Below are 57,407 nucleotides of genomic sequence, written 5' to 3'. Positions count from 1 at the left end.
TTCACGCTCGAATAAAATATTTGAAACTAAATGAGAACGCAATAAAAACCACATGTCATTGTTAATGTGGAAAGCAGAACTTAATAATGCAGCATTGTTCCAAGAGAATTCTTTCCGGAATTGCGCATTAAATCGCATCTGTTGGATATTTTCTCTACTACCAATCATTTACAAATCTTTAAATTACTAGGTGTCTATTTAACCTTAACAAACTCTGTTTAAAAAAAATATTCCGTGCATACCAATGTTTTACAATATAAGAACTGCGCCGGGGTCGTTGGGCTAATATAACATCATCATATAAGGGATTGACCGTGTTTACTACAAAGTGCCTACTTAAAAAGTGATGCTAGTTGGAGTCAAAAAATGCCAACCTCGTCCCCAGGACCTCTTTTCGCTTTTTTGATATCGGGGATGGCGCGAAGAAGAAGGCCCTGGACCCGGCCGCTTTCTACACCCAGAAATCTTGGGTGTAGACTGCAGCGTCAGCACTTTTGCTAAATGTCGACAGTTCTTTATATGGATATGTGACATCCATATATGGAGTAAAACTAAGAATTTAAAATTATTTCAAAAAGTGAACGGCGAGTTAAAGTGTTAAAAGGGTTCCGTTTTTCAAAATGGACAAGATGGCCCTCTTAATTCTATCATAGAGGACCAGTTGAAAGTTTTAGAAGTGAGAGGTATTGGTGCTGGGGTGCTTCATTTGGAGCAAACAGTTGTGCCTGAAAAATTGTTTTCTTGTGATGAGAATGGTGAGCCTGAAATACCAATTTCAATTAAAAATGGCGAATTAAAACTAGTATTTGCTCACCCAGAATCTCTGCTTAGTGTCAGAGGACGAGAATTGCTAAAAAGTTCTGTTTACCAAGAAAATGTTGTCAGTTGTGTTATATATCTTCTTCGCGCCATCCCCGATATCAAAAAAGCGAAAAGAGGTCCTGGGGACGAGGTTGAAAAAATGCAATAAACGAGTTCGCTAGAATTGTCCATGGGAATGCAGAAATCTAGAACTACGTAAGATCGCAAAGAGCCTTGGTATGACAGGATACCACAGGCTACGCAAGGCTGATCTTGTTTCTTTCTTGGAGGCACTACAGAGACTGCCAAGATCAACAGGAGAAAAAAGTATAACCATATAAGTATATGGGTATACACTTCGTTCCGTAGAGTTGACGCTGTTAGCAAAAGAGGCGTTCTGTAGCAAGCTGAGGATGAAGGCAATTTCTACCGAAGACTACGAGCATGCCCAATAGGTGTGAAATCGTATCACACCGGAGGGTGATCGAGTTATGCGCGGCGATTATCACTATGTCTACCTGAGAGATGTGTTGCTCCTGGTGGATGTCTGCCTTGACAACTGTAAGCTGGACCATGCACACATTTATACTGCTCCAGAACTTATACTGACCAAGGTACACCAAGTCATTCAGTTTAAACAAAGTCTATGGCTTAAGCCCTACATCGATATTAACACCAGACTGAGGACTGCCGCTAAGAACGAAATCGAGAAGGGCTTTTTCAAACTCATGAACTGCTCGCCGCGTTTAAAAGCTTGTAAAGTGAGGAGAAATACCTTAAGCAGAATGCGAAGCTGTACTCCAAGGTGAAGGTCGTTTCAGCAAGCATCATGTGGGTGTGCAGATGGAGAAGACAGACATTAAGATTGTGAAACATGTGTCCCAAACTGTTCATGTGCGAGCTTCATTACGATTTCATGCAACTAAAATAGAGAGCCCTGGGGACAAGGTTGAGGTTTGTTTTCGTTCGTCTGCGCTTTCCGCTATAGCGAAAAATGCGTGCCCACTTGAAAAAATATCTCTTTTGCTTTGCTTTTGCTGAGCTTTTTGCGCTGTCATAGAAAATGCAGTAAATTATAGAGCCTGAATGCGCGGTAATAATTAGGGAAAATAACAACATGCGCGAAAAATTAAAAGAATATTTAATGTTTTTTAATTATTTAATTTTCTTTGAGTTACGTATAAGTAAAAGAAAAAAAATGCTAAGCTATTTCTTCTTCTTAATCTTCTTCTCCTGTTTCCTTTTTTTTCTTCTCCTAAATTTTAGTCTCACATTGTCCCATGCGCGTTAAGCCAGATTTCCACTTAGAAATACAACGTAACAACGTATTGTTTTTAGTTTCAATGATTGACTCAAAAAATATTCTTTATTATTCCTTTCTTTGTTTAAAACGATACTCTTTCACGTGTCAACATATATTGATCAAAAAATCAAGCTTGTCCAATCAGATCAGTTTATCCGATTGAACAAGCTTGATTCTTTCAGTACGATACGCCTGTCATTTTTTTAAGTGGAAAATATAATACAAAAGATTTTGGGCAAGCAAGTAAAATTAGAGAGAAAAAATTACAATTGCTGCCAAAATGGCCCCTGTGCGTTAATTACAGACGCGTTAAATTAGAAGTTTTGCGGTAATTTGTTTTTCGATTTAAAATTAGTACAGTTGCTTATAAACTGGTTGCTTAAAAAATAATTGTACTAACAAATTAATATAAAGATGTTATATAACTATAGCTAAATTATAAAAATAAGACTAAATATATAAGAACAAGGGTAATAATTTAGAAGAGTTCCAATCGATGACTTGATCAAATTTTATGTTATTTTCGTTTTGTCATTATGTGCGTTTCTTACAAAAAAAAACCCCGATGGTTACCACAAAAAAGCGTCAGTCACAGGGTCTCTAAAATCTGCTCATCTTTAAGTAATTATGACTTGTGAGAACTTATAATTACAATTTTACAATCCCCTCAGCAGAAGCTAAATTATATAAAAATGACTGCATTGTAGTGGTCAGGTTCCTCTCTTGAAGCAATTCTATAGTTATCTTTGGATCATCAGGATCTGCTTTGTCGAGAGATTTTAAGTTTGAAATAATGTCTGTTGTTCTTTTCTTTAATTCCTGTATGTATAAAAAATAATTTAAAAAATAGGTTTTTATTATCATTCTAATATTCCTTGGACGGAAAATCTAGTGTGCGAACACGAGCCACGATGTCGAGCAATTGAATTCATCAAAAAAACAACAACAACAACAAAAATGGTTATAGGTATATAAAAAAGTTTCAGTTTAGTCAATTTCAATAACAATTGCATTGCACAACTGATAAAAATTAGCAACAAGGAAGGAAAAACGACAAAAAGGTGGGCGGCAAAAAAATTTTGTCTGTAAAAAATCAGCAAAAAGAGGTGTTTGGCAAAAAAATTTTAGTTGGCAAAAAATATTAGTCATCTAGCCAAAATTTAGTCACTTTTTGCCGACTTTTTTTTGCCAAAAAGGTAGTGGCTAAAATGACGAAAAATTAGTTGCGTGAAAATAAAAATAAAAAACCGGTTTTTCAAAAGCGAGTTTAGAAGAATGATGCGCGCGCAACATTCGTTTGTAGAACAAAAAAAATAAAAGCGAGAAAAAATATGAATAGACCTTGCCCGAATTTCTCTAATTATGCCAAACATAAATAAAGAGGTCGATAGTTCCTTATCAAAAGGTAGAACAGTTAACAAATTTCGTAAGTATTTCTGTTCGTTAATTGCCTCAATTGCGAGCTGAAGTTTATAGTAAAACCTTTCTAAGAATAGCCTCGTTTTCAAAATAATGATTTCCTTCAAATCTCAAATAAAATCCAACCAGAATATTATGTTGCACTAAAAACTTCAGTTTTGTCATAATAATTTGATATTCTATCTGAATATCCTCATTTAAAAAATATCAAACCATTATAAAATTTTAGATGATGTCATAATTATTATAATTTATGAAATTCGGGAAAGGTATATTGTGTTAAAAAATTAAATTCGAAAGTTTTTATACATTAAAAAAATTCCTTTCTCCTACATTCTCACTAAGTGTTTCCCCTTACGTACTTTTTTATAAGAATACTAAATTCTAGCCAAGCCATGTTATTATTCTTACTTCTGTATTGTTCTAAACAATAGGCCTATTGTAATTAACCTGGCATTCCAGTCTGATATTCTTAAAAAGCACATTCTTATAAAAGAAAAATCAACATGGGCAACAGCGATGAAAAAGTGGGAAAAATATCAACCCAATTTTCGGAAAACAGAATATAATCAGTGTAGTACCTTGATAATATCTTCATCATTCGTGTCTTCGTCCTCGCTAGCTTGAACCAAATATTTTGCTATGTCTTTATGCATCTTGCCCATCTGAAAGTATTCTAAATTAAAAATTGCATTCATCCAGTTTAGCTATTTCAGTTCTTTTAAAATATAGCAATGGTATTAATGAAAATGGAAACAAGTCCTTTTGAAATTAGAAAAATAAGCAAAGAACAAAATACACTTTTTACTATGAGCAGCAGACAATTTGGCTTCAGCGATATAACGCTTATTTTTGTCCACTTGTATTTAAGGCATCATACAATACCAGAACGTGATTTTGCAGGCATTCAAGTGATGTAAATAAAACATAACAACATAAGTGTGCATTTTACAGGATTAGCGAGTATGACATGAAGCAAAATCATGTCAGGAAAACTAGTCTGGGCAGAAACGATCACTTGGTGCTGGAAAAACCAGAACTATCAAAAACATGTGCAGTAAACACCTGATGTGGCTTCTGAAAGAAGTGAAATCAATCACATACCCTTGGATCGTGGATTGATTACAATTTCCCCGTCAGGTACTAAAAAATAAATATAAAAATTTCAAAATGTTTAGATTTTAATCATCCGAAGAGATGACGTCCCGAAAGTAAAATTTTATTTTTTATGACGTCAGCATAAATAATTTGGAGACTGCTTGGTAACTTAAAAAACTTATTTACAAAACTTCTTACCATTAAGAAACAAATCATAGTATTCAGGTTGGTTTTCAACAGAGCTATCCGTCACTCCCACTACATAGGATCGTAGCGTTTTCAACTCGGATACTTCTGCTGCAGTAAAATGAACGAACGGGTAAACAATGTTCCAGTTTAATCGATGTAAAACAAACGCAGGTAGTGTTCTGAAATGATACCGTATTGAGTTACAACTTCATATTCAAGTTAAGGAAAATTTCTAGCAGATCGTTTGTAGATACAACAATTTTTATTTTAAAAGAAGAAAGTGTTTCCAACAAAAAGTAAGGTCAATCGTAAAAATCAAGTGATGCTTCCCGAAAACGTTGCAGTTTCGCCGAAGTTTGTTTTTGTAGAACGCCCTAAGCTGAAAACATACCTGCAAATGTGTAAAAGGGTATCTAACTTAGGGGAGTAAACAACTATTCTTTTCTTCAGCAACAACCCTGTATACATCAGTATCGATTCCACACCAAATAACATTATCAATTCTAAATAAAAAAAAACTTATGTTACGTCATTATCATATTAATTTGCCAGACTAAGGGAAGCATAAAAAAACAGGCTGAGTGACACAGGAATAATGCATGTGACACGTCACACGAAAGTACCTTTCATACACACTTGAAGATAAGCTTTCTTCTTGTTGAAATCTGTATGTGACAGTTTCGTTGCATCGTCCTTCATACTGTAGCCATTTGTGTACATTGACAGATACTGAGTGAGAACATTCGATGTATTGATAAAATAACTTGTCATGAATACATCACCCATAGCCTGGTAGAGTTCTGGATTGAAATTCTAGAAATAAAGAATAGATTTATTGTAAAGTTACACTTTCACACCAAGCTGGTCCCGTATACTTTTCATATTTTCCTAACAGAAATACCTACTTGGGCTGTGATAATCATGTACACATCCTTCACCTGCAAACAGAATCAAAGAATTCAAAGTGCGAAAATTAACGTTCTTACCGCAGGTTAAAATGAAAAATTTAAAAACAAAATAAGGTACATTGATAGATATTATGCACACCAATATTTTTTGACCAAGATGATGTGTGTTTGAACAAATAGTTTATACTAAAACGTATTTCTACTACGCAAACTAACTTTTGACCTGATACTTAAGTTGCTTATCAAATGTTTTGAATTTAATAGAGAAGTTCATTAAAGTAGGTTTAACAGATGTAAGTCCAATAATGCCTTTTCGAGAGTAGCTTAAATTTTTTGTGAATTTTAGTACTAGTGCTTATAAAAAAATTTGGTAGTCACTTGGTAGAAATAAAAAAGCACCTTGTCATTGACACCTGCATCTTTTATGTTGCTTCTTTTAATGTAATACCACGAATTATTGTTCTGGCCATAACAAAAAGTCGTATCTTGATGTTCTGATGCTAATAATTCGCATTTCTCAGTGAGTAATTTTTTAAACTCGTTTTCGATTTTTGGATACACCCAAACACACATCAATTCATTATCAATGTCATTCTCTAGTAAAAAAGAAAGTGCAAAAAAGGTTTATTTTAGACAAGTAACAAGACTGGTGTGCATCAGAATTCAATTGAAAAGGGCATCAAACCCTATAATATCAAAGTTGATGTCAAGTAAACCACGCTGAAACCAATTCATGCAGGATGGATATTTGACCACTTAAAAACATGCAGCAACCTTCTAAGTTAAGAGTTAAATCGAGAGTTTAAAAAGGCTCTTATCTCTGAAGTAGTTAAAAAGGTGCAGCCTTAAAAACTTAAATATGAAAAATCGTATAATTTAAAAACTTAGTATTTCATATTGTTTTTCATATTTTTTTACATATTACTTGCTTTTAACCCTATCTAGCCTAGGGGAGGGGGCTTTTGTAGTCCCCTCATAATTTTTTAGTAATAACTTCTGAAGCATAACGTTTTAATGTTTTTTTAAAATATCCCAATCAACACTTCCTAGGTTATATTTTAGTTTTTTAATGCTTTTATCAACTAATTTTATGCATCTAAAATGTTTAAAACAGTTCCTCTCATTCCAAAGTTTACGTCCCACCGTTTTAGCATGTTTTTAGGTTTGGGAATAAATGATGACGTCATTTTTGACTGGATGACGTCATTTTTGACTGGACGACGTCATTCAAAGTTTTGTGGCAATACAATGTCTTCTTCATCAATTTTAAAGAGTGCAAACATTGATTTAACTAGTCGATAAAGCCCGTGGAAAAATCCACTAAGGCAGGATAAAAATGAAAAAGAACCGTCATATGAATTTTGATAACGTCAGCAACCCACCCACAAAAAAATTAGAACCTTGTTATCACGTTGCCTCTATTGTGTAAGCTTACAGTGTTGATCAAGAAAATGTATATGATCATGTGCTTTTGATGAACGGTTAATAAGATATTAACCGAAGTGTTTTAAAATTTTGCTGACGTCAGCAATGAACCATCAAAACTTTTTTTAAAAAAAATTTGTGTACCTGTTGCCTTCATCGTATAGATCTTGAAACGCTGATCAAGAAAATGTATATGATCGAGTACTTTTGACAAACGAATGCAGAGATATTAAGGTTTAAAAGTTTTTTGATGACCTCATTACCCATCCATTCCGAAACGGATTCGGTGACCCGAGTTTGGGAAACTTACCCAAATTGGTCCCAGGTGGTCCCTAGTGAAAAATCATTGACGTCACCACCTCGTTTCAAAGTAATTTGACCTCAAAATTTTAAGCGCACTGTAATGGCTTCACATATGTTATTTTTCGTTAATATTATTAACGTTAAAGTTTGGTAAATTACAGAACAATCTTATTGGCGATGTTTTAAAGACTTTATCAAAGAAAATAGTAAAGAATTTAATCCACTTTGCAAAAGTGACAAACAAACAGACGGAACTGGTGTATTATTATATAGATTGTCAATAAAGCCCGTGGAAAAATCCACCCAGGCAGAATAAAATTTTGATGACTTCAGCAACCCATCCACAAAAAAAATTACAATCTTGTTATCACGTTGCCTCTATTGTGTAGAGCTTTAACTGCTGATCAAGAAAATGTATGCTCGTGTGGTTTTGATGAGCGGTTAATGAGATATAAGGGTTTAAAAATTGTGCTGACGTCAGCAAAGGCCCGTGAAAACACAAAAATTTTTTTAAGAAATTTATGTACCTGTTGCCTTCCTCGTATAGATCTTAAAACGCTGATCAAGAAAATGTATAGGATCATGTACTTTTTACAAACGGTTGCAGAGATATTGAGGTTTAAAGGTTTTTTGGTGACGTCATCAACCCGTCCATTCCGAAACGGATTTGGGGACCCAGGTTTGGGAAAATTACCCAAATTGGTCCTAGGTTGTCCCTAGTTACCCACGCAGTGAAAAATCATTGACGTCACCACCTCGTTTCCAAGTTATTAGGCCTCAAAGTTTGAGGTGCACTGTAATGGCTTCATTAATTTAATATACTTTTCTTTGACGTTAATATTAGTTTAACGTTGAAGTTTGGTAAATTACAGAACAATTTTATAGGTGATGTTTTATAGACTTTATTGAAGAAAATTATGAAAAATATAATCGACTTTGCAAACGTGACAGACAGACACACGGAACTGGCGTATTATTATAGAGATTAGTCGATAAAGCCCGTGGAAAGATCCACTTAGCCAGGATAACAAAGAAAAACAACCGTCATTTAAATTTTGATGACGTCAGCAGAGATATGTCAGAACACAAATTTTTTTTTCAAAAATGTGTATACCTGTTGCCTTCATCGTATAGATCTTGAAAGGCTGATGAAAAAAATGTATAAATGTCTTTTTGGTTAGAAAGTCAGACAAGAAAGTGGTGAAGGACGTGAAAGTTATATCGGGGGAAGAGTGTGTTTCCCAGCATAGGTTGCTGGTTTTTGATATTATCTTGAAGAGTGTCAAAGAAGCCAAGGGAAAGTACAGGCCCCGTCGAAAAGTCTGGAAGCTGAAGGAAGAAATTGTAGCAAGACAATTTAGTGCAAAAGTTCAGCAGTTAGCCTACAATAGTCAATGTGATAGTGACAATGTTGAAAGTACTTGGACTAATTTGAAGAATTGTCTTCTAGAAGCTTCTGATGATACCTGTGGGTGGACGAAAGGACCAGCTAGACATCAACAGACCTGGTGGTGGAATAATGAGGTTGACCAGTGTATAAAGGAAAAGAGGAAACTTTGGAAAGAGTGGAAGTCAGGAGGTAGTAAAAATATTTACTTAGAAGCTAAGCGTCGCGCTCGTACAGCAGTGTATAAGGCAAAATCAGAAGCAGAGAGAAACAGATTTGCATAGAGGTTTGAAGTTGGTTGATCAAGTAATGAAAGTTATTGAAAAAGTGATTGATAAGTTACTTAGAGAAAGAATTGATATAGATAAGATGCAATTTGGTTTTGTTCCAGGGCGTGGCACTACAGATGCAATATTTTTACTCAGACAGCTTCAGGAAAAGTATTTAGGAAAGAGAAAAAATCTCTATTTTGCCTTTGTAGATTTAGAGAAAGCTTTTGATAGAGTGCCACGTAAAGTTATTTGGTGGGCTATGAGAAAATTAGGTGTGGATGAGTGGCTAGTTACGATGGTTCAGTCTATGTACAGCAATGCTAGAAGTCGTGTCAGGATTAACGATTCACTTAGTGATGAATTTAGTGTAAATGTTGGTGTACATCAGGGTTCTGTACTTAGTCCTTTGTTGTTTATTCTAGTCTTAGAAGCGCTGTCGATGGAGTTCAGAACAGGTTGTCCATGGGAGTTACTGTATGCAGATGATTTAATTCTCATAGCAGAGTTGATGGAAGAATTAGTTGAAAAGTTTGAGAAGTGGAAGAAAGGACTAGAAGAGAAAGGGCTGAAGGTAAACACAGCAAAGTCTAAAGTCATGATTAGTAGCATTGCAGCCAAGTGTGACCTTGTAGTTGGAAAGTGGCCTTGTGGAGTTTGCAGGAAAGGGGTTGGTAGTAACTCAATTTTTTGTCAGACTTGCAAGCATTGGGTACATAAGAAGTGCAGTAGTATTAGTGGAAGGTTAAGAGCTGGCATACAGTTTGCAAGCGTTGCAAAGGTGAGATTATAGAGAATGAAGTATTTCCAGTTTTAATGATGTACAACAGTGGCTCCTTAGAGATAGTTAAGAACTTCTGTTACTTAGGTGATATGTTGGGCAGTGAAGGGCGTGTTGGAAGAAGTGTTACTTGCAGGATAGGTTCTGCTTGGAAAAAGTTTAGAGAGTTACTTCCTTTATTGACTAGCAGAGTCCTGTCAATTGAGGTAAAAGGTAGGTTGTATGAGGCCTGTGTAAGAAGTGTTATGTTGTACGGTAGTGAGACATGGGCAGTGAAGCAGGAAGATCTTGACCGTTTAGAAAGGAATGATATGAGAATGGTTAGGTGGATGTGTAATGCCAGTCTGAGAGACAGAAAGAGTTCAGATGAGCTAAGAAGCAGGCTAAGTCTCCGTAGAATTAAAGATGTTATCCAGATAAGAAGATTGAATTGGCTGGGGCACTTGGAAAGAATGGAGGAGGATAATTGGGTAAGAAAGTGTAGAGACTTGATAGTTCCTGGGGCAAAGCCCAGAGGCAGACAGAGAAAGACTTGGCAGGAGGTTATAAGGACAGACTTGATAGAGAGGAAGTTGAGTTTAGATCTAACACAGTCTAGATCAGATTGGAAGAGGGTCATTAATATACCCCGTCCAACCCATGCTAGCATGGAAAACGGACGTTAAGCCGAGAATGATGATGATGATGATGATGATGATTATGTACTTTTGACAAACGGTTGCAGAGATATCAAGGCTTAAAGGTTTTTTGATGACGTCATCAACCCGTCCATTCCGAATCGGATTCGAGGACCCAGGTTTGGGAAACTTACCCAAATTGGTCCCAGGTAGTCCCTAGTTACCCACGCAGGAGATGACGTCAGTTATTTCCAACCGTTTTCAAGTTATTTAGCCTTAAATTTAAAAGTGCAATACAATGGCTTTACTAATCTTAATATACTTTCCTTTCACGTCAATATTGCTCTATCGTCAAAGTTTGCTAATTTACAGAACAAATTTATGGGCGATGTTTTATAGACTTTATCAAAGAAATTTTATCCACTTTGCAAAAGGCGTATTATTATATTTGTTTCTAGCAACATATTTAGGCAAGGCAATTCCACATAAGAACATGTGTTCCCTTTATCATTTTTTTTATTGGCTTAAAATAAATAGAAGTGGTCACTTTTGAAACACCTACACTTGAAAAATGTTGCATCACTATGGGTGAAAGTGTTCCTGAAAAAAACTAAACCTATTTACGTGTGTGGGGTTTACCAGCCACCTGGAGGTAGTGATTTGCAGAGTACGGAAAACCTGCTTACTCATTTTAAACCGTGTTTTAAGAAACTCCCAAAAGAAAAAGAAGTTTTTATCTTGGGAGATTTTAACTGTGCTTTCAAAATATGCTCTTTCCTCCAAAATAAAGGAATTGTGCTCCACTCTTTTCCGAAAACAACATATTACAGAGCCAAATCATGGTGCTGAAAATAGTAGCACTCTTATAGACTTAATACTTTCTAACAGTTCTTGTATTTCTAAAACTGGTGTCATGGATTAAGGCATCAGTCATCACAATTCAGTTTATGTGATCAGAAAATTCAAAAGGCCAAAATTTGAACCTAAAACTATCAAGGTTCGTAACAACAAGAACGTCAGTGAAGAGGCTTTTCTGAAGGAGCTCAGGAATTTAGACTGGTCATATTTTACTAATTAAGATGACCTTGATGAAACATGTGAGAAACTGAATAAAAATGTTAAAACAGTGGCTTACAAACATGCCCCTTTCAAAACACATAGATTTTCTGGCCGTGTTGAGGCATGGGTCACTGATGAATCAATAATACCCATCAAAGAAAGAGACTTCTTAAAACAGAAAGCAATAAGTCTGTTCAACAAATCTTTATTTACTGGTTATGTACCTAAATGTTAGAAGACTAAAAGGGTCTCGCCTTTTTTAAAAGTGGCAATAAAACATCTCTATTTTGTCAATTCCTATGAAATTTTTTGAAAAGTTAGTGCATGAGCAAATGTCTCATTTTATTTCTGAGCAGAACTTCCTGAATGACAGACAGTCCGAATTTCGAAAACTCTTTTCCACAGAAACTGCAGTAGTCAATGTCTCTGTTCTGGCCAATCTTAGGACACTGCCCAATCTTTGGACATAAAAATGCCCAGTCTTAAGACTGGGCAAGGCTTCACAAGATTGGGCAGGAGACCATCTTTAGACACCTTTTAAATTTTAAAAAAGGGATGTGCCACACAAGTTCTGTTGTTTGCAAGACCCAACAACCATTCTCAGGCACATTAAAATATCATATTTGGGGTATATGATAAACAAAAAACGAACAACAAAAAACTGTGGAGTTGACAAGGCCAGTTTTTGGGCATAGCAAAAATCGTAGCTAGCACGTATTATACATTTGGCATTTATTTACAGCTCGTGGTGACCAAATTTTTAAAAAAAAGGTTTATATATAAAGAATCAGATAAATCGTTAGCTGTTAACTTCATTTTGAATGAGAAGTTTAGCTAACTATAGCAATAGTCAGCCATATATGGTTAAATAGTTTTAAATTTTTTTATACACATATTTATATAAATGGTCTAATATTTTGCCTTTTGATTTGCCGAGAAAAGTTTCAATTTAAAGTTCCTTTTAAGAGGTGCAGTCTAAAATTGTCACTGTTCTCTTTGTTTTCCACAATTGTTCTAAGATTGGACATGTATGTCTTTTGATTGGGCAGTCCAGTCTTAAGACGGGGCACGTTCCAAGATTGGGCAGAACATAACCATTATGATTTGAGAGAAAGCATGTCATTCACCCAGTCACCTCTTCATAAATAGGAGCTGAATTTTTCACAGAATATTGGTTTTCTAACTTCAGGCCTGACATCACAAAATTAAGAAGGAAATCACAGAAATAGGATGTTTTAGTCGATTTTTTTTTCACTTGACCTTGTGTTAAATGCCCACCTTGTTCATCGGCATTTTTCCAAAAGTTGTTTCTAGGAATGGCGTATAGTCTAAACCATGAAGTTATATGGCAAGCCAGATCATCACTAGAGCTGTTTGTTTAGATAATCATGTAATTAGGCCAGTAAACGATACCATGCGACTTTTCAACCAGGAGGAATGGCAGAATAATATTATTTGGCATACATTGCTGGGCGTGCGGTTTACCTGAGCCGTCATGTTATTTCCCTTCATTCATCTTTTCCCTGTTTAAAATTCCTGTTATTATATTTTAAATTAATTTGAAGGTAGTATAGTAATTTGTAACGTGCCATTATCATTATTATTATCATTAATTAAAAGTTTTTCCTGACTCTGTTGGACTCGTCTTTAAGTTGGAGGTAACTCATTTTAGAAAAACAGGAATAAAGCTCTTTATTGTACAAAAAATTATTTTGTGAACACAACACAAAATAGGTAAAGTGTAAAAATAATAATAATCATACCAAACACTAGAACGCTTGATAACTCTGGTACGGCTGCCATTGTTGTTTACATCAGATAGATACAGACGCAAACAAACCTACTGTTTAACTATACTATTCTTAAAAGGCTGGGTTATAAGGTTTGCTGACTTTGCATTTTAAAAATAGCCCTGGTCATGTTAATGCAGCCGTGGCAATTCGCATTTCTTTGACAATTATTCGAGGTAAGTGTGTAGTAAGTCCAAACTAACGGAACCGACTTAAAGCAGACTTGCTGATTCACAGTCAATAACAAGAGAAACCAAAAGCTGCAGTTGAAAAAAACCCTAATAAGAATGGTGCTTGAATCTACTGTTGTATGGTAAGATCCTACACTGCATTTAACTAATTCTTCTAGAATCTTTGGTTTACCTCCAACTTAAAAACAGGTCATTAAAGGACACAGAGAGGAAATTTTGAACTAGCCAGAGGCTGACGTTATACTGTCCTAATGCCGTGATTGGCTGATTAAATAGATTTATTAACAAAATGCCAATTCTACTTACTACATAACTTTGGCTCTGGCTATACATAATCCTTTAAAACCACTTAGCAAAAATATTAGTGATGGGCTGGAGGAACAAAGGCCGAAGGGATTTGTACCTCAGTTTACTGTTGTCTCTGTATCTCAGGTGTACCATGTATATTGAATGTTTAATTATTTTTTTGTTTATTTATTTTTTTATTAAATGTTTTACTATACCAATTCAGTAATTTTTTCATGCACGGTTTAAGAATATGGCTCAGGGGCAACTAAAAATCGGAGGGTCAGGAAATAAAGCATGACGACATGTGCGGTGTAATTCGAGTTGTTGTTGGAAATCCTCAGTGATATTGGTGTGGTGATGTGCAAAGCATGTCAGAGGGGTTTATTAAGATATTCTTTGAGTGATTACTTGATATTTTCATTCTCTGGAGGGAAAGTGAAGACAATAATGACATTTTTTTTAAATAATGACACTTTTCATGCGGTGGTAAATATACATGTGGGCGGCCGACGGTAAACTGAGGTACAACTTCCTTTGGCCTAAGGGACCTTCTGCACCATTGATTCACAGTTGATGGTTTGGTATATTACAAAAAAATTATGCAGATTCGTCAAGGAATTTAACTTGTAATGTCGCGTCAGATTTTTTCATTTCATCATCACACGATGCTGTCTGCGTTTGAGCATCGGCCACTCCAACAGATGTCTGCGTAGATACACTTTTACGTAAATTATCTTACCTGCGTCTGTTCTCAGTATAAAAAATAAAGCAGCTTTAAAATAATCTACTTTGATTTGTGTAGAGAGAGACATTCTGTTTGTGTGGACAGGGACATAAAGTTCTATCTCTGAAAGTGAGTTGCATGCTTTGAAATTAAATATTCATAAATTGCTACATTTTTTTAAAAAGGGGGTAAAATTAAAAAAAAAATTGAATTTAATCTGGTAATATTGTTCAGAGTAAAACAATCATTTTCTATTTACAATGTTTTGATTTGCCGAGAACCCAACGCTTACGTCACAACAAATATATTATTTTAGCCTCCCTTTCATGTAGAATGGCTTCCGTTTAAATTTGCTTTCGACAACGTTCGATATGAAAAATTTGTAAACATAAAGGAAATGTTATTCGAGTTGTAAAACTTTAGAAATATATACTTATATTTTTGCAAAAAAAAGAAAAGTGCAATTCAGTTCAGGCTACTTTTTTATTATTATATTTTTACTGGACAGTACCTTTAAAATGGTTTGCTGATCATTTCATGCAACTAACGTGAACCAATTTGAATTGATTTAGAAATGATTGTAATTTATTTAATTTTTTAATCTCACAAATTAATGGGAGAAGATTGGGATACAATTGGGAAACGATGTCGAAATTTTTTTTAAAAGAATCTAAATTATGAAAAGAAATTCTGAAACAAATTGTTTTCCCAAAGCAATTAAAAACAAACTATTTTTAGATGTTCCTTTCTCGCTTGACAGATGTCACAAAAAGGTTAATTTCTTTATAAAAACTAGAAAAATTGTGTATTTATTAGTTTCAATTTAAACGATCTTCAGCGATGAAATTAAGCCATTTATGTGCACCTAGTTAGCATTGGGTAGCATAAGTTTAGTGAGCAGGTACGTTTGTTGTTTAGAATATTTAAGACCCCCAGAAACTGCTACTGAGGCCAAAACCATATTTTTGTGAAAACAATATAGTGAGCGATTTCCCACATGGCACATTGTATGTAATAGTTTTCTCTGAAAAAATTTAAAAAAGCTCTTTCGCTTTTCTGTTTTTGTTTTAAATTTAGTGGGTAGCTAAAACACAAAAACTCGCATTTCACGATATAAAAATTACACTAAAATTAAAAGATTACATTGAGAACAATCCTTTTTTTTAAAATAAAAATACTGTAAATATGTGTTACTATAAAATGTTTAAAAGCATGACTTTTGCCAACGTGATTTACAACATTGCTACAGCGTTCTAATAAGTGCAGAAATTGTATTGTCTATAATGCCATGACAGGGCTAAGGCAAGTGAAAAATGTACACCAAAATTAATGTGTGAAGGGTTTCACATGCGATTGCACACCATTACTGACCAGGCCTGCATTATTTCTGCATTTTATTTTTAACTTAGAGTTCTTGTAGGATTTGAAGATAAAATGTTGATGTGAAAGAGGTAAAAAAGCTTGTTATATAACACCCTCCTTACTTGTGATCTTAATTTACTGTTTTGGAAAACTTCTATATATCTAGAGAACAAAATTATAGTCGTTAAAGTTGATCTTCCACCACAACAAAACTTTAATTTGTAGCATCCATAATGCTACATCTTGAGCTTCATGAGCATTGTAATCTATTGCGATCTATTGTGAAAGTTACACCGCTCCCTCAACAATTTTAAAATTATGACATCTGCAATTTTTTTTATACATTTTCATTTATATAAGCATTTAACAAAGAAACAAATAATATAACATATTCAAATTTATAAAATTGTTCCTTGTCTTTGCTTCATTTAAAGAAGAAAAAGCTTTTTAGGTCTTAACATACCACATTTAAAAATGGTGGTTTCGATTGCTATGTTTCATAACAAAATACTGCAATTTTTAGCCTTCAAAGCAAATATAGCAATCTTTAGGCTTTGTACCCTACAAAGCTTAAAGATTGCTGTGAATCGTTAATCCTGGCACGACTTAACATTGCTATACATAGACTGTACAATCAGAACTAGCCACTCATCCACACCTAATTTTCTCATAGCCCACCAAATAACTCTACGTGATACTCTATCAAAAGCTTTCTCTAAATCTACAAAGGCAAAATAGAGATTCTTTCTCTAGTGTCTCGCAACGGTGGTAACTTATCAGTATCAGTATACCGCAAACAAACTCATACTGATCAATATCTCATCACCAAATATCTAATCACCAAATGTCCTGCAAAGAAAGTGTAGTGTCCTCATTACTGGACAGAGCAGTCAATGTAGTCTGTGGAGAGAATGACCGAAAGAAAGAGTTATCTCATATAAACAATGTCTTACTTGCAAATGGGTACTCGAGACAGACCATTAAAAAGGTTAAGAGGGAAATTAGGAACAGGACTGGTAAGAGCAGTGACGGCGAAGATGTGGAGAATGAACCAGTAGCCACAGTGTGTATGCCATATATACCAGGGACAAGTAACTTACTTTGTCGGGTATTGAAAGATCATAAAATAAAGCCAGTGTTTCAATCTAAAAACACGCTACATAGTATACTGTCGCATCCGAAAGACAAAATATGTCTAGAGAGTCAATGTAATATTGTCTACGAAATCCTGTGTAAAGATTGTGATGCTGTTTATGTCGGTGAAACAAAACGAATGAGATTGCAGACCATAGCTGGAAGAATGATCATGTTATAGACTGGGATAATAAAAAAATCATAGACCTGTTGGACAGCAAGAATCATAGTCTGGTTGGACAGCAAGAAAAGTAAAAGAAACCATGAATAGTATAGACTCCTATACTCATATCAATAGTATTTCCTATCAACTTCCGGAAATATGGTTACTCGCACTTTGGAAAGCGAACATTTAGGAAAAAGTGCAAAAAATGATTCGGGACAAACGTAACTTAAAGCGAACTTTTAGAAAAAGGAAAAATTTTAATCAAACTATTGCTACCATCCGGGTCTGTGAAAAAGTTAATTACTTTAATTGCTGTGATCTGATTGGTTAATTTCGCTCCTCTAATTATCTCTTCAAATAATAAAAAGCCAAAGAATCGTAGCCTAGAATAAACTCGCTTGTTCATGACATGATAATAGTTATACTATTCAGTGACGATGACTGAACAGATAAGTGGTAATATTTTTAAAACCACATAGACTGTATAGTGAACATTAGGATTTAAATGTTTTTAGCTTCTTTTAAAAAATTAATGCAATTTTGTTCATTGATTTTTAACTCAAAAAAGATCAGAGAAGATATTGTGAATCACATTGTTTTGTCAACTCTACAGCAAAAAGAAGTTTACTGAAGTAAAGATAGCACCCATGGGGTGCCAGCAATTAAAAGTTTTATCCTGTTTGCAATGAATGAGTACAATCTTTGAACAATAATATGACGTATTGTTATTCCTACCACCATATTCTAAGAGGGAGGTGGCAAAAATTTTGCCATATTCTTTTATGCTCTGTATCACCATTTAAAGGGAACCCAAGTATAAAATGACGTTGGACTTATATTATAGAGCTTAAAAGATATTCACATTTAAAGAATTTTAGATTTGATTATGCTGCGTTTTTATATGTACTTAATAAAGGGATGCTATTATTATTATTATTTAAAAATGTTATACAGAATAAAAACTTCAGTTGTCCTGCTACTAACCTTTTATTACAAACATCAAATTTTTTGTTTAAAATGCCCTTTTTAACACTGGTTTTTACATTATATTTATTTTCTTGTGAAATTGTCAAAGCTACTGGGCTTTTTTTGTTCCCCTAATATAATCAAATTTATTTATTATTAAAGGTTATCTTATGTTAATTATTAGGCCCAAAATAAAATAAAAAGGCAAGATAATAGTACTTCTTTACATTCTTTAAAAACACTCATAAAATTGTTTGAAAAAAATATCTCAAAGCAACTGATTCGCTAAAGGTAAACTTTATGAAACGCATATTTTTGGCCTTGGCCTTATGTCTCGGCAAAAATTAATTAATTTAAAGTATTTAGATATTATGTAAATTTGGACAAGTAGATTTGTTTTTAAATTATTTTTTATTAAATTGTAGCGTTGACAATAGTGAATGGACAAGGAATGGTGATTTTCTCCCAACCCGTATACAAGCTCAACAAGATGCTGTGAGCATTATATGTCATGCAAAGACTCGACAAAATCCAGAAAATAATGTTGCACTGATGACATCTGCTGGGTAAGCAATTTCTTTAACGTCCTTTTATGTCTTCATAGTGTTGCAATGCACAAGTTACCAAACCACAGAATATATGTGTGATACCTTACGACATAAGAAAACTTTATTAGCAAGGTGGCCAGCATTGGAAAAAATATGTGGACAATCATAGAAATTCAGGATTTTTTTTAATAACTAAAATTTCCTGGGAAATACAATTTTTTGTTCTTTTATCTTGGAATACCTAGAAATTTCTCTTCTAATTTATTTCTTCTGAAATACCTGAAAAAACTTAGATATAAATGGAAATACATGGAGAATAAAGATTTTTAGGGGCACCAAGGTTTTATTTTATAATTAAAATTTAATTTTTGAGCAAACAAATTAGAGAAAATTCCAGATGTAAATGAAAAAACGAGCCACTTGTTTTTCACAATATCCAAATAATTTCTTGTAAATGTAGCTACATTTCCAAAAAAATAAATAAATAAATTACAAATTGTTCAATGAAAGTATTCACAATCCATATGTTTTTTCTGTCAATGCAACCTTAATAACTGATGTACTATATTTAGTACATGTTTAATATAATGGTTGACAATAACCAAGCTGCTCTGTTGTTTTTTTAGTCTAGAAGTCCTGGTTACGCTTACAACAGATGTGGGTAGAATTTTATCAAAACTTCACCATATACAACCTAGCGGTGAAGCTAAGTTTTCAACTGGAATTAGAATAGCTCATGTATGTTGATTGATAAAATGTCGACAATTTTTTTTTCTCGAAAACCAGAAAGTGTTTGTTTTAAATACAGCATTGTTGCTTTGAACAATCTTTTTTTATTTTCTATAGCTTGCATTGAAACATAGACAAGGAAAGAATCACCGCATGAGAATCGTCACTTTCGTTGGAAGTCCAATTGATGCTTCGGACAAAGACGTAGGTCCATATTTTAAAGTTTGCAAGTTTGCTGCCCAATCTTGCAAACTTAATAAAATACCTCATTTTTATATATCTAGTTAGTCAAGTTGGCAAAAAAATTAAAGAAAGAAAAAGTAAATGTTGATGTGGTTGCACTTGGAGAAGATGTAAGTAAACTGAAGTTCATTAACATTTATATTGTTTTTGTAATTCCCCTGTTATATTTTTTCCTTTATTTTAGACGAGTACATCAGAAAAATTGACACAGTTTATTGAAACTTTGAATGGTAAAGAAGGCACTGGGTATTTCCTTGTTTATACTTTTAAACCAACTGAATACACAGGTATAAATAATTAACCGCTCTCCTTTTTCTATATAGGAGTCATTTGGTTGTTGTACCACCTGGGAATTTAACAGATGCTCTACGTACATCCGCCATCGTTCAAGGCGAGGGTGGATACACCCCGGCATCTGATTTTGGAGGTGGTTTTGATGTTGATCCTAACCTGGACCCAGAACTTGCTTTGGTTTGTTTGTTTATTGTCTTGTTTTATTGTCTTGTTTTATTTGGTTGATTTATTTGTTCGTTTTTCATTATTTATTCATTCATTCATTCGTTTATTCATTTGTTTATTAGTTTGTTTTTTGAATGTTTTAATGTTCTCAAAGCAATGCAGTTTTGTATGTATTGTACAATTGCAACAGTTACTTTTACAATATTCGCGCTTAATGAAGTATAACAAAAAAAACTTAACCAACAAGCCTGAGTTTCACTTTTTAAAGGCACTCCGTGTTTCCATGGAAGAACAAAGACAGCGCCAAGAAGAAGAAACTAAAAAAGAATCTATAGACACAGCAATGGAGACTGGTACAGAAGATGCGGTGCCTGCTGCAACCAATGAAGATAACTTACTTATGAATGCACTGCAATCACTTGGTGTAAGATTTTTTATTTTAAGGGTTTTATTTCATTTTATGCCTCATGATGAGTACTTTATTGCCCGTATAGGGAGTCGTAACACAAACCACTCACTCCTTCCCTCCGCGGTTGTTCAATAGCTTGAATAACTAGGCAGTTAAATCGAAGTTTAGAATTGTTGTGAACATTTCCGAAACATTTTAAAAATTGCATTAAATACGCATTTTTTTAGTCGAACAAGCGTTCCTATTTCATGTCATCATCAAATTCATTAGATTCAAATTCATTCTCTGTTCATCACTAACATACTGCTTGGCAGTATGTTAATGATGAACAAAGTAGCTCTTTTTCAGTATGACTTACACGCATTATACTCGCCCGTCATGATCATAGGTCTGATCGGGGTGAAGCATTCTCTATTGAGAATGAAATACGGATGTGCTATGATAAATATTCACCTATATACAGAAGAAAACAATTAGTATGAATTATTTTTCTCAAAGTACAATTAAAAATCTAAATTTCGTGAAAATTAATTTTCGCGAATGCGAGTTCTCTAATAAATTTCGGGGGAACTTGTTTTCACGAAATTTACAAAAACTCGCAAAATTTGCGAAAATTAATTTAAGGTACTAACTTTGTTTATTTGTCTTATTCAATCTAATTTAATTCATTCCACGTTGGCAAAAAATTGCCGACGTGGAATGCTAGTTGCTTGTTTCACGTCGACAATTTGTTGCATGCTTCTGTTGTTCAGTTGAATGCAGCTATAAATCAGCAAAAATTCGACGACGTGAATCAAGAATTGTTAACACCTGAGTATTTGCCAAATGACGATGTCTGTTGAAAATTCTTCTTATTTTTCATTTTCAACAGGGCGGAGGTAGTAGTGGTGTCGATTATAACGCAATGACTGAAGACGAACAAATCGCACTTGCTATTCAAATGTCCATGTCGGAATCAACAGATCAGTCTGCGGAGACGAAGACAGAAACTCCAACTGCAATGGAAAGCGAGGTAAAACATTTCCCTTCATTTAGGGTGCTACTTTTCTTTCTTGTCAAAGTGACCAGCAAACCGGAGAATCTGAAAAGTTTTTTGAAAAACCTTGATATTTCAAAATTGGGTCAAAAAGTAGGAAAAATATTTAAATGGTTGCCATAACTTTGTTTCTGTAATTAAATAAATTTTTTTTAAAAAAAGTAAATTTTGTTGTATAAAATATAGCTGTCGGCTGTATATCTTCTAGTGCAAATTCCATAATGCCATAAATTTATGTTGTGTAAACGTTAAAAATTTGGGTAAATTTTGGAAAGGAAATTTTTACTTTAGTCAGGACAAATAATATTTAACTTCCCACCCTGTTCGCTTTATACCAAAATGTGATGAGAAATATATCGTGAGCAGTGCAAAAGTGACATCCGAGATGGGAGGAATCAATATAATTGACTGACGTTCAGCCTGTCGGAACAAACAAATCGCCAATAAAACATTTTTTTTACCAATATCACGGGAAGTTTAAGCAAATTTCTGTGCTAGAAAAACAACGGTCTAATATCTTGACAGAAACAAATCATTAATTACAAAGATTTTTATAATCATGTAGCAATATTTAATATTAAAAAAACTCGTGTAACATATCATGTCATTTGATTTGATTTATCTACCGGCTTGTAAATCGTTACTCCAGTCAGCAGAAATTAACGAGCTGTTCGAAATTCATTGCATTCTTCATGTCGTAATTTTGTTTCCGTGATTAAAAGTCGTTCTAATTTTTTGAACAAGAAACTATAATAAGGGTCGGCAGATCAGAATTGAAGTATATATATTCGTGTGCAAAAAGAATCTTGCAATAAATCCCTAAAAATGCAAATTCGGCTCTTTAAACAATCTTACCTCGTAGGCATAGCTAAAATATTAGATAGAAAAGAATGTCACATTAAGCCTGCCAATTTTCGCGCGGATTCGCAAACAAAGATTTTTGATAATCTCAAACCAACAAAAAAATTTAAGGTCTCGAGTTCATTGGCTGCTGTCGATAAGCTTTATAAGACAGAAAAAAAATGTCGTTTTTTGTAGTTTTTTTATGTGTGATTACAAATTTTAACAAATTTTACGTGTATGCATGTTTTGGAAGTGGCGTTGTTTAGGAAGTTTAGCAAGCACCTGTCTTATTGGTCTAAGATTTGTCCCTTAAAATAGACCATCGGCTGTGTTACTATCAGATTTTTTGGCACTTTATGAATTAATATTGGAATTTGACAATGCCCCATATTTTTCATCGTTCATAATTTTCGCCCCCTTAAATTTTTCGTTTTGGTCGATAAGGTCCTACTTTTTGCAAAATTGGCGGATTTTTTTTACGGAAAAATGTGTATGGCATACACCACTTTTAATGTGTTAATCTAAGGTGTTTCGTGTAGGTCACTAAAGTTGTTTTTGCTACCCATCAAGATGTATACTCACAGGAAACTCTATTCTTTCCGACACTTATAGGATTGTCATAAAAACATGCTCCTTATTGTGAATTCGAAACTGATTTTAAAGGACACTGAAGTTTTTGAAGTAAAGAAAGAAATTTACCCTACCTTACTATAAGCAAAATTAATAGAATGTTTCAGCATTCTTCAATCTTTTTGTGAAGAAACTTTCGCGAATTGGAGAATCTTTGAAAGCTTTCGGGAATGTGCAATATCAAATGATATTGCTGTGTAAACTGTCGCGAATCAATGCTCTTGGGAAATTTTGCGGGGCATTAATTTCGTGAATTATCAATAGCTATTGTTAAAGCTTAAAATTAAATTGGCTAAACCTTTCTTTGGTCGGAATTTCATTTCCTTTTAAGTTTCGCGAATTACCGCGAGAAAAAATTTTGCGTTGATAAAGTTTTATGAATTGATGTCTTTCGACAATCTAGCGACATTAACTTTGTCGGCTTGGGCCAAAATTCGTTTGAAAGTTTCGCCGCAAAAAAATGTATGGACGGAAATTATAGCAAAATTCTCTGCAGACAAAAACGTCAAGAATTTTGTCTAAATATTTTAATGTGAACCCTCATTTTACTTTTCGACTGTATCAATAAAATTTTTATTAAGCAATTAACGCTACTGTTAATTAAATATGACTTGCAAATTGAAAAGTGCTACATCATGCTGCTATTATTTTTACCTGGGAAACTTGGCAGCCGATAAACTTCAAATAATTTGTCACTAATAAATATTGCTCCTTAAAAGGATTCTTTTTTTAAAACATTGCTTGCAAGCGATATAGCAAATTTTGTATTAAAACGCCTGTGATATCAGGCTTTTTTGCTTTTTTATGCTTCTTTTCAGTACAATTAGCCAACCCAACCAGGAAAATCAGGAAATCGTTAGATTGAAATCTGTTGGACCTCCCTTTGCTTTGTTTTTAAGTTGTTTAAAAGTATTGCTTCTATATAGCTACATACACAAGCTATTTTATGAGTTCGTTTTGCAAACGCGATAAAAATGGATATGTTTGCAAAAACTGTTACTTTATATTGGTTATTTAGAGCTGTGTGTATGAGAAGCGATTTGGGACGAGGGCCAGGACGGAGTGTTTGCCGAGATGATTTTCTCCCGTTTTTATATTGAAAAAGGTTTTCCGGGATGTTTTTTTTTTATTTCAATTAAATATGCAAAAATTATCTTGTTCTTGTTATGAAAAAAGCGCCCCGTCTGAGGTGACAGAAATTGTCCATATTAACGCAATATGGTTATTAATATAATCATTGATGAGATGTAAACAAACATTGTGTTTCAAAAATTCCCAGGTCAGTTTTTTAAAACTTCTAGGCTCGATATTGTTATCAGATTATAAGAGAGAGAGTTTTGATTTTTCAGAACTCGCTTAAAAAATACTTTTTTCTACATGCCTCGCAGTTTAACCAGAAACGAGTAGGGGGGCGGATTTTTCCGCAACATTATGCTTTTGTGTGTTTACACTCCTACGACAAAATGACGACATTTGCTTTTACTTTTTTGTTTCGTGCTTAGCAGCATTCGGATCAATTTGATGAATGTTACTTCATATTTAATGATAGTTTAAATGAAATTGTTGGTGTCGTTAAATAATAGCGTGGTGGTGGTTGCTCTGTAATTGCTCGCTTAATTATCTTGTTTTAAGCCGCTTTTACACGATCTTATTCTATATGAAGTGATCACATAATCTAAATCGCGTAAGATACTATTTATGATGTATGGTTAGACGCACAAAGGTGTTATGATCATATAGGACGTATAGGATATAGGAAGATAGGACGTGTTTTAAGTCTTAGTAGTTCAGGACGAAATTTTGCTTATAGACTCAAAGTCTCTCCGATGTTTGTTACTGACTAATGTTCAAATTTTACAAGATTTAGGCTATTTATACACTTGCTGTTTTTGAGTATCGATGTTATTAATTATTAGAAAAAAAAAGACTTGGATTCTTCGTTAGGTTTAAGTGTCCTTTTCTCAATTTTTTAAACTTTTAACCAGTTGCTTAGCTGTTGCTTAGATGATAAACTAAATGTCAGCCGTTAGCATTCGGCTGCGTGTAATAAAATGTGTAGCTATATATCATATGAAATCTGATCGTGTGTGTACAAGAACCTTTAAAAAATTGCCAGTCCTGTTGCCACTGCAGCCAGTGCGAAAAAGTTGATTAGAATTGAGAAGAATATTAGTCTGCAAATGAGAATATATTTAGAATTTAATTCTGTTATTTCAAAATAAAGTTCCGCATATAATAAATTTACCGCCGTATATGTGCCTGTCAGAAATGTTTTCATCATTTGTCTTGTTTGGTCTCGTTTAGCCTGCCACCACGTCAGCTCAACCGATGGAAGAAGATCAAGACTACAGCGCTGTGATGAACGATCCAGCCTTCTTACAACACCTCGTTGGCAACCTTCCTGGAGTCGATCCCAATAGCGAAGCCGTTCAAAACGCCCTGCAAGAATTAACAAGCGGGCAAGATGGTAGCGAAAGTAGCGAGAAAGAGAAGAAGGAGGAAGAAAAGAAATAGAGAGTTTTTTCCACGGGATTGTTGTTTAGAATTGTAATCAAAATATTCTTTAACTTTCAAAAGTACGTGTGCTATATTTTTTACACCTTTATCAGTCCAGCGCGAGGGAATTGGTTTTTAAGTTGAATAAAGCGCTAGCATCAATGACCACGTTTTGTGTGAGCCGTGAGGCTTGTAGAAGTCCACGGTGGTTGTGTTAGATTTACTTTTAATTTCCATTTAATGATTTGATAATGACTTATTGAATGTGTCGGAAAGTAAAAATAAATTTTGACAAATTAGACAAGTCAGGAAGAAATCGCGTAGGTTAAATCATTTAAAAATGTAGGAATACAAGCTAATGGAACTTATAATTGCTGTCTCAAATATTTGAATTGTCCAAAGTAATTGTTACGCAAACGACAGATCGAATCAGTGTATTATTTAGGTCGCCATGGCAACATACAAATTTCCAGCTATCTCATTAACATTTCAATCTTGTATGTGTTCGATTAACATTTACTGTTACGGTGTCATGGAAATACAATAATAAGTACAGCGTGGGTAAATTTGACGTCATTCATTGTATTCGTATGAAAAACCATGATGACACGCTAAAAATAGCAGGACAAAAACAGTTAATTAATTTTCTTGTTGTTCGCGGTCCCATTAGAATTAATAAACTTAAGCTTGCTTAAAGCTGTTCCGTGGTTAAGTTGCATATCACGGCCCACTGTTATTTTGTAACACGCAGAGGTACACTTCACCGCATGTGTGGTGCCTATATGCCTCATGACGCTGTGAGTGAACAGACGAAAATAATTTGACACATTTTCCAACGCAATGATCAAGTACTGGGGAGCTTTTTTAATCTATAAGATAACATATGATTAGCAAAATAAAAAATACACTGGATATATTGCCATACTTAATAAGACCAATTTACTTAACGATTCATTAAGCAAAAGCTTTTAAAATATGCTTTGGCTTCCCTTCCGAGTCAGCATATCAAGTGAATTACTCTTGGCATACTTTAAACATCTTTCATACCACTTAAAAGCGTCACCTCAATGCGATATCGCCGCTTTAATTAAAACGTGGGTTCACTGTATGATTTTTAGAAGGGTGTGAAGATGAGTCACGGCTGTTTGCATCATTACATTAATTGCTCTTGTCTTGTTTAAGCTTTCCCATTGGTGATACAAACTAAAACAGTAAGCAGGAAAAAAATGGTGTTAAATCTTAGAAAACAGTGTCGTGTTAGGTAAAATTTTGATGTTTCTGTACCTTTTTTTTATTTCATCACTCTTAGTGTTAATGTTGCTTTTGTTGTTTAAGATGTTGGTTTAAGTTCTTATTTTTTACGCGCAGCAAGTGGAAGAAAGTTACTTTTAGGATAAAGCTGGAAAATATTAAAATCAGCTTCTTCATGTCTTCGCGAACAAGTTAACACTTTGCCACTAAATTGCAAGTTTAAATGAAATGGTAAAATTTAAACTTATACGCAAAAACATAAAAAAGCGTTTTTGTTATTATGAAAACTGATTTTAATATTATCCAACTTTGTAAGGGTGTAAGAATTTCTCTATATTTCTAGTAAAGGGTCTAAATACTTCGTTAAATATTATTATTTTACTCCCCCGAACAGAAAAACTACACACGATGAAATTATGACTTAGAGTCTGATTAATTGATGATCAGTTTATTAACAGTGGTGCATATTATTAACTTATAGTTGTTTAGCCATAAAAAACAACGCCAAACCGAAAACGTATAGAATGAGTTGTCAAGTAAACAAAAATCACTTTTTAATGTTTAAAGCAACTACAACATATAATTCACAGACAGACAGAAAGAAAACAATATGGTTAATATGGTTGTTATTTAGTAACCCATATAACTTGTTTTTGGGAAAATAAAATTGCTAGGAAATCATTTAGTACAATAAGTCAACGAAGTGACAGATATGAGAACTAATTACTTTGTTGAACAAAACAAAACAAGTTATTTTTCATCTTTCAACTTTTACCTTCGTTTATTATTTCTCGTTACTTTCCAGTTCCATATTTGCTTATTTTGTTTCTCCATTATTTATTCACAATTATTGTGTTTTTTTGTCACTAAGCCAAGTTTAGTTGTTCACTATACTCTCCCCAACCTACAATTTTATCAAGTGTGATGCTTTGCCTGAAAAGTTGGGAAATATAAAGTACTGTATGTGAATGGAAGAATTCAACGTCTCATAAACATGCATAAAAATGTTCATCATTTAGCTACCTTTATTTGTTGTTCGTTGAAAACTGAATACGCCCTTGTTAGTTTTACTAAATGTTAATTTAAAAATAAACGACGCAGTTTAGAAAGGGAGCGACGTTTTGACCATAAAATTGCGAACAATAATTTAGATGCTCAATTTTCACACATTTTGGCTCAAGGACTGTTATTGAATACTTAATCGGAAGCTTATTTACATGCAGCCTTTTTGCTTTTTTCCCTAAAATGTACACTTTCAACCCCTCCCCTCTTTAAAAAAAAGATTTTTAATTTAATAATCAGGTTTAGATTTTTTGATACTTATTTTTACATTTCCCACCCAACACGCATTACGTCATCTGAATTAATAGTAATATTGCTCGAGAAAAAAAAAATGATGTTTTGCATGAGAAAATGCCAAAATATATTAGCCCTGTAGAAGCAGTACAAAAACAGAAAATGGTAAGAAACAAGCAAGATTAAAAAATCAAAAAAATAACAAAAGAATACAAAATAAACATAAAAAAGAAATTTCAAAATGCGATGAACATCCTACACAAATCAGAGAGAAAAGGACATTAAATTTAATAATGTCCCTTTTATTCGCCATCAAGTGAATCACCAACCTTACATTACGCACACTCATCGGCCTCCACTTCTCACGATATATGGTGTAGGATTGAGAATAGCATCCCCCACGTACGTAGCTATGCATTAGATAAAATATTGTAACAATACAACTAAACCAATTGACATTATTAAACTGTATTTAATCAAATTTAACTTTTTTTAATTAGTATTTAATTACATGTTTGGTTAGATTCAACGAGACGTAATGTCCTCCAATACTTTAAAAACAAGCCTTGCAAAATAAACGGTTAGTCTGTTGTAGGGATGTACTTGAAGATAGCAAACAGTAGCATTGGTAAGCAGTAGAACTTTCTCTTCTCATCATTTATTTTTTAAACATTACTTCCGTTTGCAATTAAAGGTAATTTTTTTCATTAAATTCTATTTTTTAAAAAGGAGAGTTGAATTTTTTTAATTTCAACTTTGGTGGCATATGCCTTTCATGACATTGTTGTGTAGCTACATTGTAATGTATTGTTGGAAAGCTAATAGATTTGCAAACCAATTGTATCCTTTGGACATGCTTGTTTTAATATCAACACGATCGCATGTGAATAAGCATATAAATATTAAGGGAAGTAAACCTTCATAATACTTGCCACATAAATAAACTTTAATTTTCATAATATCATTGTTATTGATGTTTGTTGTTATTGTTGTTATTGTATATGTTTTTTGTTATCATGATTATTATTGTTATTTCGTTTTTTTTGTAAATTGCTGCTAACATTTGTTCACCAACCTAAAGGAAAAAAGGTTTACTCAATTAGAAATAAAACGATGAAGCTATACACAACGAAACCCATAGCACGAAAACTTTTTCTAATTAATTTAACAGAAAATTTAATTCAACATGCCAGCATACCTCTACCTCTTTTTTCTGTTTATTATTTTTTGATTTTGTATTTGTTAATGAGGGTGATAAATTAACTTTATTTATCGCCATAAGGATGGACGAGGAAATTGATTGTTGTTGTTATTGTTATTTTTGTTGTTGTTTTTGTTGTTGTTGTTGTAGTATGTTGTTGTTATTTTTGTTGTTGTTTTTGTTTTTGTTGTTGTAGTATGTTGTTGTTGTTGTTGTTGTTGTTTGTTGTTGATTGTTGATGTGGTATCATTGTTAAGAAAAATATCTTTAAAGGAAAAATTAGGTATTAAAGAATTAGAGAACAAAATAAATAATATATTTTCTACGTTAGGACAACGCTACGTTAGTACATTTTTTTTTCAAAGGGCTTTTTTCTCGAGATCAAAGGATTTGGAACAACCAACAAAGTTTAATAATCCTGCATTCAATATTTGTTACTATTATTCGTATAACTTTTAGCGCAACATAAAATTGGCGAGATTGGGCTGAAATCGCCAAAGTGAGTGTACAAGTATTTACTTTTCTAACCAACGCTAATGTAAATCCACGCCAAATTTATTTTTCCTGCCGTGCTAGTCAAACCCAAAAATTAAAAATCTTTTGTATACAATTTATTAATATTTTGTTTAAAATTTTAGGTTTCTATTGGCTATACAACTTAAATAATATTTTGTTTTTGTTCTATCGCCTAATAAAATGTCTAGTTTTATTTCTAGTGTTTCAAAAGCAGAAATTTTAAAAATCATACGTACACAAAAAACAGCACGGCGAAATTAAATTCAAACCAAATTCAAATATTTTTCTGCTCTGCAAATGTTTTTCCTCATCGCCAAGTTATATACACAACAAAAAACATTTTGCCCATCGCTAAATTAAATCCGCGTAAAAAATCAATCTATACTACTATTTTAATTGGAGTTGAGAAACTTCTACAGTCTGCAGTTCGAATTAATTGACTTCGGTGAGAATTACACCATGGTTATTGTACATAAAACATCAATCAAACGAACGAACGGCCAATCAGTATTGTCTTAAATATTGTTAGAAGGTCGATCTTTATAAAAAAGCCCTGGGAACAAAATTTGATTATCGACAGCATTTTACTGTTTGTTGTGCCACATTTTTCTTCGCACGGACTAACTTCATCAATTAATAAATTAAATTAACCTGATACATCTCCTATTTTTGGTTTTGCTATATCCGCTTTGTAATTTTAAATGAGGTTTTTCTTCAAATAAAGATTCCTTTGGCCTCAAACTGGCGCTGCCTCGTGGACAATAAAAACTTAGCAAGAAACAATAATTTCCCACTCACAAAAACAGAGATGGTACTGATTCTAAAATTGAATAAAAAAGATAGCTAATATACAACCAAGTTTAGTAAGTTTTCTATTTTTCTTGTACTTTTTAAATTTCTTAAATTATAAATACAGATAAAGTTATAAATAAAGATAAACCTCTGATATATGCAAGAGTCTTTCCCTCTTGGAGGTCCTTATTTATAAGTGATCTAAATTCTTTAGGTGATGACTAATTGCTGCTTTTTTTACCCTCTCATAAGACGCATTAAATGTGAATGACCAATTTCAAGCTAATAAATCGACTTTAAAAACCTTTTTGACCTTGCTAGACTCAAGCAATTTGTTACCCACGCAACAATTTGTGCCTAACTTTTCTTGAGTTCTTGGAAAAGTGCTCTTTAAAGTTTTTTAAGTTAATACTAATCAATCAACAGAAAAACAAGTTTACTGCGATCAAAATCACTGCATCTATTGACCAATCAGAAGTCGATTAAGATGTTATTAACCAATCAATTACAAACTGATAAAAAGTACGTACGTTATTACCATGACAACAATTTAAATTTGTGTAACAATCCCTTTTTAGACACACCGCCAAAGTTGTGTTTGTTTTAAATTATTTTTAATGTGGGTTGACCAGAAATTTAAAGTTTAGAGTTCACAAGCAAATATTCATGGAATTTGAGAAATTTGTTTTCCCCTTTAGTTCAATATATTTTTATACAGGAATGCCGCACGTTTTACCCAATCATTGCTTAGAGATTTCTTTCAGCTGATTTTAATTTTTTCGTTGACCATGGTGTCGATAACTTTTCAAAAAAATAGATCGAGAATAAACATGACTGCAAGTTGTCCGTATTAGTATAAGTTAAAGAATTAAAAGTATGAGTGTCAAGTTATCGGACATGTCCATATGCATCATTCACAATGTTTGTGTTGTCTTTGCAGCCTTGGCAATACAACAAGTATCTATAATTTAATTACCTGCATTCCATAGCAGGGTAGCCATATTTGTTTTCTTCTTTTGTTGAATAGACATCCGTTGTAATTAGTTGATTAATTGTTTAAAGAGATAATTTTTTACCATGTTTAATGGCACCCTTTTTTAATTTCATTCTGTGCACAACATTTTGTTGCAACCACACGCAAGCTCGTGCAGTATTCTCGGTGAGAATGATTGATTTTTTTTATTTTGGATACCACGTCATCTTGACGTCAAGAAATTAAATTTCATTTTATTAATTACTTTGTTTGTCTATTTTTTTATGTTTAGTTTGTTTCCCTATTCTTTTTGTTTGCTTATTTTTTTTGTGTGTGTGTTTGTTTGTTTCTATTTTTGCTTGTTTGTTTGTATCATAACACTTAGGTGGTTTTTCTCTCTTTTGGGGAAAAACTGTGATAGGTTTTCATGAAACCACAATTTTAAGTAAATTTTTCAGATTTATCATTTAACCCAATTTTTTTTTATAATTTTCCTCTATAACAAGTCATCGTTTTCGGACAGAAATCTGTGCTCTCTGAATTTTCTTGTTTTTTTGTTGTAAATCAAGTTTCTCCAAACCTAAAATGTGTATTCTAACAAACACATTTGGTCCGCAGATTTTTACTATTCACTGAGACTGCGCTCCTAAAAAACATTTATTTTGAAATTTCCGTACACGTTTCACACATCAGATTTGATACCAGCTGAGATTTGAAGTAGACTTGTAGGACATTATAATATTTATCTTTTTGGAGAACTTAAAAATAAATGATTTATTCTAAAGGGGATGAATATCAAAAGCGAATATGGCGAGGATGAATTTTCAATATCCAGAAAAGTTTACAAACCTTTGCTGATCTTTGTAGATGCGCACGAAGCATAAGATCTAAAAGAAATACGATATTCTTTATTCAAATTAAGTTCTTCTTTTTTAAAGAAAGTTTTGCCAATTTTAACAAATATTTTTTATATATATTTAAACGACTTTATTTGACTACTATTTCATGTTGTATATTTTTATTTATGAGAACAATTGCGCTAACAAAAATGTCAACACGTTTGGTTAGAAATAAAGAATCTCTTTTTCTACCTCCCAAATGACCCAAATTAGTCGCTTCTTGCGATTTCTTTTACCATAAAATCTTATTTAAAGCAGCTGTAAGCATTCCCCTTTAGAACAATTTATAGGGGTAAGAACCTCAATATACCTAGCCATGCTTTGTGTATGTTAACTTTTGACAAGTATAAAAACTAGTTGCTCTGCATATAACTCATAAAAGTTCAACAGACGGCTTGTGAAGCTTTTAAAAATTGTTTACAAGTTAAGTTTATTCTTTGCGACCACAATTACTAATAGATTTCAAAACAAAAATGAAATTAACATCATAAGCAACGGGAAACGTCTTGATATCCCATGTAATAACACAACCAAGACAATATTAGTGAAGCAATGACGTCGCGCTGGTTACGGTTTGTTGACAGTCATTTTTGTTCATATTATTGTTTACACAATTTTTTATTCAGTGATATTAACAACTCATTAAAGACAATCAGTTAATAACCATAACCTCAAAACACAATCGGATCACGTGACAAATCTTTTCTTTGTCTTAATTACGTGTATGGTTATTAGACATTAATTACAGTTTTTATTGCAGGACGTCTTGCAGCTTCCCGCCCCTGCATTTTGTTGTGCTTAAAATAAACTCAATCAAACTTTGTCTTTCAGATATGATGGAAAGACATGAGAAAGTGTTGGCTTCAAAGATGGTTGTAACATGTGAATGCTGCAGATCGTGTCATCGACACGAAGGAATATATTCCACCACACCACATTTGAGGGACGCACCATCGCTATTGCGGAGGGTACCTGTCATATGCAGTGCACGCAGTGACGACTCAGTCGTACGAAGATTGTCTGATGAAGACTTTTTTAAAGAGTATTCATCGCATGAAAAGTGTCCAGTGGCTACACGTGAATATCAACTTTCCTCACCAATGTATCGAGATGTATCACCAACCTACCAATCGATTTCACCTAGCTACCGATCTACATCACCTATCTACGGCCCTCTATCTCTTAGCTATCGAGCTGGCTTGTCTACCAATCAACCAATGCGACCTAAACTTCGATCACCTACATACAAAGATCTTTCAACAACATATAGATCGAGGTTGCCGTCGTTTTCTCCTTATGAAAGATTGAGTACAACACGAGAGGAAGATCTATTCCAGCATTCATCAGTACAATATAAAACTCAACAACTAACAGTTCTTTATAATGAGCAAAACAACAACAATGATAATAATACGAGAGATAATGTGTTAAAGAATCACCACAAGAAAGACATTCCTTCTCCCAGTTTTAACTCTGCTCTATCTCCCATTCATTCACTGCACTTGAATACTCGATTTGTGTTTCCTCCTACAAGCCATATTCAATCCAGTGAACTCCGAGCGAGACTTGGATCCGGTATTAAATTTATTTATTTATTTGTTTGTTATACTAAGCCAATCATTAAGTACCTAAACCTTTTTTATTCAAGTATTTTACTGTCCTAGAAAAATTTTACTAGTTTTTAGGGGTTTGGGAGGCATTCAGTAATGACTTCTAGTTTCTCCTCTTAATTTCAAGAATTAAAATTGGTTTTGTGTTATCAACTTCAATATTATCAAATCTTCGCTGCAAAAACTAAAGAAACTTAAATTTCGTTTTAAACCATTATTTAAGAGAGGTTACAGTTCACTTTGAAAAAAAATACTAAGGATATATACCATACTTTTCGACCACACAGTGATTAACAACGACCTTCTATTCAATGATATGCAATTATAAAGTCTCTTCAATGACGCCTCCATATTATAAAGCAATTAAAAACCCTACCATACCTGTTGATTTAAAATATAGCAACAATGTCGCAATCACTGTGAAGTGACACTAACAAATGCGTTGGCACGAAAACAATTAGCTAGCTCAATAAATCGTGACATCGAATAATCTGAATTACCTTTTTTTGCACCTTAGGCGCCTCATCAGCCGACTACAATGTATCGCCTGGAATATCAAGAGGAATACGAAAACGTCAAAGAACGATTTTTACGCCAAGTCAGTTACGAAAGTTAGAGGAGAAGTTTAAAGAATGCAGTTTCATTGTTGGTGAAGATAGACAGATGTTAGCTAAAGAATTAAAGCTGAAGGAACAACAAGTAAGTTTGGCTATTTTACCTCCACCATTTTGAATATCACGCTATTTACCTCCACAATTTTGAATATCGCGCTATTTACCTCCACCATTTTGAATTACGCGCTCTTTACCTCCACAATTTTGAATATTGCCCTATATACCTGCACCATTTTGAATATCGCGCCATTTACGACACTCAAGAAGTCTGTTTATGAAAACGATCCTTAACAAAATGATATACTTTTGTTCTGAGAAATTTCCACAAAATCTCAAAATTTGTATTCTTTAGAGACGAGATTCCCTTTTTCACTACGTCGTATATGAATCCTAAATCGGAAACAATTTTAAGCTATTTTGCATTAAATTAGGAAGCGACTAAGGCTTTTGAAGTTCATTAAGAAAATATAGTTGCTTGGCAACACTTGTTATTAGCTATTTATTTACGTTACCAAGTAACCTGTTTTATGACGTAAAGAGTAGGATGATGTGGTATGGACGAATAATTACATTGGTATGACAATATGCGTAAATGACCCGCGTTATTTTTGTCTTCCTAATTAAAAAAGAAAAAAGTGGAAAAACCCCCTCACAATGCGCTTTAATGAGATGTAATTAGTCCACAGAATGCGAATTAATAGACGATCAATGATTATTTTCTTCGAGGGATGAGGCATTTTGAAAAGAATAAACATTACGCGTTTCCATGGTGATAAGAACTTATGCGTTGCATCACGTATTTTCTAAGAAAGGAAAATAAGCTTTCTGATTTCTGATTGGCACTGATAAGTTAATGTAAAGACAAACACTGCGTTAGTCTACAATAACAATATTACTTCATTTTTTAGGTCAAAATTTGGTTCCAAAATCGTCGCACGAAATGTAAACAGTCAGGCACCACGATTGATGTGAATGAAGAAAGTAAAAATCCAACAACTGAAAATTAACATCAAAATGTTTGGGAAACTTCATCTTAATAATCACTCTGTTTTAAAGAGTCCTTTGTAAAATTATGTACATAAATAAGAGTCTTAGAATAAGCCTTCGTATTAGCTTTTGTGTTTTTTTTTTGCGTCCCCTATTACTCCTAATTGTATACAAGACTATAAAAAACCTGTAAGAGGGGCAGGAATGCGGGCGTGATAGAAGTAAGGTGATAATGTTAAAACATATCTTTGTTGTTCAATTTCATCAAAAGGAACGAATAATAAACTTGTTAATAAAGAAATTTGTTTTCGTCTTTTGTTCAGACGATGCCGTTTTAGTCGGAGCAAAATCATTTCACTTTTTGTATCGAAACGGACCTCATTCGTTTCACATATCGGATAGGCTCAGTTTCGTGTTAGCAGACACTCCATCCGGTACGGAATTTGATCACTTTACCGCAAACATCCGGAAAAAAGTAGCAATAAGAGTGTGCATAAAAAACGTTTATCTTTTATCAATACCTGTATTTTTTCTGTTCAAAATGGTTGCACGCAGCTTTCTCTTTGCCATTATGCTAAGAATGTAAGAAATATGTGTGACGGGTGAATGTCCGGATTATGTGCAATAAGCGAACAAGTGAAACATTACCAAGGGCTAACAAATAAGCGAGTCAAAGATGGAAGTTGCAGGTGATAGGTAAATTCATGCGTAATTCATTTTACCGTAGGATTTCTTTTAACTTGTTACAATTCTTTGTGTGACATAGCGTAAGCGAGTACAGAAGATATGAAAGTTAACAAAAACCAGACGCTTGACGATTTCCTAATTTCTTGCGAGAACTATACTGGAAATGCACAAAGAACTTAACCCTATTTGGTTTTTCAATAACCCTTTTTCGTTATGTCACATGGCTATGATACTTCCCGAGGTTTTATAAACATCATCTTAACGCATAAACGCATTCTTTTTTGTGATTTATGCAAAAGCAAAAAAATATGTTAAATAAATCCTATTTGCCGCTTAGTTCAGAATTTTATGCAGATAGTGAAATTTGTACACATTCTAGGCGTGCGATCACATCATGGACAAAGTACATATATAAGCAAAAATTTATTGCTACCATTTTGTTTTTTTTATGACGTATTATCAGTGTACCAAGTTTTATTCCATTTGGAAACGCCTATTAAAAGTTATGTAAAGGGGAAGGGGTGGAACCAGAGCTGACAATACTTTGTTGTCTATGATAAGCCCATGGAAATATCCACCAAGACAAACATTTGAATTTTTATGACATGAGTAATGACCTGTCGACACACAAAACAAGATTCTTCTTTAGCGCGCATTGACGTCAATAGCTTTTTTAAAATCAGCTAACTTTTGCATTGTACTTTTCAGTTTCAGGACAAATAACTTTGAAATGAATGGAAATAACTGATGCCATGTCCTGCGTGGGTAACTACGTAAATTCTGAAAGTTTTTTTATATGCACTACTGACGTCAGTAAAATTCACAAAACCTCCTATCTTTTCTATTGTTTTTCTGCCTGAGTGAATTTTTCCATGGGTCTTGAGAACTAGTCTATTATAATAATAACATGTATGTATGAGTAACTAGACATCATTAAAGAACCTTCAAACATCAATATCTTCTCATCCGTTCCGTTCAAAAGCACATGATCCTATACATTTCAACAAGGAACCTCCTTGATTTCAAGCATTAAACAGTAGACGCAACGGGCAAGCAAATTTCTAAAAATTGTTTGTCGTCAAAGTTTTGTAAATGACAGAATAGTGAGGATACATGAAACACCTAAATTGAAATTTTTGATAAAAATTTTGATTTTTTGTTTCTTTGAAAAACTTATAATTCATAGAATATTTATTTTACATTAAAAAAAATACTTTTTAAGAGGTAAAAGAAAAAGATAAATACAGGTAAAGTATTTAATATCAAACATTTTTTCTAAGTTATTTTCAAAAAAAATTTATTTGTTTTTCTGCGATAAGCTTCAAAAGCCTGTACCGTTTACGCTCGAGAGCCCTTCCAGTTTATTATTTTGAGACACTATGAAAATTACACTATTTGATTGGAAATTTATCTGGCTTTCAGAAAATATGTACTTTTATATACTTTTATTACCCAGTTTAGGAAACATAGACAATGCTCTCCATGTGTGTAATAGGTGCTCCATGTATCTTAAATAGGTGATGTTGTATAGGAAGTGAAATTATAGCAAATATAATTCACTTTGCAAAAGTCACAGACAGACACACAGCGCATTATGATAATAGATTAGTCTTTAACCCGTCGAAGAATCCACTGGTAGCCCGTCCTTAAAGTTTAACGTGAATTCACGTGTCAAAAGAAAGTGTATAAAAATATATCGCATTTGCTTTTCGTGTGTCTGTACCATGACAATTTTCAGACAGATTGCAGGCAATAATAATATTAATATTAACAAATACAACACATGGTATACATATGTATTTCGTCAATACTATCTAAAAACTGATTCCTTATTTTTTCACTATATTTTTGGCACTCAGGTGAAGCTTTTTCTTTTCCCTTGTGCTTACCAGAACACCATTATCGTTGTCTATACACTCATTTACAACATCTTGATTAGTTTTTACTCATTTGCTCTGTAATCTCATTGCATTGGTCTTCCTTCCCAATACATTTGCAAACTTATTGCATTATAAACAGCTGTTCGAGCGCACTCTTACTATATCCTGACTCCCATTCTTTCCGAAGTTGCCTCTTTTCCTTTATGCACTGGTCAACCTAATTATTTCCACCAGCTGGTCTGTCTACGTTCCTACGTTTACCAACAAGTATCATCAGAAGTCTCTGAAAGACATTGGAAAACATACAGTCACACTGACCATTAGGGACCAACTGTTTTTGCACTAAACTGCCTTGTTTTCAACTATTTTTTTGCAATAAAAGAAATAACAATAGTGATGTGGTTGTGGTTAATAATAGTTGTGTTAATTACTAGGTAATACAGTTGTGTTACTGGTTTGGGTATTATTATTGTTAAACTGGTTGCGTTAACAGCATTGTTTACAGGTTAGTTGTTATACCTTAGTTTTAACACCTACTACATTTTTTTTACCTTCCATACCTTAGGACAAAGATTGTACTTTTACTTTGCTTCTAGAGAAGCTTTTTTGACATTTTGGATAGTAACATTATTTTACTCAGATATTTCGACAAAAGGTCTGGTCACAATTTTTCTTTGTCCGTTTTATAGTAGTAAATTCTATGAGAAAATCCGTGTGGAACTCGCTTTAAGTAGGGTCCGCTTTAAGTAGTTGTTCACTTTGAGTAGGTGTCCGCTTAAAGTAGGTGTGTCCGCATTAAGTAGGTGTCCGCTTTAAAGAGGTTTTACTTATTTATGTTGCAGTGTACAAATGTAAAAATATACACAAATTTACACAATCAAAATATCAAAAGCATTTTGAGATTCTTAACAAAAGAATCCACGCCAAATAAATCAGTAAAAAAAAGTTACAATAAACTGCACATCTGATTAGGACACTTTTTTATTAAAAATTGAAAATTAAAAATTGAGGCGAGTGTAATCATTATTTTATTTTGCATTCTTTTACGCCTAAGTACAAAATATTACGCATAGAGGGCAAGACTACGTCTATGCAGAGTTGACTACTTACATTCAGAAATAAATATAAACGTAAAGACCATAGAATTAAGAGAGATTATTTTCTGTTTAATGGCAAAATAATTGTGGTAGTAAAAGTCATGTTTTAACAAACTGAACTTCTTAATCTTTAATTTTATCAAAAAAGGTTATTGGTTTAAAATAGGAACTTTCAAATGTTTTAAAGTTTTGCAACAGCATTTCGCTATATTGCTGACGTTAGGTACTTTCAGGTCATAAATAAAATAAACGGAAAAATAAATAATATAAAAAACCAGTTTGATGTTGCCAGGAGATATTGTTGGAAGGGTAAAGATCGATCAGGATTTGTGATTCATCATATCAACGATTACATTGGTATGTTGTTAGTGTTGTTAATTTAAAATGTAATTATAGATTCATATTAACCTTTTAAGTGCCTCAACGCAATTCAAAGTAACGCAACAGTTCCAGCAAATGTATTAGCTAATAATAATAATAGGTTTCTTACACACTTTGTGCCTTTTTCCTTAGGTTATGGTGTTTTCACAGCAAAACCATTTTACAAAGGAGATTTTCTGCTAGTATATGCAGGAAAGTGTGTATCGGCCAGTGAGGGTCGATCTAGAGTTAAACAATATCCCAAGCATTTAGGATCCTACTTATTTTTCTATGACAAGTACTGGTACGTATATAGAAATTTTAATTTTTTTTTTAACTTTACGTTGTATGTTTCCGATGTTACAGCATGATGTATTTCAAGAGAACCTATTAGGCAATAATTACATCCCGCGAAAATTGATTTTTTTTTCTTTTTTAAAAAACGAATTATGTTTTAATTTTTTGCACCATATAAAAACATATGTAAACTTCAACTTTTTCGCTCTACAATCATCTTCCTCTACAATAACATTCATTGAAAAAAGCATCGTTTTTTTCTTCTAAAGTCATACATGTTTTCGGCATCGCAATTTCGTCCATTCTTGCCCGCCTGTTGCTTAGAGTACTCTTGTAATGGCGTGTTTGATTATAAAACCCTGGGTATTAGCTCATAAAAATAATGAGATTACTAGCCAGTGACCAATGGTTAAATCTACGGGTTTGTCCGTATTTTACTGTATTTTGTGTTCTTGCAGCACGAATTTTTTCGTGTGCAAACAGACAGAATGCGATGTTGTTTTTACTATAGAAAATCTGTTAAGATTCATATAAGTTCTGGCTCGGAAAGTGACATGCATAACTTACTACATGTTTGAAGTTTTTTTTTCTGCTAAGCCAAAATAAAGAATTTTGATTTAATTTCTAGATCGCGTGTTATATTTTATGAATTTCTTATAGTTTTTACCCAGTTTTTGAACCCTCCGTCTTTCTTATTATTACTTAAGAAAACCTATTAGTAAATTATTCACCCTGCTCTAGACCCAAAACGAAGCTGCTTAGAACCATTTTGAACACACAAAGTGCGGTTATTGTTATAGGGGTGGTAGCGCGTCAGTAAATCCATGCATTTTCCCGTCCTTTATATATTGTATTTCGTGTTTCTGCAGTATCTTTTTTCGGAATTCGGAATTTATTTACTCGGAATCTATTAAAGGGATGATATTTTTCAGGTGAGTTCTTCCACATTTATGATGATATTTTGAAAATGATATAATAAAATATATAAGTATGTTGTACAAAACAGGTGGATAGCTGAAATATGTGGGTTTTGTTTAGCACAAAATTTAGCTGCAATCTTGCAATAAATAAAACTTATTATTTATGACAAAACACAATTAAATAAATAAATTACATTTAATCTTTTTTTGCTTTCAGCATTGATGCAACATTTAACCGTCGACTTGGTCGGTTTATTAATGACTCTGCAAAGCCAAATTGCGTAATACGCCCAATTAAGGAGGGGACAAACATCTATCTGGGGTTATTTGGCTTTGAACAATTTAGAAAAGGCAATAGAATTACGGTATTCATATGGAGTTCCCAACTTACCATGGAGAAAAGTAAGTGTGGAGCTTCTGCTAATTAAATCCTAAAAATAAGCTTCTCAGGCAAATAAAATAAAAAATATCCATATTTAAATAAATGAGTTTGATAACAAAGAAATCTATATAGGTGTTACAATAAATACTTTAGGAAAAGTTAGCTTCAAGAACATACCGTTTGAACGTGTTGCTAAATCCACCACAGGTGGAATGCCAACTTAGGTGCGATGTAAGTATCTTAATGTGGTAATCGTATTGAAACAATTAACACAAATAAATTGAATAATTAAAGACGATTGTTAAAATTTTATCCAACAAATTATGAGAATGCTGTCTTAAAAATGGTTAAAGTCGAAAATTGACTTTAAAAGAGTAAAATAAAAATAAATTTTTTAGTTTAACTTATAATTATTTTCGCCCGTTGTTTTCTCGTGTGGGTGTTATGTAAAAGTGTTTTTGTTTTTGTTTTTTCTCGAATTTTTCTGGAATTGAATTGATTTATTTATGGGTTTTATATGTTTACTTTATTAGGAAAAACAAATTGAAGAAAATAAAATTTAAAGGCTTGTTATTGTTACAGCTTTCTATTATTATTGTTGTAACTACGTAATTATTTCTTTCTTTTTTTTCAGCCAAAAGATGTTAAAAAGACACATCTAAAGTCGTCCGTTGTAAATTGGTTTGTTAAACAAAATCAATAACTGTCCTGTTGCTTTCAAAACGCCCAAATTACGATTTTTATAGGGAAATTTTTTAACACTTATTTGCTGGCACAAAAATTTGTTATGGATATTTAGCTAACACTTGCGTTGCACTTAGGCTTGAGTTATTTTTAATTGACAAAGGTTTTTCTTTTTGTAGGTTATTGAAAAACTTGCTTTTGATTATGATCAACAATCACCAAGCAAAAAAGTAAATCCTTTTTTTAGTCTGGCATTTTCACTTCCATATGAAATTCTATCGTTAAAAGCGTTTTCGCTCCCCACCCTCTTGTTCAAAATTTCATTTCAAAATAAGTATTAACAGAAAGTTGTAAATATCTTACTAATAATACAAATAAGTTAGGACTCTATCGCTTTTTAACAAAAAAAAATTAAAACGAACTGTTGTAATATTTTGTTCACGTACAATTAAAACAGTTTTATAGTATGAACTACATAATTTTAATTCGATATCTTAACACCAATCCTCAGACCGTCCTTCCCGTGCTTTGGTCTATAAGCAAATTAACGTGCGTAATCGTATATGTGATGTAACATACATTTAAAGAACGTTTATTGAGTATGGAAGAGGACAATAAAAATACAAAACCATATTTTGTATGTTCATTTTCATTTTACTTTTACTACTATTTGCCATTAATCTTTTATTTCCTAAAATTTACATTAAATAAATAGACCTTTTTTATTTCTGTTTAAGTAGTTTTGAAAAGTTTAGCCAGTATTATATGTTATCATATTTAGGTTCAACTCGTTGCATTACCGGATGTTGAAAATGTAATAAATTTGAGAGGAAGTGGGCAAAGCAGGAAAAGTTTTCCTGAAATAGAAAAAGGTAAAACTTGCATATCAATAAATGCCTTGTCGTATTACAGACATGAGTAAATTTATCGTATGAATTTATAGAACAAGACATCTGTTATCGACATCTGCGAGCACTGCATGCGATCAAGTTAGATCTCTACCGTTTTTTTTTGTGTTCTTTATATAAGGATCCGAGAATGCAAAATAATAAGTTTTATTTAAGTTTCATAAAATTGATAAAAAATTCATAAGCATTTTAGTACCTTTGTGTTTTCTCTGAACATGGATGAAATACGTATATGACAATCGTAAAAGTTTATGTTTATCAATTTGAGGCTAGGGGTATATATACTTTTAACCACTAGCTAGAAAGAGTAGCAAATTGAAAAATCGTATCAGAACTGATGTTGCTTCTCTGCGTATAAATGAAACACTATTATTAGCCCTATTCGTTCCGGAGTTTTTCGACATACTATGACCGGGGGGTCGGAATCCACCACCCCCCCCTCTAACTAAAACAACTTTTCATAGGATTGTTCAAATTGAATCAAACTTGGCACACTTATAGTACGTCATAAAAGGAATAAAATGGCAGCAATAAATTTTTGCTTGCGTCAGCACATTTTCTGTGACGTCAACAGAAGCTGAAAATTTGTTAAAAATGCCACTATCTGCTTAAAATGTAATTACTTTTGTTCCAGAGCGAATTTTTGTATTCTGTTTGAAGTTTCTAAAAGCTAAATAAAAGTTATTTAACATAATTCCCGGTTTTTACATGAATCGCATAAAAAATTGCCAAAAATTGCCCAAAAATCCGGTTTTTTCTAATTTTCGGCAAAATCGGGAAATCGGATTAATTACGTGTCCAAATTATACAAAATGATTCTTCTTAATAAAAAAAGTTGTGTTGTAAGTTTCAAGTTCTAAGGATAATCCTAACAGGAGTTATTAAATTTTCCCCATTATAAGGATTTCATAGAGATTTTAAGGGGTAGTTTCGAGTAATGGCCAATATCAAAACCTCTGAAAGGTATGAGACCTAAACATTTGGCATGCAGGTGTGTAATAGATTAATATTGAAACTCAATAAGTTTCATAGCCATATAACATAGCAATAAGGAGTTATTAAAAAAAACCGTTAGGGGGGGGGGGGGGGGGTTCAATTTCAGGATCTTGAAAGAAAGGCATCTTGAAAGCAAATATGAATGTTATTAAGGAGGAGAATCCTGCATTTCACCGTGAGCGACCTCCAATTGTTAGCTCTTCCCTTCCAATGGTAGTTTGTGGTAGTTGTAAAGGTTTCTTTGCAAAAACCTTCTTTCCACGGCATAAGAAATGTTGCAAAGATTCCTGTCCTCCACCGCCATAAAGATCTTAATGATAGCCGATGAAACTACCCCAAATTTATCTGGGGAAAAATTTTACCAAGAAATTCTCGGTACTATGCGAGATGACAATGCTGGCACTAAGTGCAAGAGCGATCCTTTTCATAGGCTCGTACCTATTTGACAAGGGAAAACGAAATTTAGAAAAGAAAACGGAAGTTCGAAAGTCCGTTCGAAGTGATACGAGCAGATTGGCGAACCTGTTCATAAAATTTTTAGCACAGGATAATATTGTAGCTATTCACAGCAACTTTGCAGGCATGCTTCGCCGTGAAAACCTCGTTGGCCTTAAAACGGCTATTGAAGAGTACACAAGTGTGGATGAGGATAATTTCAAGTCTGGGGTTGAAAGCTGCACTTTTCTACCTCATAAAAGCGTCGTTCAAAGCGCTAAAAGGCAGTTTTTTTGTATCGAACCAAGACAACTTTGCAAGAGCTATAGACGACTTTATGTCGGTAATGGAGCTTTCACGAAATTATATTTTCGCAGAAGCAACATACAGATTAAACAAAAACCGTCAGGTAAGGTATTTAAAAAGTTATGTGCATTTATGTGTATTCATTGCTCCTTGAGTGCTCATTTTTTTGAACAGGTATCATTTTTCTCGATTAGCTTATTTTATGAATCTTTGGAAATCTTAAATTTAGTAGCTTGTGGTAATAAAATATTCTTTAAAAAATATCTTTGCCTGCATTACGCCTGCAGAAATGTGACACGTGTAACACCTTTGACTTTACAGACGTTTTTTTAAATTTTAAAAACGGCGGAGTTATAGCAGTCATCAGAGCCGTGGGAATTGGAGAGAGATATTTCTTTCTTTTTGAGGTTAAGCTATGGAAACCTAACCACCCATAAGATGTGCGAAATCATGTGTTATCACCACCAATTCTAACAGAGCTTAAAAAAGCGATGCATGGGCTTTGGCTTGACAGAGAAAGATTGATGAAATTGATCATCCAATTGAAAAGGCCCTGACAAGTCGTTGAAAATAACGTATCAAAGTGGAAAGGGAAGTGTTAGGCTGGGGCCAGTTTTAATTCCTCAAGACTGCGTGCCAACCTTACAGATTTTAGCCGATCCAGAGAAAAGAAAAGTTTCAGGTGTAGCTTTTGAAAATCCTTTTCTGTTTCCCAGTACCCAAAACTCGACAAATCATGTATCTGGGTGGCATACGACACACAATATTTGCGTCAAACTGAATATCAACTCAGCAGCTACATTAACCGCCACAAAAAAATCGCCATTGTGTTAGCACGCTTTTCGCTTCTTTTGACTTGCCATACTATCAAGGACAGGCTTTTTATGAGCATATGGGTCATGGCGAGGCCATCAATCAACATATATATCAGGCTTGACTACTTTAACTGAAATTTTAACCGTTGGCAAACATTTAAAGACCATCGATATCAGTAAGTTTTTCTTCTTCTTGCTTTATTACTTTGTCACTATTTTTGTACTTCTTTATATAAAAAAGTGTTATATAAAATAAGACATTCCTGTTTACATTATATTTTAAAGTCAGGGATTTAACACCACGTGGTACTATGAAGATACAGTAGATTCCCGGTTATTCGAACCTGCACTTATTCGAATAATTCGGTTATTCGAAGTGAGATGGCGTTCCCCTTGGATCTGCTTACCCAACTCAGGCAAAAACACTCTCGGTTATTCGAACTTCAGTTATTCGAATAATTCGGTTATTCGAAGTGATTTTTATTCCCCTTGGGGCCAATTATAGGCTAAGTCACCCTCAGTTATTCGAATTTTTCTTATTGGGAGATCGTCGAGTGAGAACATTGATTTTCTGCGATTAAAACACTTTTTTTCTTCAAAAAATCAGGTTTCAATATTCATGGCTATTTACACTCTTCAAGCAATTTCTTCAAAAGTTCAATATTCTCCTTCGGTCCAGAGAATTGAAGCAAACAGGGGATCCTCAATCCCTTATCATCTCCAAAGTTAGTTCTTTTCCCTGTCACTTTTACTTTGCAAGTACGCAACATCTCTGACTTCAGAAAGTAAAATATCGTTTTGGCAAATTTTCCTGTTTTTCCTTTAGGCAAATGACCAACAATATCTCCTTTTTTGCAGACCGCCACTGCATATTTGTCTATGTCGTTTGTTGGAAAGATGGTCTTTGTTTGACGAGAATGGTCTTGAAATCAGAAAGCAGTTAAACATGATAACACGTACATGTCAAAAACACTACATCGATAGTAAAAAACAATGTAGCATTAAAGATTTTTTTAAGAGTTGAACTCCTTGTATTTACTAGATACATTTTCTTTATAACTTTCATATTTTAAAACCTGTTAACAATTTGTTCAAATTTATTCTTTCTTCAAAAAGTAAAAATTCTTTGTGTTTACACGCTCAACTGAACCACAATGCCTCAATTACTTAAGAAAAGTCCATCCCATTAAGGTTAAGTTGAAAATCTGGCGGGAAAACGAATTTTTCTTATCCCCCTTGAGGCTTCGAATAACCGGGAGTCTACTGTATATTATACATGTTCTTTTATAACCATCCAACTTTTAGCCTGGTACTTTAATTGCTATTCTTTCAAAGATAAAAGCAGAATGTTTAAGTTAGCTAATAACAAGTATTAGCGTTAGTATATAGGGCCGTTTTAGATTTTACAGTAATAATTTTTTCCTTAGCGAGTGAAGAAATTAGCGACACCAGTACTGAAGGTAAGTCGATTCTACTAAGGGCTAAACATATGTTACACATTTCATCAATTTAAAAGTAGATTAGAGTAATGGCCAAAATCTAAGGCTCAGATGGCTATGGGTTCTAAAAATTTTGGCATGGAAATTTCTAATAGATAAATAAAAAAACCCTCAGCAAACGGACCGAATACGATATAAGTATTTCATACCGCAAGAATTTATTTCAAAAACTTTTTATTGATAATATAGAAGCAAATGAAGGGTATGTTTTTACCTTTCCACCAGCAAGGACGAGCGACCCTGTAGAAAGTGACCCAGACTTTTATCCATTGTTTTGATTCAATCAGTGAGTAGAAACAATTATAAAATATTTTCTAACTCTCGCTAATTATGAAAAATCAGAGGTGAAATTGATATGTCTCCTCTGTGGAGTGAGCGTTTGATAAAAAAACTTCACGGGTTGTCTATCTATATCTATCTTTGTCTAACTTTGAAATTTCACCCTCCTTCCTATTAACTCACCCTCATTTCCTCCCTTCCATTCAAGTTGTACCCCAAAATTCCTTCCACGTATTTAAATGTTCGTTTTTAATTTCATGCAATCAAATTTAATTGTATATTCAATTTTATTGCAGAAGGGAAGAGACAATGCAAGACGTTAAAGTTCAAAGGTACGTTATGTTTGGTGTTATTCTAATAGAATACCATTTAACTGAAATCTCTCAAATGCAGGTAAATGATTATTTACCGGCAATCTTTCGTTATTTTCTAAAAGCTATTATCGCAATGTTAACGAATTGGAGAACTTTCTGAAAAGAAAATTAATTCCATTTCATGTGGCCCTCCATTTTAAAAAGTTTACGCGGTTAAAAGTTATAAATCATAGATTGTATGCCAGTATTTTGTCCTTTCTGTTACGACGATTGGCGTACCTTTTGAGAGTACACGGTAAGTTGCATATAGTTTTAAAATTGACTGCTTTTTACAATTTTTTTTTACTGAAAACTATTTTTCACAATATAAGTAAGAAAATCTCATTATGGAAAGCTTGAAGTTAATTTTAATTTTGGTGTAAAGCTACTTGCACAATTCAATTCAATCAAACCACTCATATACTCAATATGCACTTAATTGCAAATTTATACTAAAAATATAGGAAGGTCACACGGAGACAAGATATGTTTAGGTGACAGTACCTTTTTTATTAGCTAAAATAAAATTACCAAATTAGGTTATTACTACGGCCTAAAAATAATTTCCAGTTTTTTTAATTTGGTCGTGGTTTAATCTTTTATCCACATAATATATTAAAAATTTCAGAAATGTAGGCTCATCAAAATTTCATAATACAAACGATACCAAGCTCTTTTTTAGGGTGAATATCAATTCAAGTCATTTGAATGTATAAGCCAAAATACAGGCTGTAAATCTGTAATTTTAGTATTTTTTTTGTAATTTACTAAAAAAATGCCGGCCGGAAGATCAATACTACTGAAAAATATAAATCTATTAATGGTTAGTGTTTGACTGTCGACAAAAGACAAAGGCGATAGCTGCGATTTTTATGAGAGGTGAAATCTTACGAGATGAATGTATTTATAAACAATAACCTTATAATTTCTTGTTGTTCCAGCAAAATATGTTGCTTGACAGGGAGCAAGATATTCGGAAATATATTGTTTGACAAGTCGAAAAAAAGAAAAACACCCTAACTTTGAATTGGATATTATAACTATGAGTGTTATTAATACCTCAAACTGCGAAATAAATACCATTTAATTAATTGTTTATAGTAGTATTTCCTCAGTCCCTGTCAACTATATTAAAATTACTGTGAATTCAAATAAGCCCTTATGGGGGCTTATTCGGGAGTGGGGGCTTATTTGTCAAAATGGGTTTTGGGGGAGGGGGCTTATTCGGGAGGCGGGGTTATTCGGGAGTGGGGGCTTAATCGATCATTTACGGTAATATAATGTTTCATAAATTTGATAACAGAATTGAAATTTTGACGACCAGTGCTGTTTTTTCTCATTATCTTAGAAAAAAATGACAATAAATAAATAAATTTTTAGTAGTTAAGAAACGCCTGCGATATTTTATTTGTTAGTAATCTAATTTTTACAACAAGCTTTCTACAAACCATAAAAACCATCGGAATTTGAAAACATTGCAACTTTTACGTTTAAAAAAGTATTCCCAATTATTAAAATTGTCAGTATCTCCCTTATATCCAATATACGGCGCTGAACATAAAAAGACTTTGATACCTAGCGTCAGTACTAAATAGTATAATTAGCGCTACAGTAAAAAACAACGTTCCACTAAAACACAAAAAAATCTATTGTTACCGCTGATTAGCGCCTAGTGGGAAGCGTGCTTAATGTAACCAAGAAGGTTAAAAAAAATCGTCCATTGCTCATCGGCAAGCTGATGCATTGTTTTCCAATCTCCCGCGTAAAACAGTTGTCGATGCTATTTCTGCACAAAATATAAATTATTTTTCTTTTGTTTTTTAATTTACTCTTCAAAAATTAGTTTGTGCAGAAAATAGGTTGATTAAAGAAAATAAAAAAAATAGCTAAAAATGAAGGGTGTTTTTGGAAACTATAGTAAAATAAATAATGTCAAAATATAAAAACGCAAACAAATGATAGTACATCTTAGCCAACGAACAACGCATAATTAAAGATGCAACTTAAAATTCTGTTTTGTTTCTATGATGAAAACAATAGTTACCGAACACCGATTCTGTATTTAAATTAGGGGTTATAAAATTGACTTTAGTTGCTGACACGAAATCCGTGTTGTTTTTACTCCTTATCAAAACATGCTTTTGATTCCACCGCTACGAATCACGAATGTATTTGTTTTTTATTTTTTAAATGTAGCAAATCATAAAGAAGTTGGAATATTTTTTTCTTTTTGTCAGGTTATTACACATTGTTGATAAAGGCCAGGGCAAACGATTCCAACATTCCATCCAACATCAAAAATGAATTGTTGGACAAATGTTGGATGAATGTTGGATGCCCTTAAAAGCGTTTAATCGTAACATCCAACATTAGCTTTATCCAACAATGTCAATCATTCATTCATTAGCACATACTCTACTCATTCATTTCAAACTAAACATGGCGGCGGCAGAAGACATGCTCCTCCCGATTATTTTATCAGAATTCTCTGATTCTGATGACGAAAAGCCTCGAAGGGGTAAAACAAGAGAGTGGGTCAAAATGAGAGGCCAGTTTGGAATATATGAGATTTTGGTCAAGGAGTTGATAGTGCAGGATCGAATGTCGGTCAAGCGGATGTTTAGAATGAGCGTGGAAGATTTTGAGATTGTTTTGAGTCACATTGACGATCACATATATACACAGCTTTTTTACCATCTTTATTTATTATACACAATTTCTTTGAGAACTTTTCGAATAAAAACGTTCAATTTTCTTTCGATTGACGTCATCATTCGACTGTTGGACGAAAAGTGTTCAAACGATTCCAACAGGAAAATCGAGCGAGGCAAAAAAGAGGCAAAAGTTGGATAAAAAGTTTGATGGCGAACAAACTTTCATCCAACTTCATCCAACTATTTTTTTCTTCTTTCGACGTCATTTTTTCTTCTTTTATAAGTTTTACTTTCGTTCAAACGATTCCAACATTTATCCAACATGGGTGTTGGATGTGTGTTGGATGGAATGTTGGAATCGTTTGCCCGGCCTTAAGAATGAGCGAGGGTGGATAATAACATCAATGAAATTTTACTTTAGTCGTTTTGTAGCCCCTTTAACTTTGAAGAAAAATATAACCCTCCTGCAGTACCATTAATTTTGATTAAACTTTTATATAACACTCTGTTCTATAACATACAAAAAAATTACAATAAACAAATTATATCATATCTCAGGGAAACAATGAACACAATAAAAGCTCATTTAAACATCATCCGAATTAATTCTTTTAGTTAAACAGAACCTTCTATCATCCTCGGCATAGACTCACAAAAAATAATGGGTTTCATAGAAGCGCTTGAACAATAGAAATTTCAATAGAATTTTTTACACATTCTGGATATAATCTAGTCAAGTTCAAACTTTTTACAATTCGATCTTTGAGTATGATTAAGTAGGAAAAACAGGAAACTGCTAGATTAAATTCCAGAAGTGTCGCGCGATACAGTGGCCACGGACACATAGACTCTATCAAAAGCCACAAGCAGGTAATAAAACTCACCAAATTACATGTTGACTTTTACAAAGGATAGAATAAATCTTCTAAGCACCACTACTCTCGAATCTCTATCAATTTTCTCCAATCGAAACAAATTTTGTGTGATTCGTTTATTTCTCGTAGTAATTTCAACAATTGCTTAGAACTTTCTGAATAGAACTATGAATGTTGTTTGGTCGAACGTTTGCTGCTGTCAAAAGACATGGATTCTACATAAACCTGTTGTATGTTTTTTTTATCGAAATGCCAGTGTTTTCGTTACATAACAGAATTAGATTTCTTCAATTCCTATGTTTTTATTAGGCTACAAGGTATTAAATGGCTTATAAACGCTTTATCCAGGCGCTACGTAAAAAACATTCTCAGGCGCTATTTTCTCGTGTAGCGCCGGTTAAACAGCATATAAGCCATTTAGTCTTTCAGTCTAGTCACCCAAAGTCAAATCAGGCCCTTAAATCTTTCGAACTATTCTAAACTATGCAACTATTTCACTTTAAATCTGGTATAGAGAAGGTTTAAATTTAAAGTAGACTTCTCTATAAGAAAACAGGCCAATTTTTTTCAGGACCGATGGGGCTATTTTTAAATTGGCCAACACCTAGGCAAAAAACTAAAAATGCAAAATAAGAGTCTTCATTGACTTTTTAGCACTCTTTAATCATATGTACAACAATGAAAATTGAATTCAAAACATTAATTTTGAAGAAAAGGAGTAAAATTTGCATTAATCCACCTCAAAGTATACTTTCTCAATCTGTTGGACGCACATGCACAATTTCTTAAATAACGTTAAATAATGTTAAAATAATGTTAAATTTTTATATGTGCCAATGCGATCGATATCTTTCCAGCAATAACAAAATTTGTAGACTAGATATATTTTCCACTATTTTGGGGACACCAGGTTATTAAATTGTGCGTTCAACATAATATACCGGTCCTTAAAAGTTGTTCCATGTTTTTGCAAATTAAACGCCTTGCTATAACTTATTTAACCTATCAATCTTAATTGTAGTCAATTCAGAAAACTAAACTTTGAATGATTCTTTTAATTCATTAAGATTCCAGACTGGTAAAACTCAAGTGTGCATCCGACAGATTTTCACTGGTTTTTATGTGTTTTATAAAGCTCAATTCTACGCAACTATGATTTTTTTCTTATGGAAATCATGCGGGTTACACTCATAGCGTGAAGTGAATACAATGTCCAATTTGTAAAAATTGGTATTGTGGAGAACAATGCTTTTCAATGTAGTGTTCCGAGCTCAATGTTCAACAATATAAAATCTGTCGAGCGTACACACTCTATTCACTACCAAAAAAGAAATTTCAATCTTAGCTAAATAAATAACGTTATTTGACTTTTCAACTTATATAGTGTTTCGACATTTTGGCGCTTCCTATTTTCCTTTAATTTTGTTTCCACGATGTTTTTCTAAATTATCCGGAAATCTGTGGGACGCACATATTGTCTATTTTAAAAAACAAAAACACCTGTATTAAATTATGCTCAATAAAATTTTCCTGGAATGCAAAACACAGTGGTCCCCAACTATTTTTTATAAAATTTTATCTTTTTCACGGGTTGGATTTTTTTGTATTTTTGTGCGTCCAACATTGTGCGTCCAACAGAATTATTAGCAAATATCTATTATTCTATATTTTTTTTAATATCATAAGTTCCATGAATCTTTTAGGTGAAAAGTCTGTCTATATGTTAAGGTTTCTTTCATTAATCAGATTTCCACCCGTATTCCTTAAAATTCGATAAAATCTGAGAAAGAACTCACATTTTACTTTTTCAAAATATTATCGTGTTCGTCCAACAGATTGTCTCTTATCATTATTTCCAGCTTAGAAACAAATTAAATATTGTATTGTATAATATTTTTGTGTTTTATCCATGGTAACAATTTCGGAGTTGCAATACATTTTTTAAGAAGTTAGTAGTTTTTTTTTGAGGCTGTTAAACTATCAAATGTGCGTCCAACAGATTTTTGAATTAAATAATAGCCCCTGGTCCTGTGCTTACCAATATCACAAGGGGTATACAACTATTTTATTTATTTATTAATTTTTCTAACAAAAACGTTCTATTTTCACTTCATTTTCACTACTAGATTTAAAGTGGGATGTACATTTTTGCGGAAAAAAGTGAGCAAAGTCATCATTAAAAAAAGGAGAACGCCGGCAAAAAAAATGACTTTCACGTTTCAAGTTATATAGCTATAGATTACCAAAATTAATTGAGGGGGTAGAATAGGATTGAAGAATTAAACAATTTTGGTGAGGACCTGTAAAAAAGAAAAAATATGCATTAAGTGCGAAAATTTTACATCGGTTACTTTTCTAATTTAGGCACGAGATTTTAATTTTTTTTTCAACATAATTGAATTTGTAAACAATGTAGTAACCTGTCAAGTGGCAACATATAGTTTCTATAAAACTACTGAGCTGTTTCTCCTTTTCTCTTTAAACCTCCTTGTCTCGCCGAAGCATATACTTAGTTCAACTACTATTTACTAGACAATTTGCTGCTGCAGCTGGAAATTATTGTTGCAGATGCAAACGTTACAAAGAATACGTACTAGTTGTTTGATCGTTGTAAAATATAATGTGTTGTCGTTTTGAATCGTTAAGAAAAACAAGAACGATATTTTTTAATTGTCTTTTTAATCCAAATCTAACGCACGTGTTCACCAATTTGCTTGAAACAATAATAATTCTGTTTGCATGTTTCTATAAGTCAATAATCATCAAAAAATCGCACAATCAGTGGAATATTGTAACTAAAACCAGGTTATGTTTCATAAATGCGCACTTCCGTTCAGCCTAAAAGCTGCGCGCAGGCTTTTTTTTAAGTTAAACTTGAAGCCCAATTTTTCTGGAGTAAACATAGTAAAGACATGCTAACGAAGCATTGGACAGCAATCACAGCTGAAGAATGTTTTAATTTTTGAAGTGTAGCTTATTTTGATTTTGGCAGCAAGTGTCCTAAGTCCTAAGACGCGTGCGTTCATTTCCTAAAAAATAAGTAAGTTTATGAACAACAACTTTGCCAAGATTTTCCATTCTCAATCCCCGGAATATTTGACGAGATTGACGAGATTATTAGGTAGAGATAATTAATTAAGATTAAAGCTAATATTTAATACCGGTAACCATCAGAACATCGCGGTTTGTTTTAAATCAATCAAATCAATCCCTTAAAGTTTTGACGTAGCCACTGAAACAAAATTGGAATTCTAACGGGCATGATTTTCAACATTTTTTATAATTTGAATGACCAAAGAGTTTATAAGAAGTATCAGCTCAAAGATTAATTAAAATGAATTTTGCAAAACTGTTAATTGTTAAGCAACTATACGCATTTCTTAATAAAAACTTACGAATTAAAAAAATGCGAATTAAATAGTACCGTATCTCTATGCTGGTTTTTATATCTAACTTTAAAGAGGAACTAAACACAAAAATTATTTTTTGATATCTACCATAATACAACGAATTCAAGTACCGTATTCTCTTTATTTGATGCCCTGGGCGTTTAATTAATTTTCGAGATTTTAGGGTGGACGTTAGTTGGGTACTTTACCTGTCTCGCATATACGTTATCTGTTCTGATGGTTTTAGAATTGGATGAAAGAATAAATGAAGGATAAATATGTTGTGTATATATGAACAAACTCACTATACGAAAAATACATTTTTTTGACCTCCAGAATTTCAAAAAATATTGATTCATGTGAACAGGGGACTTTTCCAGCCCCCGTCCTTGTCAAAGAAAGTATGTCCATCGTAAACTTGTTAAAGGTATAAAAAATTGTTAGAATAAAAGCGTGTGGAATAAAAACGAGTGGAACTTATGTGTGAATCACATTAACTATTTTGCACAACCACCCCCAAAATGGCAATTTGCACTAAGAACTTTCACGCTACGCAAAATATTAAGATTGACACTAACTTAAATTGACTGAGTTACATGCTTAAATACTGTTAAAATATCCCATGAAAACCCCAATTTTGCACTAATTAAGTTTGCACTTTCTAGAAGCAAATGATAAAATATTTATGTTTAGCTTGATAAAGATTTATTTACGCTTTGCACCACATGAAGTATTGTTTTGTCTTTTTTGAATAAATGCCCTTTTCAAATCATTGAAATGCTGTCTTAAAGACACAATGATTGAATATGACCTGGTGTTAACTCAGTTTGTGCTACAATTGTATTATTGTTCGTTATTTTTCGAATGCTTTTTCTTTTTTAGGTCAACCTTATTAGAACGTCGGCATGGAGCTGAAATACTGAAACATATAATGAATTTGTTCAGAAGTTCAATTTTGCATAGAAGGATTTCTATATCTTGTGACCCAAATAAGATATTGGTCTAAGTTGGTCAATTAGGTATTTGGTTTGAACTGTGTACGCATACTGCTAAAGTATTGAACCAAGTACTCCTTAGCGAGTTACGCTAACCCAAGTTGGATTTGGCGAGTTGTTTTTTGTTAAAAGCGTCTTTTGAAAGCTACTTTATTTGGAGAAACTTTCGCGAGTCCAAAAACTCGAGAAATTTTTTGGATAAATTTTCGGAAATTTACAACTTGAAAAATTTTTGCGAAATAAACTTTCGCAAAATCTGAAATTAGAAAGTTTTGGCGTGATAAACTTTCGCGGTTCGTGATTATGACCTTTTTTTATGTTTTTATAAAAAGTGTTTTTAACAATGTCATTTTTGTTCTAATGGTATGTAAAAACTTCTATTTACAAATTGGGTTCATCGTCAAATACACAAAACAGATCAACACATTTCTAGACTCGTCTTCTTCCGGCTCCCACGCATCGTCGTCATCGTCTTCTTCGCCAGTAACTCGGTTATAAGCATTCCGCTCCTCTTCATAATTCTGCAAACGGCATCCATATTCAAAGCTAATAAGGTAGGGTCTTGATCGACTGAGGGATCAATATCAAGGAAAGGATCTATCGTCAGTAGCTTACTTAATCCAAGTACAATGGCGTCGTATATTCCAGCGGCTTTCCATCCATTAATGATTATATCTTTACCATCGGCTGAAGTTATGTAGTTGTAAAAGGCAATTATCTAATCAACATGCAAAGGCTTCAATGTTGTCTCTTTTTTATATCAAGAGGGCGAGCCAAGTGAGGGAGAGTCAAGAAATAACTTTTAAAATCAGCAAATTCTTTTTAAATGTTAGTGAATAAACTTTCGAGAATCAACTATTTAGAAAGTTTGTACTGAATAAACTTTCGCGAATGACCATTTTTGAAAGTTTTGCGGGACAAAGTTTCGCGAAAAAGGCCAAAAAACGCGGAAGTTTTCTCGAATAAAGTAAATACAGTTTATCAAGGTTCATAAAAAAGCATGTTGCGCAGTTCAATTTCCGCAAATGAACTATTTTAAGATTTCTTGCGAAGATGTTATGTTGTCGAATCTACGAATACTTTTCTGAATTTTTAATTTATTTTGGGCCTGTTTATTGGGATAAGATAGCCTTTAATTTAACTTTCTCATATCACAGAGGCTGGTTATTATTTTTATCAACTACAAAATTTACACCTGACGCGAAGATTAATTGTAGGAAATAAGTCATTTCTAGTAATTTCGCAAATATTTTCACGTAAACCGTTTTAGGAATTTTGTCACAGTCAAATATAAATGGATAAAGCCATATAATATCTAATACGATAAGGTTAATAAAACTGATTACCAGTATGTTAACCGAATTTACTTTTAGTTTAAGGACTAAAGTGAACAAAAATTTTCTAGATCGATTTCAAAGACATCGAATTAAAGCTTAAATTTTTTTAGAGAATACTATATGTAAGATATTTAAATTTTTTATTTATATATAGTCATTCTTTTTTTTTATAAGAACTTTTGAATGGAAGAAAGTCTTTCAATGTTAACGTTTTTTTAAAAACCAGCCTATAAATGTTCATGTGATGTTATATTTACCTAAATGACGGGGAGGGAGGTTATCTAATTTCGGACATTAGATATGATATGATATGATGTGATGTGATGTGATGTGATGTGATGTGATGTGATGTGATGTGATGTGATGTGATGTGATGTGATGTGATGTGATGTGATGTGATGTGATGTGATGTGATGTGATGTGATGTGATGTGATGTGATGTGATGTGATGTGATGTGATGTGATGTGATGTGATGTGATGTGATGTGATGTGATGTGATGTGATGTGATGTGATGTGATGTGATGTGATGTGATGTGATGTGATGT

General features: G+C 33.1%; 3 protein-coding genes and 1 long non-coding RNA gene across 6 annotated transcripts; 2 read left to right on the top strand and 2 right to left on the bottom strand.

The window, feature by feature from the left end:
* Positions 1 to 2,577: 2,577 nt before the first annotated feature.
* LOC130644903 (DENN domain-containing protein 10-like) lies at positions 2,578 to 13,440 on the bottom strand. The gene is made up of 9 exons (XM_057450685.1): positions 13,323 to 13,440; positions 6,118 to 6,314; positions 5,716 to 5,748; positions 5,434 to 5,623; positions 5,202 to 5,313; positions 4,820 to 4,989; positions 4,628 to 4,666; positions 4,105 to 4,199; positions 2,578 to 2,923 (listed from the first exon to the last, which is right to left on the bottom strand). The coding sequence occupies exons 1-9, from the start codon at positions 13,360 to 13,362 to the stop codon at positions 2,753 to 2,755; spliced, it is 1,047 nt and encodes a 348-aa protein (XP_057306668.1). The 5' UTR covers positions 13,363 to 13,440; the 3' UTR covers positions 2,578 to 2,752.
* A 59-nt stretch (positions 13,441 to 13,499) lies between these two features.
* On the top strand, positions 13,500 to 25,653 carry LOC130644902 (26S proteasome non-ATPase regulatory subunit 4-like). The gene is made up of 10 exons (XM_057450684.1): positions 13,500 to 13,662; positions 18,606 to 18,746; positions 19,355 to 19,466; positions 19,575 to 19,661; positions 19,742 to 19,810; positions 19,885 to 19,946; positions 20,024 to 20,171; positions 20,428 to 20,583; positions 21,440 to 21,580; positions 25,382 to 25,653. Exons 1-10 carry the CDS (start codon positions 13,637 to 13,639, stop codon positions 25,589 to 25,591), a joined length of 1,152 nt encoding a protein of 383 aa, XP_057306667.1. The 5' UTR covers positions 13,500 to 13,636; the 3' UTR covers positions 25,592 to 25,653.
* Positions 25,654 to 25,885: 232 nt separating this feature from the next.
* LOC130644905 (uncharacterized) lies at positions 25,886 to 32,952 on the bottom strand. Its single transcript, XR_008982639.1, has 4 exons — positions 32,812 to 32,952; positions 32,452 to 32,489; positions 26,858 to 29,195; positions 25,886 to 26,776 (listed from the first exon to the last, which is right to left on the bottom strand). It is a non-coding gene; the product is annotated as an uncharacterized LOC130644905 (long non-coding RNA).
* LOC130644904 (homeobox protein Hox-B4a-like) lies at positions 26,756 to 36,134 on the top strand. Of its 3 annotated transcripts, none has more exons than XM_057450687.1 (4): positions 26,756 to 26,834; positions 33,333 to 34,076; positions 34,629 to 34,810; positions 35,634 to 36,134. In XM_057450687.1, the coding sequence occupies exons 2-4, from the start codon at positions 33,335 to 33,337 to the stop codon at positions 35,730 to 35,732; spliced, it is 1,023 nt and encodes a 340-aa protein (XP_057306670.1). In that variant the 5' UTR covers positions 26,756 to 26,834; positions 33,333 to 33,334; the 3' UTR covers positions 35,733 to 36,134. The 3 variants fall into 3 exon arrangements, with proteins under 3 accessions (XP_057306670.1, XP_057306671.1, XP_057306669.1); XM_057450688.1 differs by lacking the exon at positions 26,756 to 26,834 and adding an exon at positions 31,563 to 31,788; XM_057450686.1 differs by lacking the exon at positions 26,756 to 26,834 and having other exon boundaries at positions 33,069 to 34,076; positions 35,634 to 36,133.
* The last annotated feature ends 21,273 nt before the right edge of the window (positions 36,135 to 57,407 follow it).

This window comes from Hydractinia symbiolongicarpus, chromosome 5, assembly GCF_029227915.1.
Source record: "Hydractinia symbiolongicarpus strain clone_291-10 chromosome 5, HSymV2.1, whole genome shotgun sequence".
In the NCBI taxonomy this organism is placed as follows: domain Eukaryota; kingdom Metazoa; phylum Cnidaria; class Hydrozoa; order Anthoathecata; family Hydractiniidae; genus Hydractinia; species Hydractinia symbiolongicarpus.
Note: the sequence above shows the minus strand (reverse complement) of the source record. Positions and strands in the feature narration are given on the sequence as shown.

Coding starts and splice junctions, on each gene's coding strand:
- LOC130644903 (XM_057450685.1), bottom strand. CDS start 13,362: ATGGCAGCCGTACCAGAGTTATCAAGCGTTCTAGTGTTTG. Junction 5,624..5,715: donor ACATGATTATCACAGCCCAA/GTAGGTATTTCT, acceptor CTTTATTTCTAG/AATTTCAATCCAGAACTCTA. Junction 4,990..5,201: donor ACCCTTTTACACATTTGCAG/GTATGTTTTCAG, acceptor GTATCATTTCAG/AACACTACCTGCGTTTGTTT.
- LOC130644902 (XM_057450684.1), top strand. CDS start 13,637: ATGGTGCTTGAATCTACTGTTGTATG. Junction 19,662..19,741: donor TTGATGCTTCGGACAAAGAC/GTAGGTCCATAT, acceptor TTATATATCTAG/TTAGTCAAGTTGGCAAAAAA. Junction 19,811..19,884: donor TGGTTGCACTTGGAGAAGAT/GTAAGTAAACTG, acceptor CCTTTATTTTAG/ACGAGTACATCAGAAAAATT.
- LOC130644904 (XM_057450687.1), top strand. CDS start 33,335: ATGATGGAAAGACATGAGAAAGTGTTGGCTTCAAAGATGGTTGTAACA. Junction 34,077..34,628: donor CCGAGCGAGACTTGGATCCG/GTATTAAATTTA, acceptor TTTGCACCTTAG/GCGCCTCATCAGCCGACTAC. Junction 34,811..35,633: donor TAAAGCTGAAGGAACAACAA/GTAAGTTTGGCT, acceptor TTCATTTTTTAG/GTCAAAATTTGGTTCCAAAA.